Source organism: Elephas maximus, chromosome 3 (assembly GCF_024166365.1).
Source record: "Elephas maximus indicus isolate mEleMax1 chromosome 3, mEleMax1 primary haplotype, whole genome shotgun sequence".
NCBI lineage: Eukaryota > Metazoa > Chordata > Mammalia > Proboscidea > Elephantidae > Elephas > Elephas maximus.
The window spans coordinates 5,966,639-6,038,727 of NC_064821.1; the positions used below are offsets into that span (position 1 = coordinate 5,966,639).

Sequence of the window (72,089 nt, forward strand, 5' to 3'; positions counted from 1 at the left end):
GGGTGGATAATGCAAATCAAGATGAGCCCACGGCTGACTCCTGTGAGGTGGAGGTCAGACATATGTCCACTCTCCAACCTTTTTACCACTTCTGACACCAGCTGTCCCTCCCATTGCACGCTCTACTTCTCTGCTGGGTTGTGCAATCTGTTGCAATGGCCACACACAACTCACAGACCATACTTACAGTTATTTATTAAGAAACAGGATACAACTCGGGATCAGGGTCAACAGGCTACAACTCAGGATCCGAGTCTGGAAGCGTGCATGCAAAGTTTCCTCTCTTCGGTGCAGGGCAGCTCTCTCAGCTCCTCTGGAACATGCAGGCCTCCTCTTGGCCCCGTCGTCTGTCATCATTGACTCCGGCTGCTGAGCCCCTTCTGGACCTCACACTGCCTTCAGCGTGACAGCCCTTGACCTGTGTTACAGTTCTCTTAGGAGGTTCCCAGAGTCCTCTCTCTGCTTCTTCTCTTTTCTCTCTTCTTTCTCCCTCCTGTTTCTTTCAGTCTGTGAAACCTCTGTGAGGTTGGCTGCTTATATACACAACTCCTTGTCAATTTCAAGACATAGTCCCTCCCACCAGGGCCACAACTGACCAATCCCTTCTCGGTAGGCCACAGACACGTTATCTGCATAGTCTACTGACCAATCACTGCAAGATGCATACCAATCATAGGACAGCCTACAGGGGAGGATCAGACAAAAAGTATCAAACCACAAGTTTTTTACAGCTTACCCAGGAAATGTCAATCAACCAGGACAAAAGGAAGGAATCCTCTGGGGTGGAAAACTAGAGCAATGCTAATTCCACAGGGCTTAGGGGAAAAATTCTCAAGCTGCTTTTCCCACAAAACCAAGGCAAAAGTAGCCACATAAAGGAACTCATTTCACCATACTCATGTATAAAGATTTTCTCCTGGTGTGAATTTTCTAGAGCATGATACATGATTTACTTTTTAGGCTTTCTCACCTTACATTAACAGTGTTCCTCTCTGGTGTGCATTCTCACATGCTATGTTAAAGAGGAAAAAGGGAAGGCTTTCCCACATTACTTACGTTCACAGTTTCTCCGCAGTATGCATTGTCAAATATCCTTTAAGGTGTGACAGTTGACTAAAGGCTCTCCCAGATTGCTTACATTCATAGGGTGTCTCTCCAGTGCACACTCTATGTTTTGTTAAAGATGAGGGACCTTGAAAGCTCTTCCACATTCTTTACATTGACTGGGTTTCTCACCAGTGAGCATTTTCACATGTACTAGAAGCAATGACAACTAAATGTTTTCCCACTTGACATAAATTCACAGGGTTTTGTCCAGTGTATATTCTCACATGTCCATACCATGGACTGCCGTAAGAACAAACAAATCTGCCTTGGAAAAAGTACAACCAGAATGCTCCTTAAAAGCAAGGATGGTGAGACTTCATCTCACACGCTCTTGACATGTTATCAGGAGGGACCAGCCCCTGGAGAAGGACATCATGTTTGGTAAAGTAGAGGGTCAGCAAAAAAGAGAAAGACCCTCGGGAGATGGACTGACACAGTGGCTGCAACAATGGGCTCAAGCATAATGATTGTAAGGATGGTGCAGGACCAGGCAGTGTTTTGTTCTGTTGTACATAGGGTCACTATGAGTCGGAACCGACTCAACAGCACCTAACAACAACATATTGTCCTATGTCTTCAAAAGCATGAATGTTAACTGAAAGCTTTCCCACACTGCTTACATTCGCAAAGTTCCTCTCCAGTGTGGGTTCTCAAAAGTTTTAAAAAGTAAGGCTTTCGCTTACTGCTTACAATCATAGGATTTCTCTCAGAGATTCGAACTGTTCCCTTCCATTTCGAACATCTGCTGAGAATTTTTAAAAAGTTCCTAGGTTTTATGGATTGAATTGTGTCCCCCCAAAATATGTGTTGTAAACCATATCCTCTGTATCTGATCACATAAAAGAGCTGAACAGATTTCAAAGGGCAGCTTGGGAAGACAAAATAAAGTGTAATAACGAAATGTGCAAAGACCCAGAGTTAGAAAACCAAAAAGGAGGAACATGTTTGGCATTTCTCAAGCTGAAAGAACTGCAGAAAAAATTCAATCCTTGAGTTACAGTAGTGAAGGATTCTATGGGCAAAATGTTGAATGATGCAGGAAGCCACCAAAAGAAGATGGGAAGAATACATAAGAGGTACTATGCCAAAACAACTGGCTGGTCCTCAACCATTTCAGGAGGTAGTATAAGATCAAAAACCGACGGTACTGAAGGAAGAAGTCCAAGCTGCACTGAAGGTATTGGCAAAAAACAAGACTCCAGGAATTGATGGAATAGCAATGGAGGTGTTTCAACAAATGAGTGCAACGCTGGAAGCACTCATTCATCTACGCCAAGAAAGCTGGAAGATGGCTACCTAGCCAACCAACTGGACAATATCCATATTCGTGCCGTTTTCAAAGACAGGTGATTCAAAAGAATGCAGAAATTATCAAACAATACCATTAATATCACACTTGAGTAAAACTTTGCTGAAGATAATCCAAAAGCAGTTGCAGCAGTACATCGACAGGGAACTGCCAGAAATTCAAGCCAGATTCAGAAAAGGACGTTGGAGAAGGGGTATCATTGCTGATGTCAGGTGGGTCTTGGCTGAAAACTCAGAATACCACAAAGATGTCTACCTGTATTTTATTGACTATGCAAAGGCATTCGACTGTGTGGATAACAAATTATGGATAACACTGTAAAGAATGAGAACTCCAGAAGACTTAACTGTACTCATCAGGACCCTGTACATAGATCAAGAGGCAGTCGTTCGAACAGAAGAAGGGAATACTACATGGTTTAAAATCAAGAAAGGTGTGTGTCAGGGTTGTATCCTTTCATCATACTTACTCAATCTGTATGCTGGGCAAATAATCCGAGAAGCTGAACTTATGCAGAAAAACACAGCATCAGGACTGGAGGAAGACTCATGAACAACCTGCATTATGCAGATGATACAACCTTGCTTGGTGAAAGTGAAGAGGACTTGAAGCACTTATTGATGAAGATCAAACACCACAGCCTTCAGTATGGATTATACCTCAACATAAAGAAAACAAAAATTCTTGAAACTAGAACTATAAAAAAAAATCATCGTAAACAGAGAAAATATTGAAGTTATCAAGAATTTCATATTACTGGGATCCATAATCCACACCCACGGAAACAGCAATAAAGAAATCAAATGACGTATCGCACTGTGCAAATATGCTCCAAAAAGACCTCTTTAAACCTAAAAAGCAAGGTGTCACTTTGAGGACTAAGGTGTGCCTGACCCAAGCCATAGTATTTTCAATCGCCTCATATGCATGTGAAAGCTTGACAGTGAACAAGAAAGACTGAAGAAGAACTGATGCCTTTGAATTACGGTGTTGGTGAAGGACACTCAATGTACCATAAACTGCAAAAGAACAAACAAATCTTTCTTGGAAGAAGTACAGCCAGAATGCTCCTTGTGAGGATGGCAAGACTTCATCTCACGTACTTTGGACATGTTGTCAGAAGGGATCAGTCCCTGGAGAATGACATCATGCTTGGTAAAGCAGGGGGTCAGCAAAAAAGGGAAACACTCTCAATGAGGTAGACTGACAGTGGCTACAACAATGGGCTCCAACATAGCAACAATTGTGGGCATGGCGCAGGACCAGGCAGTGTTTCAGTTCTATTGTACACAGGGTTGCTATGAGTCTGAACCAGCTTGATGGCACCTAACAACAAGTATCTGTGGTTATAATCTCATTTAGGAATGGGTTCTCTTTGTTATGTTAATGAGGCAGATATTAGTGTAGGGTGTGTCTTTAGTCAATCTCTTTTGAGATATAAAAGAAACAAGCAAGAGGGAGGAGCAGAGATGGGGGAAGAGTGATGCCAAGCCACATGAAGATTACTTAGGAGCAGACGCTCAGAAGAAACAAGAGCCTTCCTCCAGATCCAGGAGAGGAAAAGCCTTCCCCTAGAGCCAACACCCTGAATTTGGACATCTAGCCTCCTAACAGAAAATAAATTTCTCTTTGTTAAAGTCATCCACTTGTGGTATTTCTGTTTTAGCAGCAGTAGGTAACTAAGACACTAGGCAATGCTAATACTGCTGGTTGGGACCAATTCTGAGAACTGCTAGCAGAGCAGGTGTTCTCAAAATTCATTATACATAAGAATCACCTGGGGATCTTGTTAAAACGTAGATTCTGATTCAGTATATCTGGGGTGGAAATGCAAATTCTCAGCAGGGGTTCAAACTGGAATGAACTGGTTGGAAACCGTGGTTTCTCTCCACTGTGTAATCTCATATGTTGTTGTAATGATGAGGAAAGTAGAAAGACTTTGCCACATTGTTTACATTCATGAGTTTTCTCTTCCCTGTGCAATCGTTTATGTGTTCGTAAAGATGAGGACCACTTGAAGGTTTTCCCACATTCCTTACATTCAAAGGGTTTCTCTTTACTATGAGTTCTTTCATGTCTTTGAAAGTAATCGCTATCACTGAAGGCTTTCCCACAATGCTTACATTCGTACGGTTTTTCTCCAGTATGCGTTCTCATATGTCTTTGAAGGTGTGTCGGATGAATGAAAGCTTTCCCACACTGCTTACAATCATAGCTTTTCTCTCCACTGTGCAATCTCATATGATTTTGTAAAGATGGGGCACACAGGAAGACTTTGCCACACTGCTTACACTCATAGGGTTTCCCTCCATAGTGCATTCTCATATGTACTGGTAAAGATGAGTGACACTTGAAGGTTTTCCCACATTCCTTACATTCATAGGGTTTCTCTGTAGTATGGGTCCTTTCATGTCTTAAAAAGGAATGGAGATAAATGAAGGTTCTACCGCATAATTTACATGCGTAAGGTCTTTCTCCACTGTGGCTTTTCACATGCGTTCTTAGGTCTGATGGAAAACGAAAGGATTTCCCACACTCCCGACACTGAAACGGTTTGTATCCAGTGTGATTTGCGACGTGCCTCTTAAGGGAGGTATGATGTATGAAGATTTTCCCACACTCACTGCATCTGTATGGATTGGCTCCAGTAGGAGTTTTCTTGTACATACTAATATTTGGAATCTGGCTGAAAGTTTCTCCACATCGATTACGTTTATTACCTTCACAGAGTTTCTCAACCACATGATTTCTGTTAAAATAGGGAAGTACATTATTTATAGTATATTAGTGATTTATATATTATATGTTAACAATGGACTCAAGCATAGCAACAATTGTGAGGATGGTGCAGGACGGGGCAGTGTTTCATACTGTCGTATACAGAGGCACTAAGAGTTGGAACTGACTCAATGGTACCTAACAATGATTTATTAATATTTACTAATAAATATCAGGATTCCATTTTAGTCAGTTAATAATGTCAGCAAAAAAATGTAGGTTTTGGGGCCTATTTGACAGTTAGTGGCATAAACTAAATGCTCTGAAAGAGGACATAAGCACAGCTATTAATAAAATAATGTTTCTTATACATGGGGTTTCCTTACAACTATTTCCAACTGATTATATGGTTCAAACACTCAATGTATAAGTCAAATTAATGAAAACTTTTTTGTGAAAAATTTCTTGTGAATGAATACAAATGCAGCTAGGCCTATGTGGGGTTTTTGCTTGTTCATTCACTGCTCTAATTTCAAGAAATACTAAGATTCTCTCCTGGGACAATGCTTTCTCTTATAAGCACAACTCACCTCAGATAGTTCCCAAGGTTTCTGTGCTGACCTTCAGTGCTGTGGCCTTCCCAAATTTTTCCTAAAATGGAGGCCAAAGAATCCATTCTTGTAAACCTTAGTATCTTATGTTCCTTAGATATTCTGTCCCCATAAATATCCTGTAGAGAAACTGACCCAACGTCCTTAAATTGAGTCTCATCATCTGAAACAAAAAAAGTGAACAAAATCTTACAAGGAAGAAGGGATCTGTTAATAAAAAAAGAGGCTGAGGAGCTTAGCTGTTTCAGGGCTTTATCATCAACAGCCCTCAAGGGCCAAAAGACAAAGCAATTTCATAGACTTGGTAAAATCCTCACGATGGTTCAAACATCTCCAAGCCTGAAAAAATGAGCCATGAAACCTATATCCACACTGATGGCACTAAGTCTTTACTACAATAAGGGAACTTCAGGTCTTTTCGCAAAGGAAGAAAAACTCCATTTAATAGATTCTCAAGGTCATGGGGAAACTACTCAACTCTAGCACCATGACAACAGTGATCATGTCTGTCTCATTGACCAGCATATTCCTCTCTCTACACTTCAAGTCTTAGAACAGGCCTTATGAGCTAGAAGTACTTGTTCTCTAAGTAACTAAGTGTAGGAGTAATATCATCCTTACCTAGTGAGGCCAGGTTCCTGAAGGTTTCCAGCATCACATCTCTGTAGAGCTTCCTCTGAGCAGGATCCAGCAAAGCCCACTCCTCCAGAGTGAAGTCCACGGCCACATCCTCAAAGACCACAGACTCCTGAAACATATGACGTGTGTGTGCAGGAGGATGGGTAAAGCTGACAGCACTGGAGGACTGGGCTCAATTCGCATGCAGTTCAAGCAAGATTCTGCGGTTTCCCACCAACTACCGTACAAATCAGTCCCCAGAGCTCTTACTCTCTGTCCACACTCAGGCGTAGATTAAGCAGCACTACTAACACTGTGACCACTTGAAATCATACTCCTCTCTATCAGAAGGGGTCCAGGTACACCGAAAAAGACAAGCTTAATACTACAGACATGAAACAACTTTTTCCACTTTAAGATCACCGACTCTGTGCTAAAAAAATATTTCATCTCCTTCCCCACTGCTCAGCACATCACTCAGCACTACACCAAGCAAAAGGTCTGAGGTCTGGTAGCATCAGATCTCGCCTAACTTCAGGAGGGCGGGTGATAATCAGCATCAGCCCAAAGGTGATTCCTACAGAGCGGAGGTCAGACATACCTTCACTCTCCAATCTTTTCACCAATTCTGACACCAGCCACCCTCCCCACAGCATTCTCTACTTATCACCTGGGTCCAGTAATTTGTTGCAATGGGTACACACATACTCACAGTTACGGGGTTTATTAAGGAAGTAACAGGTTACAACTTGGGATCAGCTCAGGAAGCACAGAGGCAGGGTCTGGAAGGCTGCCCCAAGTGAAAAGCACATCTCTCCTCCCTTCTTTAGTGCAGGGCAGCTCCCTCTTGGCGTGCACACCTGCTCAGGACAGGCCTCCTCTCAGCCACGCACTCCCCCTTTCAGCCATGCACGCCACTGGTGTGTATGTCTCTCTGTCTCTCTCTTTCTCGGGTCTCTGGTTGTGTTCAGTGTTACAGCCCTCGACCTGCATTTCAACACTTTTAGCTCCACTGGCAGGCCTTCTGCCTGAAGACACTCAGCTGTTTCTCTCCCTCTGCTTCTTCTCTCTTCTCTGCTCACCTCTATGCGATTCGCTCCTTATATAGGCAAGTGGCTCAATCCAATTGGGTGGATTTTCAAGCCATTATTTACATAATAACTGATTAATCCCCTTGCTCTACTGAACTGACCAATCCCCTCACTGGACCACAAGTGCCTCCATCTATCTGCATAATAACTAACATTTTCTGCTGGCAGGGACTGGCTTCTTCCCCAAAGAACTAGGGCAACTATAAGAACCCCGATAGTCTGGGAAAAAAAATCTCCCAAGCTGTTTCCTCTTTTTTTCTCTTTCACAGAACCAAGGCAAAAGGCCATATAAAGGAACCCATTTCACCAAAAGGTCAAACCTAGATGAAATTTTAAAGAATAAAAACACTTTGAGGAACCAGGAGCTATTCCTCTCACCAAACATGAGAGGCCACGTGGCCTGAGGAAACCCATCTTGCAACAAGGGCTGGCTAGTATAGCATCTTCAAAACCTGGCCATTGGAAGCAGACAGGTCCAATTGGCCGAGTGAAAATATTCTTTTCCGGCAGTATTAATCTTATTTGTATAATCATTATTGCAGGCTCAGTGAGTTCTGTGTGGCCTTTGCAATGAATTATCAAACAGCAGAAGTAGACAGTGCCATGGGGAGAATGGCTGGTGCCAGAAACGGTTAAAAAAAAAAAAAAAAAAGGTTGGAGAGCGAAGGTATGTGTGACCTCCACCTCACAGGAATCAGCTTTGTGCTAATGGTGGTCCTCCGCCCCCGCCCCCGAATGTAGATGAGGTATGATGCAACCGCATCTCAGTATCAACCAACTCACTTCCATAAGGAGACAGAGGAAATACTGCCGTGCAAGAAGTAGGATGCTAGAATTCACCTACTCAGCGGAGCAGCAGCAGGAAAGGAAAACCTGTGGCCTTGGCGCACAGCGACGTGCGCTCCCTGGGTCAGCCTGAACTGCCCAGGCTACAGCCACCTGCGGCCTTGGCACACGGCGACGTGCACTCCCTGGGTCAGCCTGAACTGCCCAGGCTACAGCCATCTGTGGGGTTCTTCCACAAACGACGCTGGAACCACTGGGCTTCCACATGTGAAAAAACAGGAGTCTAGACACAGAGCTTACATCCTTCATAAAATTAACTAAAAATGGATGGCAGACCTAAATGTAAGGAGCAATATTATACAATTCACGGAAGATAACATACAAGAAAATCTAGGTGACCTTGGGTTTGGTGATGACTTTGTAGATACACCATAAGCTTCATCCACATGAGGAAACCATGCCAAGTTATACTTCGTTAAAATTAAAAACTGTTCTGTAAAGGACACTGCTGAGAGGATGAAATGGCAAGTCAGGCTGGGAGAAAATAATCTGCAAAACACACTCCGATAAAGGATCTGTTTCCAAAATACACTTAAAACTCAATAAAAAAGCCAATAACTCAATTCCAAAATGGGCAAAAGAGCACAGATACTCCACCAAAGATACACGGGTACCAGATACGTGAATAAGGGCTGTCCCCAGGTTACGAACTTCCAGCTTACAGACAACTTGTACTTGCCCTGTAACGTTATGTGAATTTGTCCTCCCTCTGAAACAATTCAACCAACCAACTCATACTTGAAACAAATTCTTCATCACAATCGCCTTCACGTGCTACACATGCAGCTTTTAAATCATTGAAAAGGCTTTGTCCCCCAAAAACATGCGTCAACTTGGCTAGGCCATGATTCCCAGTATTGTGTGGCTGTCCACCATTTTGTCATCTGATGTGATTTTCCTAAGTGTTGTAAATCCTACCTCTATGATGTTAATGAGTTGGATTAGCAGCAGTTACACTGACAAGTCTGCAAGATCAGATTGTGTCTTAATTCAACAATCTCTTTTGAGATATAAAAGAGAGAAGCCAGCAAAGGGACAGGGGGACCTCATACCATCAAGAAAGCAGTGCTGGGAGCAGAGCGTGTCCTTTGGACCTGAGGTTCCTGCGCGGAGAAGCTCCTAGACCTAGGGAAGACTGATAAAAAGGACCTTCCTCCAGAACTGACAGAGAGAGAAAGCCGTCCCCTGGAGCTGGCACCCTGAATTTGGACTTCTAGCCTACTAGACTGTGAAAGAATAAATTTCTCTTTGTTAAAGCCATTCACTAGTGGTATCGCAGCACTAAATGACTAAGACAGGCTTCGAGCCTTTTCTTGCACTAAAGTAAGGCTAAATCAGAGCTGTCTGCACCTGTTCTGACTCACCTACAAACTCTTCAAGGCACGCTTAGCAACAGATCTCATTTGTAACCTCGCGACTGCCTGTACAAGTATCATGCACAGATAAGAAGATATGAAAAAATGTTCAACATCTATTTCATTAGAGACCTGCTACTTAAAACAACAATGGGATACCACGACACACTTACTACCACGGCTGAAGTCCAAGCCACTGACAACACGAAATGGTCTTGAGGATGTGGAGTCACCGGAACTCTAAGATGTTGCTGGTAGGAATGCAAAATGGTACGGCCACTTTGGAAGACAATCTGGCAGTTTCTTACAAAGCTACACACAGACTGACCACACAATCCAGGTATTTACCCAAATGAACTGAAAAGGTGGGTGCAAACAAACACCTGGACTCGAAGGTTTATAACCACCTTTCTTCCTAATTACCAAAAATTGGAAGCAACTAAGATGTCCAATAGGTAAATGGATAAACAAACTGTGGTATATCCATAACATGGAGTATTACTTAGTGATAAAATGAAATGACAAAAGACATGGAGGAAACTTAAATGCATACTTAAGTAAAGGAAGCCAGTCTGAAAAAACTACACGCTGTATGATTCTAGGAAAATCTGGTGGCGTGGTGGTTAAGAGCTACGGCTGCTAACCAAAAGGCTGGCAGTTTGAATCCACCAGGCACTCCTTGAAAACTCTATGGGGGTAGTTCTACTCTGTCCTACAGGGTTGCTAGGAGTCGGAATCAACTCGACAGCAACGGGTTTGAATTTTTTTAATATGATTCTAACTGGATGACGTTCTGGGAAAGGCAGAGTTATGGAGATGGTAAAAAGGTCAGTGGTTGCCAGGGATTAAGAGGAGAGGGATGACTAGGTGGAGCACAGAGGAATTGTAGGGCAATGAAGCTATTCTGTACAATGCTGAATTGGTGGACACATGGCATTAAGCATTTGTCAAAATTCACAGACGTGGAAAACTCAGAGCAAGAACTCTAATGTAAGCTATGAATTTTAGTTAAACAGCTGATCCCTAACGGTTCATCCACTGTAACAAACGTACCTCAGTGGAGTAAAACATGTAAATAATAAGAGGAACAGCGTGCAGGGAAGAAGGACAGATACATGGGAACTCTCTGTACTTTCTGCACAATTTCTCTGTAAACTACAAACTTGTCTAAAAAATAAAATCTAGTAAAAAAAAGTTACTGGATAATATCAAAGAAGAATGAAATAAATGGAAAAATGGCACAAGTTCTTAGAAAAGAGAACTCATTGCAACCAAGATGTCGGCGCCCTCTAAAGAGAACTATGGTCTTAATAAAGCTCCATTAAAAAACAGTTAAATGGGGAAAAGACGGTCTTTTTAACAAATGGTGCTGGCATAACTGGATATCCATCTGCAAAAAAAATGAAACAAGACCCATATCTCACTCCACGCACAAAAACGAACTCGAAATGGATCAAAGACCTAAATATAAAATCTAAAATGATAAAGATCATGGAAGAAAAAATAGGGACAACGTTAGGACCCCTAATACACGGCATAAACAGTATAGAAAACATTATAAAGAACGCAGAAGAAAAACTAGATAACTGGGAGCTCCTAAAAATCAAACACTTATGCTCATCCAAAGACTTCACCAAAGGAGTAAAAAGACTACCTACAGACTGCGAAAAAGTTTTTAGCTATGACATTTCCAATCAGCACCTGATTTCTAAAATCTACATGATACTGCAAAAACTCAACCGCAAAAAGACAAATAACCCAATTAAAAAATGGGCAAAAGATATGAATAGACACTTCACTAAAGAAGATATTCAGGTGGCTAACAGATATATGAGGAAATGTTCACGATCATTAACCATTAGAGAGATGCAGATCAAAACTACAATGAGATTTCATCTCACTCCAACCAGGCTGGCATTAATCCAAAAAACACAAAATAATAAATGTTGGAGAGGCTGTAGAGAGACTGGAACACTTCTACACTGCTGGTGGGAATGTCAAATGGTACAATCACTTTGGAAATCGATTTGGCGCTTCCTTAAAAAGTTAGAAATAGCACTACCATACGATCCAGCAATCCCACTACTTGGAATATATTCTAGAGAAATAAGAGCATTTACATGAACAGATATATGCACATCCATGGTTACTGCAGCACTGTTTACAACAGTAAAAAGATGGAAGCAAGCAAGGTGCCCATCAATGGACGAATGGATAAATAAATTATGGTATATTCACATAATGGGATACTATGCATCGATAAAGAACAGTGAGGAATCTGGGAAACATTTTCATAACATGGAGGAGCCTGGAAGGCATTATGCTGAGTGAAATTAGTCAGTTACAAAATGACAAACATTGTATAAGACCACTATTATAAGAACTTGAGAAATAGTTCAAATTGAGAAGAAAACATTCTTTTGTGTTTGGGAGAGGGGTACTCACTAATTAGATAGTAGATAAGAACTACTTTAGGTGAAGGGAAAGACAGCACACAGTACAGGGGAGGTCAGCACAACTGGACTAAACCAAAAGCAAAGAAGTTTCCGGAATAAACTGAATGCTTCGAAGGCCAGCGTAGCAGCGGCAGGGGTCTGGGGACCATGGGGGACACCTAAGTCAATTGGCATAATAAAATCTATTAACAAAACATTCTGCATCCCACTTTGAAGAGTGGCGTCTGGGGTCTTAAACGCTAGCAAGCAGCCACCTAAGATGCATCAATTGGTCTCAACCCACCTGGATCAAACGAGAATGAAGAACACCAAAGACACAAGGTGATTACAAGCCCAAGAGACAGAAAGGCCCACATGAACCAGCAACTACATCATCCCGAGACCAGAACAACTAGATGGTGCCTGGCTACAACCAATGACTGCCCTGACACGGAACACAACAGAGAACCCCTGGGGGAGCAGGAGAGCAGTGGGATGCAGACCCCAAATTCTCATAAGACCAGAATTAATGGTCTGACTGAGACTGGAAGGACCCCGGTGGTCATGGCCCCCAGACCTTCTGTTGCCCCAGGACAGTAACCATTCCCGAAGCCAACTCTTCTGACATGGATTGGACTGGACAATGGGTTGGAGAGGGATGCTGGTGAGGAGTGAGCTTCTTGGATCAGGTGGACACTTGAGACTATGTTGGCATCTCCTGACTGGAGGGGAGATGAGAGGGTGGAGGAGGGGGTTAGAAGCTGGTGAAAAGGTCACGAAAAGAGAGTGGAGGGAAAGAGCGGGCTGTCTCATTAGGGGGACAGTAATTGGGAATGTGTAGCAAGCTCTACATGGGTTTTCGTGAGAGAGACTGACTTGATTTGTAAACTTTCGCTTAAAGCACAATAAAAATTATTTAAAAAAAAAAACAACTCCATTAAGTTCTTAAAAGCAGGCTTTTTTTTGGATCTTAGGAAACACTGAAAACTTAATAGGAAAAATAAATGTCCAAGAATAACCACAGTGGTCTGAAGAACAGGTGGAGGTTATCTAACACACCACAAGGATTTTAAAACTGCAGTAATGAACACACTGCAGTATCAGCGCAGGAATCCACAACCAGATCATGGAAACAACGGTCCAGCTGCCCCTGTATATGGAAACCTCATGCAAATCTTTTTTTAAAATCTTTGAGTGCTTTCTTAATTTTAAACAAATAAATACACATTTTACTTTTTAAAAGTTTTAAATTTTAATTGGAAATGAGTTCACTAATTAGGGAACCCAAATCTAATTATCTACACACTAACCTTTATAAAGGTACAAACCCACTTTAGACCACCACGGAGATTTTAAAAGAGACAAACTCAGCGACTGAAGAACTCAGCAAGACCACTCAAACGCAATGTTTACGTACAAAAGGGGCAGTAAAAGTGTAAGGCACCTTTTAGCACTCAATAAGAAAACACACAAGTATCTACCCATTCCCTTCAAAAACTAAAGATGGTAGTTTATTATTATTGCCACAATAACAAGATGTTCCGTGAACAAGCCTAGGTGCTGCAAATCTCATGTCACGGTATTCAGCATTACTGGCAAAAATCGGGACAAGAGGAAAAAGGCCGTCTGCTATTACTGAAAAGAAAAAAAAAACACACACAACCTAAGAAACTTAGGACACTTGTTCCGGGGATATAAAAGGTGAGCAGGAATTTCTAATAAATGGAATGCAAGACGGGAACACTGTAGTATCTTTCCTGAAATTCGCGTGTTTCTCGCCCTTTGCAGGCATTTTAACCCATCTTTCAAGCTCTGTTAATTTAGGGTACGGGCCATGCAGACCGAGTCGGACGCTCCCCCGGGGTCTGTCGGGCCGCGGGGCCCCCTGCCCGGGGCCAGGCCGCCGCTCGTGGGCACAGACAGGACCCGGAGCGGGCGGGGAGCCCGGGGCCGCGCGCGCGGCCGCCGCCAGCGGCGCTGAACCGGCCCCTCCCCTCGCCCGAGTCTCGGACACCCGGCCCCGCGCTCACCATCTCTCAGCCCCGTTTCCGGGGAAGCCCGGAGTCCTGCCTGCAGCCCGGCGGCCAGTGCACGGGAGAGAGCTACGGGTCGCAACCTCGGACGCCCGGGGCCGCGCGGGGCCGGGGAGGCGCGTTCGCGCTGCGGTCGCGCGCGGCATGACGTCACGTGCGTTTACGGAGCCACGCCCCGGCCTCAGAGCCTCTGATTGGACAGCGCTCCGACCCCGCCCCGAGGGCTCTGATTGGACAGTCCTTCAGTTGGCCCAGCCCCTGGATGGTTGAGTGACAGGAGAGCGGACGACTCGTGACTGAGTAGGACAGGCTTCCTCCCGGCCCCGCCCCCGGGACGTCCGCCTTGGACGCCTGCGTTCTGGCCCCGCGCGGACACGGCGTCTCCCCGCAGCCACCGCCATGTCCTCCCGACGCGGGGACACAGGTGCGCGCAGGCACTCCGCCTCGGCTTCAGGAGACCACTCCTCGTCCAGAGCAGGAGGGGCGCCCAGGCGGGGCGGGGATCGGGGGGCCTGGTGTCTCTGGGGTCACTAAAAATTGACATCAACATGGATGAACTTTCAGGGAAAACGCTTTTTCTACTTTGTGCTTGGAATCTTTTTTTTTTTAATTCATTAAAACAGGTGAATTTCTAGTTTGCTTGTGTAAAACACTGAGTTTCTCCCATTTTATGTATGATCAGGATGTTTCCTGTCAATATCCCTTCTCCATGTGGATTCTTCCGCCTCCCAGCAGTTCTCCTGTCCACAGTCACGGTGCCCGGGACCCCACTTCCCAGGCTCCTGCGCTCAGAGATGTGGAGAATCCACGCCAGCCCCCGCTCTCATCCTCAGACCCAATCAGTTGTTACAGGATACATCCCTGCAGGGAGCCCTCTCACACTCCCTTTCCGTTTCTGCCCTCCCTCTCTCCACAAGGCTGACTGGTCCCAGATGGGCTCAGATTAAACGTCTCTCTCACATCGTCTCCTGAACAGTATTCCCCTCAGGAGCCTTATCTTCCCTTTTGTTAGTCTCTCTGTAGGATTTTCTCCTTGACATTCACACCCCTATTTTCTTTTCCATATTTAGGTGCTTGTTGCCCATCTCCCCGACCTAATTTAAACTCCACTGGAAAAAAGCCCATGGCCACTGTTTTCCCCTCCACTGTTGTGTCTGCACAGCACCGGGGTGGCCCTTGGTCATGCTCCCCACCCTTCCTACCCAGAGTGCATCCTCAGACTCGGCCCACACCAAAGCTAGAATCTGCATTTTATTGGGAAAGACCCCAAGGAGATCCTTGAGCATGTGACAGTTTGAGAGGCCCATAAACAACCGGAGCACTCTCAATTCCGACTCATAGCGACCCTCTAGGACAAAGCAGAGCTGCCCTTTAGGGTCGCCGAGGAGCAGCCGCTGGATTTGCACTGCTGAGTTTTCGGTTAGCAGCCACTGAGCCACCAGGGCTCCCACAGCTCCATGGTAGGTGGTAACTGAAGGAATGAATACACCAATAGATTGTTGCCTTTTCTACCTGTTGAGGCATATTAAGCTCAAGCAAGACTGAAAGAACTTTGTCCTGCTCAAGAGAATGGATGCAGGTGCAACTGGCTGACATGGGGAAGCCAGGGCGAGAAGCAGATGGACTGGGGTGGGATTCAAGATCCTGTCTCCTTATGTTCAGCTTCAGAGACATCTGACTCGTCCAAGTGCAGATCTCACATCAACAGCTGGACACAGTCCTCAGTTCAGCAGTGGCAGCTCAGAAATAGACATGGAGATGTAATATGGGTGGGAAGCCATAGTAAGATTTATTTCAATGAAGCAGATTGTAAAGGAAGAATGAGAGCAGGCCCAGGGTTAAGTTACAGGATTCCAAAAATAAGGTCACCAAAAGAGCTCTCACCAAAAGAACTAAGACCGGTCAGTGAGCTGGGAGGAAAACCACAGGTGTGTGGTTCCAAAGAGGAAGAGGATCAAAAGGACTCCAAGGGGAGATGTGACCAGTGAGACACAGGCCCTGAGAGGAAAGGCAGCTGCCGTGTTGTTGCTAGGTGCCATCGAGTCACTTCCGACTCATAGTGACCCTATGTACAACAGAACAAAACACTGCCCGGTCCTGCGCCATGCCCACAATCATCGTTATGCTTGAGCCCATCGTTGCAGCCGCTGTGTCAAATCCATCTCATTGAGGGTCTTCCTCTTTTTTGTTGACCCTCTAGCAAGCATGATGTCTTTCTCCAGGCCAGGGACTGGTCCCTCCTGATAACACATCAAAGTATGTGAGATGAACTCTCACCACCCTTGCTTCTAAGGAGCATTCTGGCTGTAAGTCTTCCAAGACAGATTTGTTCGTTCTTCTGGTCAACACCATAATTCAAAGGCATCAGTTCTTCTTCGGTCTCCCTTATTTACTGCCCAGCCTTTACATGCATATGAAGAGATTGAAAACCCATGGCTTGGGTCAGGGGCACCTTAGTCCTTAAAGTGACATCTTTGCTTTTTAACACTAAAGAGGTCTTTTGGAGCAGATTTCCCCAATGCAATATGTCATTTGATTTCTTGACTGCTACTTCCATGGGCATTGATTATGGATCCAAGTAAAATGAAATCCTTGAAACTTCAATCTTTTCTCCATTTATCATGATGTTGCTGCAGTGAGAACTGGAGTGAGAAGAGGAGAAACCCTGAGATTCGACAAGGTTAAAAGTCACTGGTGACTATGATAAAAGCCAGCAGAGAGAAGTGGTGGACACAGAACATGTGTGGACGGTGAGACAAAGGATACCATTCAGTTCAGTTATTTTTAAATTAAATTCGTTCTAGCTTGTGCCAAGGTGTTAGAGGATTTTGAGAATGGGCGTATGAACCCACAGTCCTATGTACTGTAGTACATATTTGGGAATGGATGATGCAGCAAAGAGAATGACCAAAGGAGTCTAGTAAAAAGCATCCCTTGGGAGCTTCCATAAAGCCCACATACCCCATGCTAACTAACGTACGAATATAAAATACCTCAGTGAACATTCGACCCTTTGGAAGACATATTCTTACCGTTTATCAGGTTCTAAAATGCAGGGTTTCTCATACTTTAATGCTCCTTGGAAATCGGGATGGTGAGGCTTTGTCTCACATACTTTGGACATGTTATCGGGAAGAATCAGTCCCTGGAGAAGGCCATCACACTTGGTAAAGTGGAGAGTCCGCGAAAAAGAGAAGACCCTTAACGAGATGGATCGACACAGTGGCCGCAACAACGGGCTCAAGCATAACAATGATTGTGATGATGGCGCAGGACCGGGCAGGGTTTTGTTCTGTTGAACATAGGGTCGCTGTAAGTCAGGACCAACTGGACAGCACCTAACAACAATAATGTCTCTGGAATTAGGATGTGGCGTGCTGTTGATGACATCATAACACTGCCAACAGCTTCGTATTCACATTTAAGAATTTCCCATATTAGATTTCTTTCTAAAATATGAAACAAATTAAATCAATGAATGAGGAATTATCCTGATTTTATTGTGGTGGTTTTGTGCTGTGGAGTTGATTCCTACGCATAGCAATCATATAGGACAGACAACCGCCCCACTGGGCTTCCTAGGCTATAGTCTACAGGAGCAGATCGCCAGGTCTTTTCTCCAGCAGAGCTGATGGTGGGTTCGAACCGCTAACCTTCCCTTTAGCAGCTGAGTGCTTAACCGTTTTGCAACCAGGGCTCCTTATCCCCGTTATACTGATGGTGAAATTAAACTGAGGAACCGAGCTGATAATAGTTTTGGCTAAAAACACTGATATCATTGTGGCCCTACAAAGATTCAAAGCAGGTGTGCCTGACCTCAAAGCCAGGGCAATGCAGCCACCACCAGCAAAAAGACGCCCTCCTAGATCAAGATGGTGCCTCTCAGCAAACTGACAACAACTCGAAAGGTTAGACAGGAAGCTAAGGAGGGTGAGTTTACGTCAATGCCAGAGGAGTAATTCAGAAAAGGAGGGCGAGAATGGTTGCCCAACTTGAAGAATGTCATCAATGTTACTGAATTGTACAGGCAGAAATTGTTGAATTGGTGCATATTTTCCAAAGGGCAAGAATCCTTGCCTTCACACCAGAGATCTCTCCACGCTATCTTTTAAGAGCTCCTTCCGTAGTTTTCTGTTTCCAAAACCTAACAGGGTCCTTAGTGTAGAGATGTTGACTATATTATTCACTTAGGTCTAGAACTGGTCTGGGCCCATTAAATATTTCTTAAATGTTTGTGGGAGGGGACGTTCTTAGTGACACAGGCGGGTCTTCAGACCGGGTTGGTCTTGAAGCTCATCAGAATGCAGGGTCCAGGTCTCGGCCTCTTGGTTGCTTTCTCTCAGCCACAGGAAATCAGTGACTCTCATCCTACCCATGGCTCATCAACAGGAGTACAGGAAGAGCACAGCCCAGGCATGAATCAGGAAATCTACACCTGATATTTGATACTCTGGAGTTGTCTCAGGTGCAACTCCTACATTCTGGGCCAAACTCCAGTGAAGTAGAATGAAGACCTGAGTTTTACATAAAGTGACTAAAATTCCAAAGGGAGTCCTCATCCCAAATGCCATCTCCAAAAAAATGAAAAAGAAACTCATTTTTCTCCAGATGGTAAGATTACATGAAAGTGTTTACTAATCCTTGTCTTAGGCATCTGTGAATTTGTCTACCGTGAATATGCAGTACTTTCACAATAAAGAAAACCTACCAAGGGGCATCACTTGTTCCGTATACACATAATAAAGGAGCCCTGGTGGTGCAATGGTTAAGTGCTCAGCTGCTAAAAAAAAGGTTGGTGGTTTTAACCCAGCAAGAGGCTCCAGGCAAGAAAGACCTGGGTATCTGCTCCTGAAAAAATTACACCCAAGAAACCCTACGGGGCAGTTCTACTGTATGACGTGCAGTCACTACTAGATAGACTACACCCAGTGGCACCTACCAATGACATACACGCAATAATATTGATAATAAATATTAATAATATTATTTCTTGTCCAAGTAAAACAACAAGACACCAAGATTCTCACTCTCTGAGAGGTTGTGAAAGAAAAGACATATGTTGGAAGCTCATGATAAATGGAAAAGCAGGATCAACGCCTATCTCTGATGTTGTTGTTAGGTGCTGTCGAGTTGGTTCCGACTCATAGCGACCCTATGTATAACAGAACAAGATGGTGCCTGGTTCTGCGCCATCCTCAGAGTTATTGCTATGTTTGAGCCAACTGTTGCAGCCACTATGTCAATCCATCTCATTGAGAGTTGTCTTAGTCATCTAGTGCTGCTATAACAAAAATACCACAAGTGGACGGCCTTCACAAAGAGAAATTTATTCCCTCACAGTTTAGTAGGCTAGAAGTCCAAATTCAGGGTGTCAGCTCCAGGGGAAGGCATTCTTTCTCTGTCAGCTCTGGGGGAAGGTCCTTGTCATCAGTCTTCCCTTGGTCTGGGAGTATCTCAGAGCAGGAACCTCAGGTCCAAAGGATGCTCTCTCTCCCGGCACTGCTCCCGTGTCTCTCTGCTTGCTTCTCTCTTTTATATCTCAAAAGAGATTGGCCTAGGACACTACCTAATCTTGTAGACCTCATCAATATAACTGCCACTAATCCATCTTATTGGGAAAACCTGGTGGCGTAGTGGTTAAGTGCTACGGCTGCTAACCAAAGGGCCTGCAGTTCGAATCCACCAGGTGCTCCTTGGAAACTCTATGGGGCAGTTCTACTCTGTCCTATAGGGTCGCTATGAGTCGGAATCGACTCGACGGCACTGGGTTACTGGGTAATCCATCTTATTACATCATAGCGATAGGATTTACAACATTTAGGGAAATCACATCAGAAGATAAAATGGTAGACAATCATACAAGGGAATCATGACCTAGCCAAGTCGACATTTTGGGGGGACACAATTCAATCCATGACAAGAGTCTTCCTCTTTTTTGCTGACCCTCTACTTTACCAAGCATGATGTCGTTCTCTAGGAACTGGTCCCTCCTGATAACATGTCCATAGTAAGTGAGATGACATTGCCATACATGCTTCTAAGGAGCATTCTTGTTGTACTTCTTCCAAAACAAATTTGTTCGTTCTTCTCGCAGTCCACGATGTATTCAACATCTTCGCTAACATCAGAATTCAAATGCATCAATTCTTCTTTGATCTTCGTTATTCATTGTCCAGCTTTTGCATGCATATGAGGCAACTGAAAATACCATGGCTTGGGTCAGGCTTACCTTAGTCCTCAAGGTGACATCGTTGCTTTTTAACACTTTAGAGAGGTCTTTTGCCAACATATGCCCAATGTAATATGTTAACTTCTTGACTGTTGCTTCCATGGGCATTGCTTGTGAATCCAAGTAAAATAAAATCCTTGACAACTTGAATATATTCTCCATTTATCATGATACTCCCCATTGGCCCAGTTGTAAGGATTTTTGTTTTCTTTATGTTGAAGTGTAATCCATACTGAAGGCTGTAGTCTCTGATCTTCATTAGTGTTAAGTGCTTCAAGACCTCTTCACTTTCAGAAGCAGCACATGTTAAATGGCACAAGTTCCACCAGGAAGCCAACAACTTTCTATTTAAATCTACTACCCAAGGGGGAATTTATGCTTTACCAAGCACTTCTTCCTGCACCTATAAAATAGTACAGGTAAAGCAGAACAGTACATACTAGACTAAAAGGAAAAAAAAAAACCACCTGGATCTCTAGAACATGCCCAAAGAACTTTGGGACATGTCTGCATTGCCTGTGCTTAGAAAGCGATACTCTTGTGTTCAATGAACGTAACAAGGACTAATAAACATTTTCTTGTATGGTAATGGCCTGGTTCCAGTTGGCAACATTAATATGTCTAGAGGATGAACTGCTACTGCGAAGCCATGATCACATGAGAGCATTCAACAACTCATCTGGAACCAAAGAGGATAAGGAGACTAATTTTAATCCAATTACAGATAGCACACTGTGGACAGCCTCCTGACCAACACAATGTGGTAATGAAGATGTCACAGGTTAACATCCTGCTGGATGATGTTATCTATACTCCTGTATGAGGGGAGACTGTGAAACAGGAAAATGGACATGACACACAGGGAGTGGCATGATCCTAACGGCTAGGCCTTGGCGTTGCTAGGAGCTGGCCAGCCATTCAGAGAGAGACAAGGCATCATTCTATTGAACACAAATGGCTTCATGAGACAGGACTACTCTGTGAGCATGATGGGTCAGGACAAAGGCAAGTCTACTCCATAAAGATCTCTGAGCAGATAGAGAAACAAAGGCATCATCCAAAGCACAAAAAAGACGCACCAACTTCTATCCTGGCTCTTAGTCATTTAGTGCTGCCGTAACAGAAATACCACAAGTGGATGGCTTTAATAAAGAGAAATTTATTTTCTCACAGTCTTGTAGGTCACAAGTCCAAATTCAGGGCATCGGCTCCAGGGGAAGGTTTTCTCTCTCTGTTGGCTCTGGAGGAAGGTTATCATCCCCAATCTTCCCCTGGTCAAGGAGCTTCTCAGGCACAGGGATCCCATGTCCAAAGGATGTGCTCTGCTCCTGGTGCTGCTTTCTTGGTGGTATGAGGTCTCCAAGTCTCTGCTTGCTTCCCTTTCCTTTTATCTCTTGAGAGATAAAGGTGGTGCAGGCCACACCCCAGAGAAACTCTCTTTACCTTGGATCAGGGAGGTGACCTGAGTAAGGGCCGTGTTACAATCCCACTCTAATCCTCTCAACATAAAATTACAATCACAAAATGGAGGACAACCACACAATACTGGGAATCATGGCCTAACCCAGTTGATACTCGTTTTTGGGGGGACATAATTCAATCCATGACACTGGCCAACAGGGATAATGATGCTTCTTCCTGGTAGCAGCTTTAGCTTCAGTCTGTCTTTCCAACATTGTAGATCCAAATCAAAACTCTCAATCATGGAATTAACCTCCCTTCCTCATTGCTTCTGAGTGCAAAGCCTGGCTTCATTGTACCTTCCTCAAAGTAGCCAAACACACTCTGAAATCCTGTAACACCTTCCTAATGAGACATCTAGACTCATTCACAGTGTATGGTCCCTGCCATTTGAAGTAAGTCAGGCGTATCAGCTTTGTTTGGCCATAGCAGGTGTGTTCCTGGTATTCTTTGGCTGGAGGGCACTGACATGAGCAATATTTAGGTTTTTACTATTAAACCAAAAAACCCCAAACTAAAGCCCATTGGCATCGAGTTGATTGCAGCTCATTACGACCCTACAGGACAGCATAGAACTGCCCGTATGGTTTCCAAGGAGTGGCTGGTGGATTCGAAGTGCTGACCTTTTGGTTAGCAGCTGAGCTCTTAACCATTGTGCCACCAAGGCTCCTTTCAGTATTAACAATGAATAAACGGTCATTTTAAAAGACAGTAGCTGCAAAGGAACTAAAGGAAAAAACACCAGAGGGAAAAATGTCAAAAGGTGTAGGTACATATGTAGTTCTATTTCCTCAGGATATATAAGGAAAAATAAACACAATTACAAGGATGAATTAACAATCCACCATCAGAACGGGATATGCTACCATACCATCTCAGTTAATAAGACATAACACATGACACTTGTAAGTATACGACAGATTTTAAAACCTAAGTAAGAGTTTCCTAAGAAACATACACAGAATTATGTCTGACAAAAATGTTATTTGTTTTGAATCACACTTAACAATGAAAGTAATTAAACACCAGGAGCCCTGGTGGTACACTGGTTAAGAGCTTGGCTGCTAACCAAAAGGTCGGCAGTTTGAATATACCAGCAGCCCCTTGGAAACGCTATGGGGCAGTTCTACTTTGTCCTGTAGGGTCGCTATGAGTCAGAATTGACCCAGTGGCAATGGGTTTGGTTTTGGTTTTTTAATCACACATAAAAATGAAAGTAATTAAACATGTCTAGAAGTAAACATACACACACACACACACACACACGCATAGAGAGAGTACATTATACAGAGAGAGAGAGAGAAAGATTTATCTCAAGGAAATGGCTCACGTGTTTGTAGAGACCAGCAAGTCCCAAGTCTGTGGGTCAGGAATCAGGCTGGAGGCTTCTCCTGACTCACATAGCTGCAGGGGATGAAGAACTCAATATGGGCAGGTCAGACAACAGGCTGCTGGCTCACAGGCTGTGAAAGCCAATGAATCCCCAAAATCAGCAGGCAATATAGCAGGCCACTAGCTCAAGTCCCAAGAACTGGAAGTCATATGATGACAAGCCAGTTGCAGGATCCAGAGGGAGCAAAAGCCAGCAAGCTTTGGCAGAACGTCCATATATATTGGACACAGGCTACACCCAAGGAAGCTCCCTTTACAACTGATTGGCTGATCACATTAGATCACATCACGGACGTGATTACACTATATCACAAAATGGAGGATAACTATATCATCACATGACTGCCAAATTATATCATTACATAACTGCCAAATTACATCATTACATAACTGCCAAACCACTGAGAATGACGGTCCAGCCAAGTTGACACACAACCTTAACCATCACATCCCCCAACCTGCTACGTATATTCCCATATGTTTATTTTAATCGTGGAAATGTCAGAAACACAAAGTGCACAATCAGTGTAGCCTCTTAATAAAGCCATCAGGGAACTACATTTCCTGCATTTTTGGCCACAGCATTAAATCTCTTCGAGTGGAATCAGGAAACAGAACCACATGACATGAAAGCGTTGGAGATGAAGAGTCGGAGGACAAGAGAAGATCTCTCACTGCAGCAGCCTGAAGCAGTGTGTGCCTGAGCAACAGAGAAGTTCCACGTCATGGAATTGTGTCCCTGAAAAATGCGTATCGTAAATCTTACTATACCTGTGGTTTTAATACCATTGAGGAATAGGGTTTCCTTTGTTATGTTAATGAAGCAGTATTAGCGTAGGGTGTTCTTTAAATCAATCTCTTTTGAGGTAGACAAGAGCAGATTAAGCAAGCAACAAGAGTACACAGATGCAGGAAGCGAGATGCCATGCCACATGAGATCTCCAAGGAACCAAGAAGCTGAAAAGAGACAAGGACCTTCCCCCAGAGCAGAAAGAGAGAAACCTTCTGCTAGAGCTGGCGCCCTGAGTTTGGACTTGTAGCCTCCTAAACTGTGAGAAGAACAGGGCATCAGGATTGGAGGAAGACTCATTAACAACCTGCGTTATGCAGATGATGCAACCTTGCTTGCTGAAAGTGAAGAGGACTTGAAGCACTTACTGATGAAGGTCAAAGACCATAGCCTTCAGTATGGATTACACCTCAATATAAAGAAAACAAAAACCCTCACAACCGGACCAATGAGCAACATCATGATAAACAGAGAAAAAACTGAAGTTGTCAAGGATTTCATTTTACTTGGATCTACAATCAACAGCCATGGAGGCAGCAGTCAGGAAATCAAAAGATACATTGCATTGGGTAAATCTGCTGCAAAGGACCTCTTCAAAGTCTTGAAGAGCAAAGATGTTACCCTGAAGACTAAGGTGCACCTGACCCAAGCCATGGTATTTTCTATCTCATCATATACATGTGAAAGCTGGACAATGAATAAGGAAGACCAAGGAAGAATTGACACCTTTGAATTGTGGTGTTGGCGAAGAATAGTGACTATACCGTGGACTGCCAAAGAAGGAACAAATCTGTCTTAGAAGTACAACCAGAATGCTCCTTAGAGGCAAGGATGGCGAGACTGCGTCTTACATACTTTGGACGTGTTGTCAGGAGGGATCAGTCCCTGGAGAAGGACATCATGCTTGGCAGAGTACAGGGTCAGCAGAAAAGAGGAAGACCCTCAACGAGATGGACTGACACAGTGGCTGCAACAATGAGCTCAAGCATAACGACGATTTTAAGGATGGTGCAGGACCGGGCAGTGTTTTGTTCTGTTGTGCATAGGGTCTCTGAGTCAGAACCAACTCGATGGCACCTCACAACAACAAACTGTGAGAAAATAAATTTGTTTCTTAAAGCCGCCCACTTGTGATATTTGTTATAGGAGCACTAGATAACTAAGATTTGGTATCAGGAGTGGGGCATTGCTCTAACAAATACTTAAAATGTGGAGCAGCTTTGGAATTGGATAATGGGTAAAGGCGGGAAGAATTTTGATATGGTTTATATAGTAAGGCCTTAGATTGCCCTGAAGAGACAAGATTTGGTAGAATTATGGCTATTAAAGGCAATTTGGGGAGGGCTCAGAAAGAAGTGAGGAAAGCTATGGAGAAAGGCTCTGTCATCTTACAGAATACATAAGGCACAGTCAACAGAACGTTGCCAGAAACGTGGACATTAAATGTGCTTCCGGGGAGGCCCTAAAGGAAATGATGAACGTGTGACTGGACAGTGCAGGCTGGGCAATGCTTTTATGCCATGGCAAAACTTGTCTAAATTATGTTCGAATGTTTGGTGGAAGGTAGAACTTGTATGTGATGAACTTGGATATCTGGCTGACATTTCTAAGCAAGATCTTAAAGGGGCCATGTGGTTTCTCATTGCCGCTTATAGTACAACATGAGAAGGAAGAGAAGGACTGTAAAATGAACTGTGCAAAATGAAACTGGAACTTAAAGATTTAGAAAATTTTGTAGTACAAACTAAGGACATATGCCCTAAAACTCTCAACAAGGACTTGGTGACTCGATCTTTTGTTAGAGATTAAGCGCGTGACTGATAGATCTAACCAACTACCACAGCAGAAAACCCATCAGCTTAGACTAAAGGGGACAGCGACAGGATGCAAGGAAGGAAAGCTGTCTGTCTGCCTCTTGAAATTCTATAGGCAGGGAACAGGCCAAAGGAGCTGTATCTGTTGTCCTCCAAGAAAAGGACCATCCCTGTAGCAGCTCGGAAATCAGCAGAACTACTGGAACACTGGAATGAGCGCTGATTTGGTTTCAAGGGGTGATGACACAGTCTCCTGGGTCTCAAAGGCTGCAGCCACAGCCTCTTGTGTCTCAAAGTGTGGAGCCATAGCTTCCTAGGTTTCAAAGTCAGATCTCCACCAACTTGGGTTCCAGAGTATGGGGCTGCCATCCAAGTGAGCCAAGAGGATGGAGCCTCTGGCCAAAAGTGAAGGGGGCAGGGCTGCCATGCCCAAAGGTCAGCAGAATGGGATCGCTGTACAAAGATGACATGGTATGGCTGCCATATCCAAGGAGCAGGGGAACAGAGGATACTGGGGCTGAAGCGGTGGTGTCACTACTCAGATTGACTAGAAGAGGGACACCCAAAGCCAAGGGAGCAAGGTTCCCATACCAGTGGACCTGGAAGGTGAGGCCTCTGCTGAGGGCCAAGGAGTCTACAGCCAGAGTCTGGAGATTGGGGCCGTTGCCCAGGTGGTCTCGGAGAACAGAGGAGTATTTCCAAGCCTTGAGAGCAAAAATAATTTGGTTTGCTAGGTTTTGAACTGGCTTGGTGCCCATTATCCCTACTTTGCCTACCATTTCTCCCACTTGTAGTAGAAATGTCTACCTTGTGCATGCTCCACCATTGTAGCTTGGGAGCACATAACCTATATTCTATTTTTCACAGGTTTTTTTTTTTTTTTTTCACAGATGAAGAATTTTGCCCCAGAACAGAACACACCAAAAGTCTCACCCATATTTGATTTAGATCATTCAGAAAATGAGACTGTGGACTTGGAGTTGATTTAAGACTTTTGGGATGATGTGATGGGGTGAACGTGTTTTGCATGTGAGAAGGACATGGATTTTTGGGAGCCAAAGTGTGGAATATTATGTGGAATATTATGGATTGAACTGTGTAAATCATATTATACCGGTGGTTATAATCCCATTTTGGAATTGAGTTTTCTTTGTTATACTAACGAATCAATTTAGTGTAGGGTGCGCCTCAAGTCAATCTCTTTTGAGATATAAAAGAGCAATTAAGCAAGCAGCAAGAAGCACAAATGGGGGAAGATAGATGCCACATGAGATCTGCAAGGAACCAACAAACTGAAGCTGAAAAGAGACAAGGACCTTGCCCTAGAGTAAACAGGGAAAGCCTTCCCCTAGAGCTGGTGCCGAGTTTGGACTTCTAGCCTCTTAAACTGAGAAAATTAACTCCTGCTTCTTAAAGCTACCCACGTACGGTATTTCTGTTGTAGCAGAGCAGCACTAGAGAGCTAAGACAGTCCCTGATGGGGAGCTTCCAAAAAAGCCGGTAGAAGCTGCTGTCTAGGAGGGAACTAAAGTCAAACACACGGTGTGTGGGTGTGTGGTTTGAGCTGTTCTTGAGTGACAAAGCCAGATGCCAAAGATGAGCTGTAACCTAGGCTACTGGGTTCCTACACATCTCTCTCTCCTGATGGCCCAGCAGAACAGAGAGGAATGGCTTCTTCACTTCTGCCTTCCAACGCTCACTCAGACACCTTCCTCTTCTTGTGATCTTTAACCCAGAACCACAAACAGAAGAGACTCTGGGAGATGTAGCTCCCAACCTTACCCAGGTTGACAGTAAAATTCAGTAGAACCACCTGTACCCTAGCTTTCATCTTTATGCTACAAGTCTCTTCTTAACTTGATGCATTGTGTCAGATTTCAACCAAGGTCAAGGACAATGACCAAAGCTCAAAATAGAAACATAAATCAGACCAGGATGTCTTGTTTCAGTATCTTGGCAGAATTACTACTTTCTGTTAGGCAAAAAGGATGTGGTATCAACTAGCAACAAACAAATGTGGAAGATATATATCTTAATAATAAAGAATGAAGGGCAAGGTAGATGAGTCAGCAAATTCCAGTATTTGCAACAGTACACTAAAAATTAATTTGAACAACACCAAAGTCTCACATATGTCATTACTACATATTAGGAACAGAGTGAAAAATATGAATCAAAACTTTTTATATAAAATTACAAAATGTTGCATATAAAAAGACAAAACAAACAAAAACCTCTGGGCCCAAGACATCATAATGGAAATGAGACAAGTTTTAGGTTAGTGCACAGTTATCTAAAGCTTTATACAACAAAATACATGATTACAGCTGAAAGGCGACGTGAAAACCAAACACCAGTCGAGTTGCCCCCGAGCTGGCTCTGATTCATAGAGCCTGTCTTAGTTACGTAGTGCTGCTGTAACAGATACACCACGAGCAGATGGCTTTCACAAACAGAAGTTTATTCTCTCCCAGTTTAGGAGGGTAGAAGTCTGAATTCAGGGCACCAGCTCTAGGGGAAGGCTTTCTCTCTCCATCGGTTCTGAGGGAAGGTCCTTATCATCAATCTTCCCCTGATCTAGGAGCTTCTCAGCACACGGACCCCAGGTCCAAGGGACACAACGCTCTCCCAATGATTCTTTCTTGATTGCTTGAGTCCTCTCTGCTCGATTCTCTCTTTTATATCTCAAAAGAGATTGATTAAAGATACAACCTAATCCTATAGATTGAGTCCTGCCTCATTAACATCACAGAGGTTAGGATTTGCAACACGTATGATAATTGCTTCAGATAATAAAATGGGGGACAAGCACACAATACTGGGAATCACGGCCTAGCCAAATTGACACATAATTTGGGGGGACACTATTCAATCTATGGCAGAGGCCCGTGTGTGTCAGGGTAGAAATGCACTCCATAGAGATTTGAATGGCTGATTTTCATAAGTAGGTTGTCAGGCCTTTTTTCAGAGGTATCTCTGGGTGGCTTTGAACCACAAAACTTTCAGTTACTAGCCAAGCACTTAACTGTATGAACCACCCAAGGACGTAGACAGCCATTATCTTAGATACTTACATTAGAAATATGAACTAGAAATTAAATATACAAGAGATCCATACAAAGGTTGAATAATTAAAAGGTTTTCCTAGTCTGTTCGTGTACACAATACCTGAAGGTTTTCCCATATTCATTACATTCATAAGGGTTTTTTTCCAGTGTTTTCTTATGTGTAAAACAAGGTTTTTGGGGTGAATGGAGGCTTTCTAATATTCTTTGTATTCTTAAGGATTCTCTCCAGTGTGTTTTCTTACATGTCCTTGAAGGGATATAAGACACTTGTAGGCTTTCCCACACTGCTTACATTCATAGGGTTTCTCGCTAGAGTGAGTTCTCATATGTAATCGTAAAGAGGTAGTCCATCTGAAGGTTTTCCCACATTGTTTACATTCATAGGGTCTCTCGCCACTGTGCATTATCATATGTTGTCGAAGGTTTGCAGGCATACTGTAGACTTTCCCACATTCCTTACATTCGTAGGGTTTCTCTTGACTGTGCATGTTCACATGTTGTTGAAAGTATTTGGGACAACGGAAACCTTTTCCACATTGCTTGCATTCATAAGGTCTCGGTTCACTGTGTGTTTTCCAATGTCCATGAAGGGAGGAGTAAAAAGTGAAAGCTTTTCCACACTGTTTACATTTATAGGGTTTCTCTCCAGTGTGAGTTCTCTCATGTTCCTGAAGGGATGAGTAAAAATTGAAGGCTCTCCAACAATACTTGCATTCATAGGGTTTCTCTCCAGTGTGCATTCTCACGTGTTCTCGAAAGTATGTGGGACAATTGAAGGCTTTCCCACATTCCTTACATTCATAGGGTTTCTCTCCACTGTGCCGTCTTAAATGTACTTTAAGGGATGAGGAATACGTAAAGGTTTTCCCACATACTTCACATGCAGGGATTTTCTGTCCTCTGTGACTGCTCACTTGTCCCCTAAAGAGGAGGAGCAAGGCAATGATGAGTACAACTACATGTTTCCCATTTTCAGTGAGCAGGGATGTTTTCTACACTCTCTGCATTGTTTCAAGGTGAAACAACCTGAATACTTGGCTAAGGGCTTGGGTAAAACTATTGCTTTCACACTGTTTTTCACTAGGGGGTTTCCTGACCGTTGTTTTCAACTGAAATATGTTTCAGACCCTCAATATCTATATTACATTTACGCAAACATTATCATGTGAAAATCCTCAATATACAACTGTTCAGCTACATTTATACTATTTCTTTAATTTCAAGATAGTCTAACACTCTGCTGGGATACTCCTTCCTCTTGTGTAAATGCCACTCACCTCAAATGCTTCCTCTGGATTTGGGGCTGATCTTCAGTGTTATGAAGTTTCCCTTTTTCTTCCAAATCAGACAAGGAATCATTTCTTCTGAAACTTTTAATTTTCTCATCACTGGAGATTTCATTTCCAAATATATCCCGCGGATGACTTGATCCAGTGGTTTTAACTTGAATACACCAATCTGCAAAAATTGATAACGCAATATAATTTCTTGGGGAAACAGGAAAGAAAAACAACCATTTATTGATTTCTTTTCATATACTGACGCAGAATAGTAAACACATTTTATAAGGGATTATGGACAGATGAGCAAAGAAGGATTCTGCGGATTTTGACAAAATTAGGGAAAATGGGTCAAAATGGCAGGCTATCCAATAAAGAGACCGGTCGCTGCAGAGTCAACCCCATCGTGTCACAGCAGAACTGTGATCCACAGGGTTTTCAGCGGCTGATTTTTTGGAAGTAGATCACCAGGACGTTCTTCTGAGGCACCTCTGGGTAGACACAAGCCTCCGATCTTAGCAGCCAAACACGCTAATAGTTTCTGCTACCCAAGGACTCCATCTACGATGAAACAGTTCCAAAAAGATGGAGACTGGTGTTGATATTAAGAGTGTATTATCACAAAAGCAAAGCAGGTAGGAATTGAGCAAAGTACACATGCCCAAATCCTACCTTTAAAGAGGAAATAGGAAAGTCTTTCCCCCAGAAGAAGGAAAGCGTGAGGATGGATGAGACATGGAAGAAGGAAGACAGATAAACTACAAAGTACTTTCTACTAGACATGTTTGGAAACACTTATCCCCAAAATTAACTTCATTCTTCTCAAAGACTAATTTATTTTCCTAATTGGTATTTCCAAATATAATCCTGTTAGTAAAAATCCTCTTCATCCCTAAGATTCTTGCCTTCCTGGTGCTCACAAGCACAGATGAGGCCTCCCTGCACTGTCTCCAGCTCCCACTGGGGGATCACATGGGAATGTGTGGCTGACACCCTGTTAACGGAGCAAAGCTTGTGATCAGGGAGGACTATGAAGGGCAATAAATATTCCCACGAGATGAACAAATACTTTGGGCTTCACAGTGGCTGAAGATGGATAAGAGTAGGTTCAGCTGCAGCAAAAGTACTGTGTTAAATGTGTACTAGTCAGAGTATAACTCTCATAGGAGTGAAAACCACAAAGCTTCTGTGTGCCATAGAAGTCTATGCCAAATTTATAAACTTAGGGAGCTTTGAGAATTTAACGAAGAGAAATAAAAAGTCAGTTTAATGCATAAAAACTCCATTTTCATGGAAAAGCTCTCTGATCTCAACTTCCAAGAGGTCTGGGACTGTGTCTGTCTTTTCTCTAACACATTCCCATTCCTCAGCCCAAGTAATAAAGGACCATGTGGGAGATATATTTGCTCCACAAAAGACGAAGTGAAGGAATGTTGCCATCCTTACCTACTGAGGCCAAGTTCCAGAAGGTTTCCAGCATCACATCCTTGTAGAGATTCCTCTGAACAGCACTCAACAAAGCCCACTCTTCCTGGGTGAAGTTTACAGCCACGTCCTCTAAGACCACCGAGTCCTAAAAGAGCCCACATATTATTTCAGCAAGGCACCATCTCCCAGCGTGTGCAGGAGCACGGGAGGCTGCTAACCTGGGGTACTGGACTCAGTCACAGATTCCTGAGCCACGGGGACCTGGCACTCTTGTGGAAGATGCTAATCATTAACGCAATAAAACACAATATGCTCAGCAATGGTGAGTGCTTTTCAAAATACGATGTGAGACAACAACAACTGATACACAGTTATGCTCACATCATTAAAATTCATTATTTTTAGTGATATTGGGCAGATTCTGGGGCAGGGTAAAGACTGACAAAATCATCATTCAGAAAACACTGGAAACAGACACTCAGTTTGCTAAGCCATTCCTTTCTTATGAGATTCAAAGAACTGGAACCAGGATGTCTGGGTGCTGCAAACGCTTATGGCACATTTCCAGTGCCCCAACATGGAGGCAGCAGAGTCACAGGGCCTGGCCTGATCCCCTCAGACCCAGCAAAGGTAGAGAGACAGTCTCCTCCCAGGACGAGGCGGGTACTGCGGGCAGAGTGGAACGCCAGAGCCCTGGGACACAGAAACACTTGTCAGGTATGAGGAACACCTGACTCCTGTAGAATTCACCAGGCCAGCAAAAACCAAACCCATTGCCATCAAGTCAATTCCAACTCATGGCGACCCTACAGGACAGAGTAGAACTGCCCCATAGAGTTTCCAAGGAGTGCCTGGTGGATTCGAACTGCCGATCTTTTGGTTAGCAGCCATAGCACTTAATACTACACCACCAGGGTTTCCACCAGGCCAGCAGGGCCTCTCAAATCAATAACCGAGCACCAGAATCAGAGGAAAGGGGCACCAAAAATAGTCACAGAAGAGTTTGACCCCAGTGGAGCCCACGGTGATTTTAATAGGGGCAAAAAAACCCTACCTAGTTAATACCTTTAGAGCAATAGGAAAGGACACTGCACCATGAAATGAAGAGCAACCAGTTATGAAAAATATTATGGAGTGTGAAAACAAAAAAATATGATTCAAGAAATTTAAGGAAAAAAATCCCACCTATATCAGCCACGAAAAAGGAGCTGCTGCTGCTTCAACTGGAGTTGGGTAACAGGGAAATAGAGTCAACTCCATATGGTAAAAAGATAACAATATGACCCTAAAGAAATTAAAAGGAAGGGATTAAAAAATATAAAAGCAGGAGATAGGAAAACCCATGATAGTTGAATAGGGAACCTACTGTATTGCATCAACTGGAAGATTTATATGTTCTCGTGTTTAATCCCTCTGGAAACTGGACCTCACCTTACATTCCATGAGATCACAGCACTGGGTCACAGATTCCTACGAGCTTCTTTTTCTAATTTTTACTTGTGAATGGTGACACATGGTATCAAGGGAACCCACTCAGTGATACGGCTGTTACCACATAACTAATATTTTATAGCTTTACTGAAGCTGATAAATACAAAGGATATTGAAGAAAACCAATGTGACAACTGTGAACCTTATGAATAAATCAATTTTCCTTCAATTTATCTATCTTTTCAATTCAATCACACTAGAAATCAAAAAAAGTATATTATAATTGCCTACCTGGCTCTAAGGTCCCTGGTTGGTGGAAACAGTCTGTGTTCACCTAACCTGAAGGTTGGTGGTTCAAACGCACCCCGCAACACTGCGGAAGTAAGTCCTAGCAATCTGCTTCTGTAAAGATTACAGCCAAGAAAACCCCATGGAGCAGCTGCAGTCTGTAATATATGGGGTCACCATGAGTCGGAAATGGCTCAACAGCAATGGGTTTGGACCTGGTCCTAAACGATGTATCACTGAACCTTTTGAAAAATGGCATTGTTCAAGTATGGATGCATATTAACCCTTCTAGGATAATCAGTTAAATAAGTGGCAATGAAGATCATATTTAGAGTTAAATAGGAAAAAAAAGAAAATGAGACACAGGGATATAGTGCCTGAATCATTTTAAAGACAGCAAGAGACTATGGAATCAAAAAGATAACGTAACACAAATACAAGACTCAAAGGCAAAATGCTGGAAAATTCAAAATACATCAATAATAGCTGCAACACAAAAGGCCTGAACATCCCAGGCTAAAAGAAAAGTTGAGCATCCTGGATGAAAAATGACACATAGCAATGTGTGTTACCGAAAACATAACACAGAAAGACTGAGGGCCAAGAAGGAGTGCCATACAAAAGGCAAATGCAAGTTTTAGAACATAAATTCACCTAAATCATACTAGGCACTCAAGTTTTAAAACCAAAAGTGCTACTAGAGATAAAGACCGAAACCAAACCCACTGCCATCGAGTCGATTTCAACTCATAGCGACCCTATAAGACAGAGTAAAATTGCTCCACTGAGTTTTCAAGGAGCGCCTGGCGGATTTGAACTGCTGATCCTTTGGTTAGCAGTCATAGAGCTTAACCACTACGCCACCAGGGTTTCCGAGATGAAGACAGTCATGATGGTACAACAGCGGTTTTATATACACAGGAAGATATGATGATTCCAAAATCGCACTCATCTAAGTAACAAAGCCTTCATGTATGGGGTGCGTAACCTAACAGAACCACAGACAGAAATAACAAATCTGCTGCCACGTTAGGAGATTTCAGAACAATCCTCAAGAATTAATAGATCATGAGACTAAATAAAAACTCTGACATGTAATATATTTGAATAGGACAATTAACAAGCTTCAACTAACAAGTATACAGGGACACTTGTCAAGACTAGAATGGTCATTTTTTCAATCACACCTTGAAAATTATTAGCACAGACTCTGTACTGTGCCAAAAAGTTAGGCCCAAATATCTAGAATACTGGTCTTTCATATTTCACTCGCTCTCACCACAATGCAATAAAAAAAGATGTTAACAACAATCTAAGAGAAAAAAGTACAAAAATTTTATACATTTATTTCAGTAAAGTTTAAAGCAAAGAAAAAGAATCAAGGTGCGTATAGAGAAATAAACAGCGATTTCATTGTTCCAATATAAGTATCACAACTTGTGTGTAGAGGATAAAATGGTCAATATTCCCAGCTTCTATATTTTAAGTTCACTTACAAAAAAATATTCCAGAAAGCTGCAATTATGTCAAAATTAAACACTCTTAAATAACCAATGGATCCAAGAAGAAGCCACAAGGGAAATTAGAAAATACGTTGAAAGAAATTAAAACAAAAACATAAAACTTCTGGGATCCATCTAAAGTATTAAGCAGTTCTGAAAGACATACTTATGACTAAGTCACCTATATTAAAAATGGAAAAGATCTCAAATCGATAATCAATTTTGGTCTCGGATAAAAATCAATCAATGACTTAGTAGATAAGAACTGCTTTAGGTGAAGGGAAGGACAACACTCAATACATGGAAGGTCAGCTCAACTGGACTGGACCAAAAGCAAAGAAGTTTCCGGGATAAACTGAATCCTTCAAAGGTCAGCGCAGCAAAGGCGGGGGTTTGGGAACCATGGTTTAAGGGGACTTCTAAGTCAACTGGCAAAATAATTCTATTATGAAAACATTCTGCATCCCACTTTGAAATGTAGCATCTGGGGTCTTAAATGCTAACAAGCGGCCATCTAAGATGCATCAATTGGTCTCAACCCACCTGGAGCAAAGGAGAATGAAGAACACCACGGTCACACGATAACTAAGAGCCCAAGAGACAGAAAGGGCCACATGAACCAGAGACCTACATCATCCTGAGACCAGGAGAACTAGTTGGTGCCCGGCCACAACCGCTGACTGCCCAGACAAGGAGCACAACAGAGAACTCCTGAGGGAGCAGGAGATCAGTGGGATGCAGACCCCAAATTCTCATAAAAAGACCATACTTCATGGTCTGACTGAGACTAGAGGAATCCCGGCAGTCATGGTCCCCAAACCTTCTGTTGGCACAGGACAGGAACCATTCCCGAAGACAACTCATCAGATATGAAAGGGACTGGACAGTGGGTAGGAGAGAGATGCTGATGAAGAGTGAGCTAATTACATCAGGTGGACACTTGAGACTGTGTTGGCATCTCCTGTCTGGAGGGGGGATGGGAGGACAGAGAGAGTTGGAAGCTGACAAAATTGTCACGAAAGGAGAGACTGGAAGGGCTGACTTATTAGGGGGAGAGCAAGTGGGAGTACAGAGTAAGGTGTATATAAACCTATATGTGACAGTCTGACTTGATTTGTAAACGTTCACTTGAAGCTCAATAAAAGTTAATTAAAAAAAAAATCAATCAATGGAAAACATCTCAAATCAAAACTTGTCACTTTGAAAAACTAGAAAACTATTAAACAAAAACCAAACCAAGCAGAAGGAAGGAAATAAAGATTAGATATAAATTAAATAGAACATAAAAAAAGTAAGAAAAATCAAGAAAACTGTACATTGGTTCTTTAAAGGGATAAAAAAAGATTTGACAAATCTCTAGCTAGACTGACCAAGGAAAAAAAGAAAGAGAGAAGAAGCAATTTTTTAAAATCGAGAATAAAGGAAAGACGTAACTACCAATCTTATAGAAATAAACGGCTCATAAGAGAATACTACGAAAAAATGTACGTCAATAAATTACTCAGACGAAATGAAAAAATTCTTTGTTATTGTTGTTAGGTGCTGTGAAGTCAGTTCTGATACATGGCAACCCTATGTATAACAGAACAAAACACTGCCCAGTCCTGCTCCATCCTCACAATCGTTGTTATGCTTGAGCCCATTGTGGTAGTCACTGTGTCAATCCACCTCGTTGAGGGTCTTCCTCTTTTTTCCTGACCCTCTACTCTGCCAAGCATTATGTCCTTCTCCAGGAACTGGCTGGCTGTTCCTGATAACATGTCCAAAGTATGTGAGATGAAGTCTTTCCATCCTCACTTCTACGGAGAATTCTGGCTATTCTTCCAAGACAGCTTTGTTCCTTCTTTTGACAGTCCATGGTATATTCAATACTCTTCACCCACATTGTCATGGATTGAATTGTGTCTCCAAAAATATGTCTCAACTTGGCTAGTCCATGATTCCCAGTAATGTGTCATTGTCCAACACTTTGTCATCTATGTGATTTTCCCATGTGTTGTAAATCCTATCTCTATAATGTTGATTATTTATATATATATGTATATATATATAAAAAATTTTTTTTTACATATATATATACATATATATACACACACACACACACATACATATAGTCTTGCCATCTTTGCTTCTAAGGAGCATTCTGGATGTACTTCTTACAAGACAGATTTGTTCATTCTTCTGACAGTCCATGGTACATTCAATATTATTCAGCGACACCACAATTCAAAGGCATCAGTTCTTCTCCGGTCTTCCTTATGCATCTTCCAGCTTTCGCATGCATATGAGGCAACTGAAAACACCATGGCTTGGGTCTGGCACACTTTAGTCTTCAAGGTGACATCCTTGCTCTTCAACACTTTAAAGAGGTCTTTTAGGTTGTGTCTTAAGTCAATCTCTCTCAAGACATAAAAGAGAGAAGTGAACAGAGAGACAGAGGGATCTCATACCACCAAGAAACCAGTGTGGGGAGCAGTGCGGGTCCTTTGGACCCAAGGTTCCTGCACTGAGAAGCTCCTAGTCCAGGTGAAGACTGATGACAAGGACCTTACTCCAGACCCAACAGAGAGAGAACACCTTCCCCTGCAGGCGGCACCCTGATTCAGACTTCTAGCCTCCTAAACTGTGAGAGAATAAATTTCTCTCTGTTAAAGCCATACAGAGAGATGGTATTTCTGCTATAGCAGCACTAGCTAACTAAGACAAACATCATAATTCAAAGGCGTTAATTCTTCTTTGGTCTTACTTACTCACTACCCAGCTTTAACACCCATATGAGGTGACTGAAAATATTATGGCTTGGGTCTGGCACACCTTAGTCTACAAAGTAACATCCTTGCTTTTTGGCACTTTAAAGAGGCCTTTTGCAGCTGATTTGCCCAATGCAACACATCATTTGATTTCCTGACTGCTGCTTCCACAGGCATCCATTGTGAATCAAAGTAAAATGAAATCCTTGACAACTTCAATCTTTTCTCCATTTATCATTATGTTGCTTACTGGTCCAGTTGTGAGGATTTTTGTTTTACGTTGAGATGTAATTCATACTGAAGGTTGTAGTCTTCGATCTTCATCATTAACTGCTTCAAGTTCTCTTCACTTTCAGCAAGCAAGTTTGCGTCGTCTGCATAACACAGGTTGTTAATGCGTCTTCTCCAAACTCGATGCCCCGTTCTTCTTCATACAGTCCAGCTTCTCAGATTATTTGTTCAGCATACAGACTGAGGAAGTATGGTGAAAAGATACAGCCCTGACGCACATCTTTTCTGACTTTAAACAATGCAGTATTCCCTTGTTTGGTTTGAACAACTACCTTTTGGTCTATGTACAGGTTCCTCATGAGCATAATTACCTGTTTCGGAATTGCCATTCTTCACTATGTTATCCATAATTTGTTATGATCTACACAGTCAAATACATTTGCATAGCCACTAAAACACGGGCAAATGTCTTTCTGAAATTCTCTGCTTTTGGCCAAGATTCATCTGACACCAGTAACGAAATCCCTCATTTCATGTCCTCTTCTGAATCCGGCTTGAACTTCTGGCAGTTCAATGTCGACGTACTACTGCAATCGCTTTTGAATGATCTTCAGCAAAATTTCACTCGTGTGTGATATTAATGATATTGTTTGATAATTTCTGCATTCTGTAGATCACCTTTCTTTGGAATTGGCACAAATACGGGTCTCCTCCAATTGGCTGGCCAGGAAGCTGTCTTGGAAATATTCTGACATAGATGATTGAGCACCTCCAGCACTATATCCATTTGTTGCAACATCTCAATTCTTAGGAAGACACAGTTACTGAACTGACTGAAGAAGAAATGGAATATCTATAGATGCAAAACAAATACAGCAACTGAATTAGCAATTATGAAGATTCCCACAAGGAAACCCAGGCTCAGATGGTTTTAATGGTGAATTCTATCAACCTCTTAAAGAAGCATTAACACCAATCCTTCACAAAATCTTTCAGAAAATAAAAGAGTAAAGAGTACTTCCAAATTCATTCTATGAGGCCAGTATTATCCCGACACCAAAACCAAACAGAGTACAAGAGAGGCAAACCAGAGACTACTGTCCCTTATAAATATAGATGCAAAAATCCTCATTAAGCACTAGCAAACTGCATTTAGCAGTACGTAAAACGGATTACACAACATGAGCACGTAGGATTTACTCCAGCAATATAAGGTTGGTTTCACATCAGAAAATCAATTGATGTAATACACTATATTAATAGAATGAAGGATAAAAACAACACGATCACTTAAGCAGATGCAAAAAAAAAAATTTTTTTTAACTTACACAATGGAACACTATTCAGCCTTAAAGAGAAATGAAGTCCTGATGAATGCCACAACACAGAACCTAGAAAACATGCCGAACAAAATCAGTCAGTCAAAATAGAATAAATACTGTATGGTCTCACTTATAGGAAATAAGCAAATATATAGAAACAAAAAGATTATTAGTGGTTACCAGGGACAAAGAACGAACAAATCTGTATTAGCGGAAGTACAGCCAGAATGCTTCTTAGAAGTGAGGATGGTGAGACTTCATCTCACATACTCTGGACATGTTATCTGGAGGGCCCGGTCCCTGGAGCAGGACGTCATGCTTGGTAAAGTAGAGGGTCAGTGAAAAAGAGGAAGACCCTCGACAAGATGGACTGACCCAGAGGCTGCAACAATGGGCTCAAGCATAACAACAATTGTGAGGATGGCACAGGATTGGGCAGTGTTTCGTTCTGTTGTACACGGGGTGGCTATGAGTAGGAACTGACTAGATGTCCCCTAACGATAGCACCACCAGGGAAGGTATGGACGGAGAAAGCGGAGCTTTTGCTCAGGATGCACTGAGTTTATGGGAATTGTGGTAGACTGATTTAGAAAACAATACTGACCGTGGCTCCACAACTTGAAGAGTGTAATTAATGTCATTGAAGTAAACACGTAGGAATAGTTGAGAAGGAGTATTTTTTGTTACGTACCTTTTCATCACAATAAAAAAACAAAATTAGCCATTTAACAAAATCCAATGACCTCTCACAGCACTCAACAGCACAGGAATAGAATGGAATTTCCTCAAACCTGATAAAGGACACCTAGAAAAAATCTACAGCTAAGGTCATACTTCATAGTGAAAGAGTGACTGCTTTCCTCTAAGATAAAGAACAAGACTTGGACGTCCAATCTCAGCCTCACCACTTCTAAACAACGTTGTACTGATGGTTCTAGCCAGGGCGACTAGGCAAGAAAAAACATAAGTAAAAAGCATCCTGATTAGAAAAGTAGAAGTAAAACTATTTCTAATCCTAGATGATACTAAACCAAAACCAAACCTAGCGCTGTCTATATATAGAAAATCCCAGGGATCCATTAAAAAACTATTATAATAATAAATGAGGTCATGAAGGTTGCAGGATACAAGGTCAATATATGAAAATGAAATGTGACAAGTGGATATTCTGTGTAAAAGAATGAGACTGGACCTTAATCTCATACCAAATACAAAAATTAACCCAAAATAGGTCATAGACATAAGAGCCAAAATTATGAAACTATTAGAAGAAAACGTAGAAGCATATCTTGTTCCCTTGAGTTAAGCAATGGTTTCTTCCATATGACACTAAAATCACAAACGATAAAAGAAAAAAAAAAACAGATAAATTGAGATTCATCAAAATTTAAAACTACTGTGCTTTAAAGGATACCATTACAAAAGTGAAAAGACCATATTTAGAATGAAAAAAATTGCAAATCACAAACCTGATAAGGCATTTGTATCCCAAATATATTTTTATATCATTTGACAATCAAAAATAAAAGACGACAATCTAGACAAATGATGCAATGAAACAAGGGACAAATGATTTGAAGACGTTTCTCAAAGGAAGACAGACAAATGGTCAAAACGCACGTGAAAAGATGCTCAACAGCTTTACTCGCTAGGCATCAATATACAAAATTCATCTGTGGAGAGAACATTTTCCAACTCATTTAATGAAGCCAACATTACCCTGACTCCAAAATCAGAGAAAAAAATTACATATGAAGAAAATGAAACAGCTGAAACTAACTGCTACTACAACTAGTGTTCTTTAAGTCCTACAATGTCCGTAATTCAGCATATGAAACGACAGTAACAGAGGAAGCATAAACCGTTACTGGCATCAACGAAGAATGAAACGAATGGGAAGAGAGTGCACGCTGTTAGAAAGGTGAATGCCTGTCGCGGTGATGTCACTTCTCCGAGGTAGATTTTGAGTCTTAATATAATTTCATTAAACCTACAATCAGATTTGCTTTTTGGGTTTGTTTGTATTTTCAGTTTTGACTGAACTTAAGAAAACTGACTTTTAAAAAACTGAAATGGAAGAGAGATATCTAAGAGAAGCTGAGATTTTCTACAGACCAAGGTGGAGGGCCTTTCATGAACACACTTTTAAATCCACAGTAACGAGGACAGTATGGTGTTAGGAGAGAGATGGACAAATAAGAACAAACCAAACCCGTTGCCGTTGAGTTGATTCCAACTCATAGTGACCCTATAGGACAGAGTAGAACTGCCCCATAGAGTTCCCGAGAAGCGCCTGGTGGATTTGAACTGCCGACCCTTTGTTTTGCACCCGTATCATTTAACTACTATGCCACAAGGGTATCCAGATGGACAAAGAGACCCATGGAAAAGAACAGAGACTTCTGAAACAGGCCCACCTATTTATGGTATGTGAATCTAACACAGCAGATATTGCCAGGCAGAGGGAGAAATAATGGATACTTTACACCTGGGACAGTGACAAATGGTTATCACAGGGAAAAATGAATCTTTTTCCTCCCAACTCAGTGGATTTACTGTGAAAGACAAAACTATACCTCAGAGTAGAACTGTGCTCCAAAGGGTTTTCGACACCTGATTTTTTGGAAGTAGATTGCCAGGCCTTTCTTCCAAGGTGCCTCTGGGTGGACATGAACCTCAACCTTTTTTTTTAGCTGCTGAGTAAGTTAACAGTTTGCACCATCCAGGGACTCTATAATGATGGTAATGTTCATTTAGTCTCAGTTCAGAAATTAAATAAAACACTGCCTGGTGCTAAAGAACAGAGGATAAAGGTGTAAAGGATAAGAAAAAGAATCAGGACAGTGGTCGGGAGGGAGATGACATCCGGGGGACACACCAGGAGAAAGGAACATCCGCTTCCACTTAAGGCCTGTTTCTTAACCTGGGTGGTGAGTCCACAGGTGTGCAAATGATTATAACTTAAACTTAGCATAAATTGAACCTTATTTCCAGAATTCTCTTGGCTTCCACAGACCTTATCACTCCATCCATTCAGATTTTCAACCAACAATATAAAAATCACACACAACTAAATAATGGATAAAATTCTTAAATGCCTAGGCAAACTGGAGTTACAAGGCAGCAAACTGTATAAAGGAAACAACAGGGACACGAGCAGCCTGCATCACCACAGTTCCCAAGGAAACTCCCTGTTCAGAAGGCTCCACACCAGCCTCTCCCGACTGGGACATGGCCCCGGGGTTCCACAGGACCCTAAGCAGCAGACGATGGCACACTGGGGGCTGCACAGCCCTCCTCTCCCTGTGCACCGTGTAGAGATCCTCCCTCTTGCATGACCTACTTCTCACCTGCATGGAACTCTCACCTTAAGGTTCTGACCCAAACAAATGCTCACATGCGTAAGCCCTTTCTCCAGAAGTCGGATCCAAAGGGGTCTCCCTCTAAATCTGACCTTCGCAGATGTTCTCAATCTGCACAAGTTACACTCTGCCTCCACCAGCTCCGTGCAGGCCAAATCCCAGCCAACTGCCAGGAAGCAGCCACAAGGGAGCCACAGTTACAAACCCAGATGAGTTGCCCCAAGCACACCCGCACCTGAATCTCCCCCTCCAGTGCTCCATAGCTTTTTCCAGTACAAATGGCACATTCTGGATGGTTATTTTGGCTGGTTGGGGGGGGCCTTCAGGGTGGTGGAGGGGATTGTCTCCAGAACACCTGACCGGCCCTTCCTTTACCTCCTTTGCAGGCTCCAAGCGGGACTCAGCTTGGAGTCACCACCTTCAGGCCTCTGTACCCCACCCCAGGTGACAAACCTGCTTTTCCCTCAATGCCAGTGTTTGAATAAGGACACGGCAGAGTCACTTTCACCCTGTGTATAGGATGAATCAGAATGGACTCGACGGCAACAGCTTTGGTTTTTTGTTTTTGGTTTTCAGGGATAAAGTTCCCCATTGCCATGGAGTCAATAGACTCCCAGTGACCCTGTAGGACAGCCTAGAGATGCCCCACAGGGTTTCGAAGGCTGTAATGGAAACTGACTTCCACATTTTTCTCTGTGAATCAGGTGGTGGGTTCAAAACACTAACCTTTTGGTTAGCAGCCTAACGCTTCAACCACTGTGCCACCAGGGCTCCTTAAGGTTAACGTTGGGAGCCATAAATACTGGCGCACTTCTATGCCTTTAAAATACTGGAAATACTAATCTCAAACAGGGATCAGTTAACTATTATTCTCATAATAGCAAATTGTAAATCAAGTAATCAGCACTGAGCCCTTCTGGGCCTTGCACATCAGTTTCACAAGAAGGTGCGCTAATCTCTGACCGCAGGATGCTAACAGGAAAGAGACCAAAATCACACATTATCATAAACTACGGCCCTGAACTGGAGAGTAACTACTATTTTTATAAATATTTTCAATCCATCTCTTTTTCCACCTCACTTTACGGTGTGAAACTCTCTGTTTTCTCTGCAATTCTAACAGAAGATAGGACATTCCTGAGACACTTCGCCAACGGTGCTCTCGGGCTGAGCCCCTTAATAACCTGACTCAGCCCTGAAAGGGAACCAACAGATCGGAGACTCACTATTCTGGAGAAGAGAGGAAAAGCGGAGAAAAGGAATCACTGTTACTACATTTACAGGATTCTGCTTTGGCAGCCACAATACAAGGAAGAACCTGAGCTCTAGGCAGGACTGGCCAAGGTGGGGGAAGTGAGGTGGTTGAGCTGGTGGTCCTGCCCACACGCTACTGACCCGAAGTGTCCCCACCACGCTGCGGGAGACTCTTGCCCTGAGGGAACACCCCCAGGCAGAACACCGCCTCTCATTCACTCATCCAAGAATGGGGTGACCTCGACGGCACCCCGACCCTATCGCCTTCTCCCCAACCACGTCCCTCTCCTCTCACAATAATCGGTAACCCTCTCTCCTAAGCCCCCGCGTCCATCTCCCCTCACAATCCCCAGTGACCCTCTCCCCGCCGTGTCCACCTCCCCTCAGTCCCCGGTGACCCTCTCCCCGCCGTGCCCACCGGCCCTCAGAATCCCCACTGACCCTCTCCCCGCCGTGTCCACTTTCCCTCAGTCCCCGGTGACCCTCTCCCCTCCGAATCTACCTCCTCTCAAAGTCCCCGGTGACTCTCTCCCCGCCGTGTCCACCTCCCCTCACAATCCCCGGTGACCCTCTCCCCGCGGTGCTCACCTCCCTTCAGTCCCCAGTGACACTCTCCCCACCGTGTCCACCTCCCCTCAGTCCCCGGTGATCCTCTCCCGCCCTGTCCACCTCCCCTCAGTCCTCGGTGACCCTCTCCCGCCATGTCCACCTCCCCTCAGTCCCCATTAGCCTCTCCCCGCCGTGTCCACCTCTCCTCAAAGTCCCCGGTGACCCTCTCCCAGCCGTGTCCACCTCCCTTCACAGTCCCCGGTGACCCTCTCCCCTCCGTGTCCACCTCCCCTCAGTCCAGCTGACCCTCCCCCGGCCATGTCGCCTCCTCTCAGTCCCCGCTGACCCTCTCCCCGCCGTGTCCACCTCCCCTCACAGCCCCCGGTGACCCTCTCCCCGCCGTGTCCACCTCCCCTCACAGCCCCCGCTGACCCTCTCCCCGCCGTGTCCACCTCCCCTCACAGTCCCCGGTGACCTTCCCCCCGCCGTGTCCACCTCCCCTCAGTCCCCACTGACCCTCTCCCCGCCGTGTCCACCTCCCCTCAGTCCCCGGTGACCCTCTCCCCGCCGTGTCCACCTCCCCTCAGTCCCCGGTGACCCTCTCCCCGCCGTGTCCACCTCCCCTCAGTCCCCGGTGACCTTCCCCCCGCCGTGTCCACCTCCCCTCAGTCCCCACTGACCCTCTCCCCGCCGTGTCCACCTCCCCTCAGTCCCCGGTGACACTCTCCCCTCCGTGTCCACCTCCCCTCAGTCCCCGGTGACCCTCCCCCCGCCGTGTCCACCTCCCCTCAGTCCCCGGTGACCCTCTCCCCGCCGTGTCCACCTCCTCTCAGTCCCCGGTGACCCTCTTCCCGCCGTGTCCACCTCCTCTCACGGTCCTCGGTGACCCTCTCCCCGCCGTGTCCACCTCCCCTCAGCCCCCGGTGACCCTCTCCCCGCCGTGTCCACCTCCCCTCAGCCCCCAGTGACCCTCTCCCCACCGTGTCCACCTCCCCTCACCGCCCCCGGTGACCCTCTCCCCGCCGTGTCCACCTCCCCTCACGGTCCCCGGTGACCCTCTCCCCGCCGTGTCCACCTCCCCTCACGGTCCCCGGTGACCCTCTCCCCGCCGTGTCCACCTCCCCTCAGTCCCCGGTGACCCTCTCCCCGCCGTGTCCACCTCCCCTCAGCCCCCGGTGACCCTCTCCCCGCCGTGTCCACCTCCCCTCACGGTCCCCGGTGACCCTCTCCCCGCCGTGTCCACCTCCCCTCAGCCCCCGGTGACCCTCTCCCCGCCGTGTCCACCTCCCCTCACGGTCCCCGGTGACCCTCTCCCCGCCGTGTCCACCTCCCCTCAGCCCCCGGTGACCCTCTCCCCGCCGTGTCCACCTCCCCTCACGGTCCCCGGTGACCCTCTCCCCGCCGTGTCCACCTCCCCTCACGGTCCCCGGTGACCCTCTCCCCGCCGTGTCCACCTCCCCTCAGCCCCCGGTGACTCTCTCCCCGCCGTGTCCACCTCCTCTCACTGTCCTCGGTGACCCCCTCCCCGCCGTGTCCACCTCCTCTCACGGTCCTCGGTGACCCTCTCCCCGCCGTGTCCACCTGCCCTCACTCCCCGCTGACCCTCTCCCCGCCGTGTCCACCTCTCCGAGCCCAGGGCCGGTTCCACTCCCAGGCTCCGGGAGTCCCCTCCGCACCGTCCCGCGCCCTGACGGCACGGCCCGGGACGAGACCCCGGGAGCCGGTCCCCTCGTCCTGCCGTCCGTTCCCTGAAGATGAGGGCTTCCGGCCGGCCATCCCCTCGCCGGGTCTCGGACACCCAGCCCCGCGCTCACCATCTCCGGCTTCTGCAGACCTTCCGGCGTCCTCTCGGTGGGAACAGGTGCACCCCACGCCGCGCGGGGCTGGTAACACAGGACGCAGCAGCGGCGCAGAGAAATGACGTAAGGGCGGGGCTGTCAAACGTCGCACCCTCTACGAAGCCAGCGAAACTTCCGGTTGTATGGGGTTCGCGGTTCCACGCCCCCAGCCTCGGTTTGCAGACTTTTCCAGACAGCCCCGCCCCCTGAATGGTGAGTGACAGGCGGGGCGGGAGGCCGAGGGCTGAGCGGGCGTGGCTCCCCCAGGCCCCGCCCACTGAGATTTGCATAGGACACATGCTCTCCGGCCCCGGGCGGAAACTCGCGTCTCCACGCTGATCCGCGGCCTCCTGCGCCTCCTCCTGGCCGCGGGGACACTGGGGCGTGCAGAGAGCTCCAGACTGGGCTTCCAGGAAACCCACCCACATCCAGAGCAGGAGGGGCGCCCAGGCGGAGAGACAGACTGGCGTCCCCCGGGGCAGTGGTGGGATGGGGCTGCGGGGCCACCCAGGGACCTCTGCCATATTACATCACCAGCTGCACTGAAAAAAACGGCGAAGAATATTGAATATACCGTGGGCTGCCGAAAGAACCCACAAATCTATCTTCGAAGAACAGCCAGAATGCTCCTTAGAGCAAAGACGGTGAGACTTTGAGAATGTTATCAGAAGGGATCAGTCCCTGGAGAAGGACATCTTGCGCGGTAAAGTGGAGGGTCAGCGAAGACGAGGAAGACCCTCAACCAGATGGATTGGTAACAGTGGCTCCAACAATGGGCTCGAGCTTAATGGCGCAGACCCGGCAGTGTTTCGTTCCTTTGTACACAGGGTCGCTATGAGACTCCACAGCACCTAACAACAACAGCACTAAAAAATGATACTATCCTGGGTGAATCTTCGGGGAAAACGTTCTTCCTAGTTTTCTCTCGGAATCTATCATTGTTGTTGATTTTCTGTTGTGTTCATTAGAACAGATGGGATACCGTTTCCTTCTGTAAAACTCCACTGAACTGGTATCATTTTATGTATGATCAGGGTTTTTCCTGTCAACATCCCAATTTATATTCTTCTGCCTTCCCGCAGTTATTGTTTATAATCCCTGAACGCGGGGCCCCCGCTTCCCAAACTTCTGCCCTTAGAGATTTGGACAAGTCCACATGACCACCCTCGCATACTTATACCCACTGAATTGATTACAGAATGCGTCCCTGCAGGGAGCCCTCTCACACTGCATTACCCTTCTGCCCTCCCTCTCCCCGCAAGGCTGACTCTGCTCCCAGATGGGCTCAGTTTAAACGTCTCTCTCACATCCTCTCCTGAGTCGTATTCCCCTTGTGAGCCTTGTTTTCCCTTTTGTTAATGAATCTGTAGAAGTCTCTCCTTGACATCCACACCCCTACTTTCTTTTCCCATATTTAGTTGCTTGTTATTCATCTCCCTGACCTAATTTAAACCCCACCGGAAAAAAAGGTGGGGGGCCACTGTTTTCCTCTCCAATGTTGAGTCTGCACAGCACCTGGGTGGGGCCCTTGGTCACGGTCCTGACGCTTCCTACCCAGAGTGCACCCTCAGACCCAGCCCACAGCGCAGTTAGAACCTGTGTGTTGCAGAGAGATCCCAGGGAGATTACTGAGCACCTGACGGTTTAAAGAGCACTCACGGCCGTATGGAAGGTAGGAACTGAATGAATGAATGAATACAGTACACCAACAGATTATTGCCTTTTCTACCTCTTGAGGCATATTTACCCATGTAGATGACTTACTCTATTCAATATTGTATCACTCTTATTCAATATTGTACTGGAAGTCCTAGCCAGAGCACTAAGGCAAGAAAGGGAAATAAAGGGTATCCAAAGTGGGAAGAAAGAAGTAAAACTATTCTGTCTGCACATGACATGATCCTATACATAGAAAATCCCAGAGATTCTACAGGAAACCTAACTGATCTAATAGAAGAATTCAGCAATTCTGTGGCTGGGTACATGATCAACACACAAAAATTTGTTGGGTCATTTACACTAAGGAGAACCCTGAAAAGGAAATTTAAAAAAGAAATTGCAAAAGCTCCCAAAATAACTAGGAGTAAACCTAACTCAAAATGAGAAGAAATGGCTGCAAACATCCATTAATAATTGGAATATGGAGTGTATGAAACATGAATCTAGGAAAATTGGAAATCATCAGAAATGAAATGGAATGCATAAACATGGATATCCTGGGCATTAGTGACCCAAAATGGACTGGTATTGGCCATTCTGAATCAGACAATCATATGGTCTACTATGCCGGGAAGGACAAATTGAAGAGGGATGGCATTGCATTTGTCATCAAAAAGAACATTTCAAAATCTATCCTGTCAGTGAAAGGATAATATCCACACGCCTGTAAGGAAGACCAGTTAATACAACTATTATTCAAATTTACGCACCAACCACTAAGGCCGAAGATGAAGAAATTGAATATTTTTACCAACTTCTGCAGTCTGAACTTGATTGAACATACAATCAGGATGCATTGATAATTACTGGTGATTGGAATGTGAAAGTTGGAAACTAAGGAGGAGGAGTGGTAGTTGGAAAATATGGCCTTGGTGAAAGAGACAATGCCAGAGATCGCATGATAGAATTTTGCAAGACCAACAACTTCTTCATTGCAAATACATTTTTTCAACAACATAAACAAACTATACAAGTGGACCTCGCCATATGGAATACATAGGAATCAAACTGACTACATCTATGAAAAGAGACGGTGGGAATACTCCGTATCATCAGTCAGAACAAGGCCAGGGGCTGACTGCAGAACAGACCATCAATTGCTCACTGGCAAGTTCAAGTTGAAGCTGCAGAAAATTAGAACAAGTCCACGAGAGCCAAAGTATGACATTGAGTATATCCTACCTGAATTTAGACACCATTTCAAGAATAGATTTGATGCACTGAACACTAATGACCAAAGATCAGATGAGTTGTAGAATGATATCAAGGACATCACACATAAAGAAAGCAAAAGGTCATTGAAAAGGCAGGAATGAAAAAAAAAAAAAAAAAAGGCCAAAATGGATGTCAGAAGAGACTCTGAAAGTTGCTCCTGAACACAGAGTAGCTAAACCAAATGGAAGAAATGAATAAGTAAAAGAGCTGAACAGAAGATTTCAAAGAGTGGCTTGAGAAGGCAAGGTATTATAATGACATGTGCAAAGACCCAGAAGTAGAAAACCAAAAGGGAAGAACTCGCTTGACATTTCTCAAGCTGAAAGAACTAAAGAAAAAATTCAAGCCTTGAGCTGCAATAGTGAAGGATTCTACAGGGAAAATATTAAACAACACAGGAAGCATCAAAAGAAGATGGAAAGAATACACAGAGTCTCTGTACCAAAAAGAATTGGTTGATGTTCAACCATTTCAGAAGGTAACATATGATCAGGAACCGATGGTACTGAAGGAAGAGGTCAAAGCTGCACTGAAAGCACTGACGAAAAACGAGGGTCCAGGAATTGACAAATAGCAACTAAGATGAAGCACTTACTGATGAAGATCACAGACCACAGCCTTCAGTATGGATTACACCTCAGCATAAAGAAAACAAAAATCCTCACAACTGGACCAATAAGCAATATCACAATAGAGAAAAGATTGAAGTTGTCAAGGATTTCATTTCACTTGGATCCACAATTAACGCTCATGGCAGCAGCAGTCAAGAAATCAAACGATGCATTGCATTGGGCAAATCTGCTGCAAAAGACCTCTTTAAACTGTTAAAAAGCAAAAATGTCAGCTTAAAGACTAAGGTGAGCCTAACCCAAGCCATGGTGTTTCCAATTGCCTCATGTGCATGCGAAAGCTGGACAATGAATAAGAAAGACCAAAGAACTGACACCTTTGAATTATGGTGTTTGCAAAGAACACTGAATATAGCATGAACTACCAAAAGAACGAACAAATCTGTCTTGGAAAAAGTACACCCAGAATGCTCCTTAGAAGCAAGGATGGTGAGACTTCATCTCACATACTTTGGATATGTTATCACGAGGGATCAGTCCCTGGAGAAGGACATCATGCTTGGTAACGTAGGGGGTCAGTGAAAAAAGAGGAAGACCCTCAATGAGATGAATTGACACAGTGGCTGCAACAATGGGTTCAACCGTAACAATCATGTTGATGGCGCAGGACAGGGCAGTGTTTCGTTCTGTTGTACACAGGGTCACTATGAGTCAGAACCCACTCGATGCCACCCAACAACAACAAACCTATCCAGAGATGTAAAAGACTTATACAATGAAAACTACCAATCATTTTGATCAGGGCCACAATAGATGGATCTTGATAGAATGGGAGAAAAGGGTGGAACAGAACCTCAAATTCTTGAAAAATCCAGACCTATTGGACCAGTTAAGACTAGAGGATCCCTGAGACTATTGCCCTAAGATACTCTTTAAACCTTAAACCAAAACTATTCCAAGGTCACCTTTTAGCTAAATAAGAGATTGGCTCACAAAATAAAGAGTATCATTCAAGAGTACTGCACGCTTTTAAAAAATCATCTATATGAGAATAAGTGGTCAACAATTACTCTCAAACAAAGAGGAGAAGGTAAGGGTGCAGGGAAACTAGATTACTAGAAATGAACCTACCAGAATGAGAATGTTCACACATTGTGAAAAATGTAACCAAGGTCACTAAACAATTTGTATAGAAATTGTTGAACAGGAACCTAATTTGCTGTGTAAACTTTCAGTAAAAACACAATAAAATATTATTTAAAAGAAAACAACAAGATAGATGGGACCTAGCATGATCCTAATGTATTGGCGTTGCTAGGCACTGGCCAGACATTCACAGACAAGGTGTCATCTGTTGAACACAAACAGCTTCATGAAACGCCAGTATGAGACATGGCTACTCTGTGACCATGATGGGTCAGGACAAAAGCATGGCCACTCCATAATGATCTCTGAGCAGATAGAGAAACCAGGACATCATCCAAAGCACAAAAAAGACCAACCAAGTTCTATCCTGGCCAACGGGGTGACTGCTGCCCCTTTCCAGTAACAGCTACCTATAACGTTGGAAAAATAGATGGAAGCTCCATGAGTTACAATCAACCAGTTGCTCTCGAGTGGATTGTGACTCATGGAACTTCAGTCTGTTTTCCTAACATTGTAGATACAAATTATTAAGATTCCCATTCACGGAATTACACGCCTTTCCTGATTGCTTCCAACCCAGTGAAAAGCTCTAATTTGTTGTACCTTCCCCAAAACGGCCAAACACCCTCCAAAGTCTTAGAAGACCCTCCTACTGAGACACCCAAGGTCACCTGAAGGCATGTGCTTCCTGCCTTTGCAGTAACTCAGGAGTCTCAACTTTGTTTGCCCATCGCGGATGTGTTCCTGGTGTTCTTTGGCTGGAGGACATTGGCATGAGCAATATTTTCACTATTAGCAATGAATATAAAGTCATTTTAATGGAAAAAGATGGGAACGATATAGGAATTAGAGAAAAACACACCAGAAAGAAAAATGTGAAAAGGTGTATTATTTAGTACTATTAACCTAGAACATAATTAAAAAAAAAAAACAGAAATAATCACAAGGGTGAATTACCAATCCATAATCAGGATAGAATATTTTGATATACCATCTCAGCTAATGAAACATAAAACATAACAATGACATTTGTAGCTATAAAACAGATTTTAAAACCTAGGTAAGATTTTCTAGGAAACACGTACAGAACTATGATGAAAAAATGCTAATAGTTTTCTATCACACATAAAAAATCAAAGGAATTAAACACTGGGTTACCACATAAAAAAGTGAAAGTAATCAAATATGTTAGATTTATCATTTAGAGATGGCATTCAGTTGCAACAGAAAACTCTCATGATCTGCCAAACATATTTCAAATGATAATTTCAATCATGCAAATGTCAGAAACAATCAGTCCATGGTCAGTGCAGCCTCCTAACAAAGCCATCGGATCACTACGTTTCCTGCATTTTTGGCAGCAGCATTAAATCTGTCATGGTGGAATCTGGGACTAGAACTATGTATTGCAGGAACAAGGTGCTTACAAGAGAGATCACATGACATGAAAGAGCTGGTGATGAAAGGGTTCAGAGGATAAGAGATCACTCACTACAATAGCCTGAAGCAATGTGTACCTGAGCAACAAAGAAGGTACCTTCTGGAAAAGCCAGCAGAAGCTGCTGCCTAGGAGGGAACCAAAGTCAAACACCCAATGTGTGGTTTGAGCTGTTCTTGAGTGATGAAGCCAGACGTCAAAGATGAGCTGTAACCTAGGCTACCAGGTTCCTATGCATCTCTCTCTCCTGATGGCTCAACAGAACGGAGAGGAATGGCTTCTTCACTTCTGCCTTCCAACGCTCACTTGTACACCTTCCCCTTCTCGTGAACTTTAACCCAGAACCACAAACAGGGACTCTGGGAGATGTAGCTCCCAAATTTACCCATGATGACAGTTGTGGTGAAAGGAGTTCCTTTATGTGGTCTTTTGCCTTGGTTCTTTGGAAAAACAGCTTGAGAGAGTTTTCCCCTAAGCCCTGAGGAGTTACAGTTGCCCTAGTTTCCTACCCCAGAGGGTGTGTTACTTTTATCCAGGTTGATTGACATTTCTTGTGATTGGTATGCACCCTGCAGGGATTGGTCTATAGATTATGCACATAAGGTGAGTTGTGGCCCAGCCTTGCCTACTATTCAAATGAAGTGTCTGTGTCCTACAGAGAGGGGATTTGTCCGTTTGTGGCCCCCACAGGGAAAGGCCATGCCTTGAAATTGACAAGAAGTTGCGTGTGTATATATCTGTATGTGTTTATATATATATATACACATATATATATGTACAGCAAGCCCCAGAGAGGTCTTTACAGAGACAGAAAGAAGCAGGAAGACAGGCAGAAGGAAGAAAGAAAAGATGCAGAGAGAGAGGGGAGGCAAGGACCCTCCTAAAAGAGCTGTAATATTGGTCAAGAGCTGTAACACTGAAGACAGCAAGAGGGCTAGGAGGGGCCCAGGAGCAGAGGTGGTGGTGACAGATGGCAGGGCCAAGAGGAGCCTGTCCTCAAGAGGCTAAAAGTAAGTCTGCATGGTCAAGAGAAGTTCAGAGAGCTATCCTGCATTAAGAAGTGAGAGTTTGTCTGAATGCTTCTTGATCCTCATCCTGAGTTGTAGCCTGCTGATCCTGACCCCAAATTGTACCCTGTTCCTTAATAAACCACTTAATTGTAAGCATGGTCTGTGAGTCACGTGTGGCCATTGCCACGGATTATCAAACCCAGCAAAATAGTAGCCTGTGGCATGGGGTGGGCAGCTAGTGTCAGAACTGGTAAAGGTTGGGGAGTGGAGGTATGTCTCACCTTCACTTCATGGGAATCAGCTTTATACTGATGGTGATTCTCATCATTTCCCTTTGTGAAGTTAGACAGGTACTGATGCTATTACTACTACTAATATTATTACCCCCACCCTTTTAGAACAATGAAATTCAGTAGAACCACCTGTACCCTAGCTTTCATCTTTATGCTACAAGGTTTCTCAACTCAATGCATCATGTCAGATTTCCAACCAAGGTCAAGGACAGTGAACAAAGCTCAAAATATGAACATAACTTACACAAAGCTGTCCTCTTTCAATATCTTCTTCCAGTTTCTAATTTGTTATAAAAATGGTATGTGGTATTGACTAGAAACAAACAAGTGTTCGAGATATGCCTTCTAATACTAAAGAATGAAGGGGAAGGTACATATCAAGTCAGCCAATTCCAGTATCTTCAACAGTAAACCAGAAAAGAAATTTGAACAATACCAAAGTCTCATATCATCACTACATATTAGAAACATAATGGAAAGTAGGAATCAAAAACTTTTCATGTAAAATTATACCACGATGCACATTGAAAAAAAAAAAAACCTCTGGGTCCAAAAGACATTGTAATGCGAATGAGACATGTTTTATATTACTGTACAATTAAAGTTTTATATAACAACAAAAAATATATATATCTATATAGCTGAAAAATTACATAAAAACCAAAAACCAAACCAGCTGCCATTAAGGCAATTCCAACTCATGGGGCCCCATGGGTTTCATAATAGAACTGCACTCTATAGGGTTTTGAACAGCTGATTTTCTGGAAATACATTGTGAGAGCTCTCTTCCAAGGTGCCTCTGCATGGATTGGGACCACCAACCTTACAGTTAATAACTGAGCGCCTGTTTAACCATTTGCCGTACCCAGGGACATAGAAGGATATTTATTATCCTATTTATATTAGAAACATAAACTAGAAATCAATACACAAGAGATCCATATTAAGGATGAGGCACTTAAAAAAGCAATATCATGTCTATAAAAACTTAAAGGATTTCACTCCTACTCTTCAGTTTTCATATACAAATAAGGGAATTGATATACCTGTAGGTTTTCCCATGTTCTTTACATTGATAAGGATTTTTTTTTTTCCAGTGTGTGTTCTTGTGTGTAAAACAAGGCTTTCAAGGTGAATAAAGTCTTTCTAACATGCCTTGAATCCTTAAGATTTCTCTCCAGTGTGTTTTCTCAGATGTTCTTTAAGAGATTCGGGATACTTGTAGGCTTTCCCACACTGCTTACATTCATAGGGTTTCTCACCAGAGTGCATTCTCATATGTAATCGTAGGGAGTTACGCCAAGGGAAGGCTTTCCCACATTCTTTACATTCAAAGGGTTTCTCGCCAGAGTGCATTCTCAGATGTTGTCGTAGGGAGGCAAACCAAGGGAAGGTTTTCCCACATTCTTTACATTCATAGGGTTTTTCTCCAGTGTGTGTGCTCATGTGTTGTCTAAGGTTTGCAGACATACTGTAGACTTTTCCACATTCCTTACATTCATAGGGTTTCTCTCCACTGTGCATTTTCACATGTATTCGAAAGTATTTGGGACAACGGAAACCTTTTCCACATTGCTTACATTCATAAGGTTTCTGTTCACTGTGTGTTTTCTCATGTCCGTGAAGGGCAGAGTAACAAGTGAAGGCTTTTCCACACTGCTTACATTTATAGGGTTTCTCTCCAGTATGTGTTCTCTCATGTTCTTGAAGGGATGAGTAAAAAGTGAAGGCTCTCCAACAATACTTACATTCATAGGGTTTCTCTCCAGTGTGCATTCTCACATGTTCTCGAAAGTATGTGGGACAACTGAAGGCTTTCCCACATTCCTTACATTCATAGGGTTTCTCTCCACTGTGCCGTCTTAAATGTAATTTAAGGGAGGAGGAATGCATAAAGGTTTTCTCACATTGGTTACACTCATAGGGTTTCTCGTCAGAGTGTGTTTTCATATGTGCTTGTAAGGAGTTGGGCCAATTGAAGGCTTTCCCACATTGTTTACATTCAAAGGGTTTCTCTCCAGTGTGTGTTCTTACATGGCTTTCAAGGTATGAGAGAACCATGAAGCCTTTCCCACATTGCTTACATTCGTAGGGTTTCTCTCCACTGTGCATTTTCACATGTTTTTGAAAGTATTTCGGACAAATGAAGACTTTGCCACACTGCTTACATTCATTAGGTTTCTCTCCACTGTGTATTTTCATGTGTTGTTGAAAGTATCTGGGACAACTGAAACCTTTGCCACACTGCTTACATTCATAAGTTTTCTGTTCACTGTGTTTTTTCTCATGTCCATGAAGGGAGGAGTAACAACTGAAGGTTTTCCCACACTCTTTACATTCGTAAGGTTTCTCTTCACTGTGACGTCTTAAATGCAGTTTAAGGGAGGAGAAATGCATAAAGGTTTTCCCACATACTTCACATGCAGGGATTTTCTGTCCTCTGTGACCGCTTACACGTTCCCTAAAGATAAGGAACAAGTGAAATGATTAGTACAACTACATATTTCCCATTCTCGGTGAATGAGGATGTTTTCTACATTTTCTGCATTTTTCAAAGTGGAACAACCTGAATACTTGGCTGAGAGCTTGAATAAAGCCATCGCTTCCACACTGTTTCTTACTGTGTGGGTTCCTGACCATTGTTTCCAACTGAAATATGTTTCAGACCCTCAATATCTACATCACATTTATGCAAATGTTATCATGTGAAAACTCTGGGTACACAATTGTTTAGCTACATTTACACTTCTTTAATTTCAAGAAAGTCTAACATTCTCCTGAGACACTCCTTCCTCTTGTATAAATGCCACTCACCTTGAATGCTTCTTCTGGATTTGGGGCTGATCTTCAATGTTATGAAGTTTCCTTTTTTCTTCCAAATCAGACAAGGAATCCTTTGTCATGAAATTTTTTCTTTCCTCATCATTGGAGATTTCATTTCCAAATATATCCTGCTGAGGACTTGAACCAGTGGTTTTAACTTGAATACACCAATCTGCAAAAATTGGTAACACAATATAATTTCTTGGGGAAATAGGAAAGAAAAACAACCATTTATGGATTTCTTTTCATATACTGATGAAGAACTGTGAGCAAATTTTATAAGGAATTATGGACACATAAGCAAAGGAAAACTCTGAGGACTTTGACAAAAACAAGCAAAATGGGTCAAAATGGCAGCCTATTCACTAAGAAGCCAGTTGCTGCAGTCATCCTCATCATGTCACAGTAGAACTGTGATCCATAAGGTTTTCAATGGCTGATGTTTTGGAAGTAGGTCACCAGGACGTTCTTCCAAGGCACCTCTGGGTAGACTCAAGCCTCCAATCTTAGCAGCCAAGTGCATTAACAGTTTGTGTTACCCAAGGACTCCATCTAATAAGAAATATTACACTTCCAAAAAGACGTAGACTGGTATTGATATAAAGAGGATATCATCGGACAGCAAACTAGGGAGGAAATGAGCAAAGTGCACATGCTCAAATCCTATCTTTAAAGAGGAAATAGGAAAGTCTTTCCCTGGGAAGAAGCAAAGTGTGAGGATGGATGAAAACTGAAAGAAGACAGATAAATACAAAGTACTTTCTACTAGACATCTTTGGGAACACTTATCCCCAAAATTAACTTCATCCTTCTCAAAGACTAATTTATTTTTGTAATTGATATTTCCAAATATAATCCTGTTAATAAAAATCATCTTCATTCCTAAGGTTCTTGCCTTCCTGGTGCTCACAAGCATAGATGCCCTAGACAAGTCCTCCCTCCACTATCCCCAAGTCCCACTGGGGGAATCACATGGGAATGTGTGGCTGACGCCCTGTTAATGGAACAAAGCTCATGATCAGGGAGGACTAAGAAGGGCAATAACTATTTCCATGAGATGGACCAATACTTTGGGCTTCATGGTGGCTAAAGATGGATAAGAGTAGGTTCAACTGCAGCAAAATTACCGTGTTAAATGTGGATTAGTCAGAGTATAACTCTCACAGGGGTGAAAACCACAAAGCTTCTCTCTGTGTGCCATAGGAGACTATGCCCAAACTTAGAAACTTAGGGAGCCTTGAGATTGTAACCATGAGAAATAAAAAGTCGGTTTAATGCATAAAACTCTGCTTTCATGGAAAAGCTCTCTGACCTCATGTCCCAAGAGGTCTGAGACTGTGTCTGTCTTTTCTCTAATACATTCCCATTCCTCAGCCCAAATAAAAAACGACAATGTGGGAGATATATTTGTTCCACAAAAGACAAGTGAAAGAATGATGTCATCCTTACCTACTGAGGCCAAGTTCCAGAAGGTTTCCAGCATCACATCTTTGTAGAGATTCCTCTGAGAAGCACTCAGCAAAGCCCACTCTTCCTGGGTGAAGTTTACAGCCACATCCTCTAAGACCACCGAGTCCTAAAAGAGCCCACATATTGTTTCAGCAACGCACCATCTTCCCAGTGTGCGCAAGAGGATGGGGGAGGCTGCCAGCCTGGGGTACTGGACTTATTCACAGGATGCTGAACCATAGAAAATCAGCATTCTTGTGGGAGACGCTAATCATTAATGCAATAAAATACAATATACTCTGTAATGGTAAGTGCTTTCAAAATATGATGTGTGACAACAATGAATGATATATACTTACGCTCACATCATTAAAACTCATTATTTTTAGTGATATTGGGCAGATTCTGGGGCAAGGTAAAGACTAACTAAATCAACATTCAGAAAACACTGGAAATAGACATTCACTTTGTTGAGATACTGTTTTCTTATCAGATACAAAGAACTGGAACCAGAATTTCTGGGTGATGCAAATACTTAGGGTACTTTTTTTTTTTTTTTAATTTTTTATTGTACCTTAAGTGAAAATTTACAAACCAAGTTGGTCTCTCACACAAAAATTTATATACACCTTGCTATATACTCCTAGTTGCTCTCCCTCTAATGAGACAGCACACTCCTTCCCTCCACTCTATTTTCATGCCCATTCGGCCAGCTTCTCACCCCCTCTGCCCTCTAATCTCTTCTCCAGACAAGAGCTACCCACATAGTCTCATGTGCCCACTTGATCCAAAGAGCTCACTCTTCACCAGTATCATTTTCTATCCCTGCCTGAAGAGTTGGCTTTGGGAATGGTTCCTGTCTTGTGCCAACAGAAGGTCTGGGAACCTTGACCTCCAGGGTCCTTTTAGTCTCAGTCGGACCATTAAGTCTGGTCTTTTTACGAGAACTTGGGCTCTGCATCCCACTACTCTCCTGCTCCCTCAGGGGTTCTCTCTTGTGTTCCCTGTCAGGGCTGTTATCGGTTGTAGCCAGGCATCATCTAGTTCTTCTGGTCTCAAGCTGATGTAGTCTCTGGTTTATGTGGCCTTTTCTGTCTCTTGGGCTCATAACTACCTTGGTCTTTGGTGTTCTTCATTCTCCTTTGCTCCAGGTGGGTTGAGACCCACTGATGCATCTTAGATGGCCGCTTGCTAGCATTTAAGACCCCAGAAGCCACTCTCCAAAGTGGGATGCAAAATGTTTTCTTAACAGATTTTATTATGCCAATTGACTTAGATGTCCCCTGAAACCATGGTCCCCAGACCCCTACCCCTGCTATGCTGGCCTTCAAAGCGTTCAGTTCATTCAGGAAACTTCTTTGTTTTTGGTTTAGTCCATTTTGTGCCGACCTCTCCTATATTGTGTGTTATCTTTCCCTTCACCTAAAATAGTTCTTATCTACTGTTTAATTAGTGAAAACCTGTCTCTCTCCCTCCCTCCCCACCCTCGTAACCATCAGAGAATATTTTCTTCTCTGTTTAAACTATTTTTCGAGTTCTTGTAATAGTGGTCTCATACAATATTTGTCCTTTTCCAACTGACTAATTTCACTCAGCATGATGCCTTCCAGATTCCTCTATATTATGTTTCACAGATTCATCATTGTTCTTTATCGATGCGTAGTATTCTATTGTTGTGAATATACCATAATTTATTTATCCATTCATCCGCTGATGGGCACCTTGGTTGCTTCCATCTTTTTGCTATTGTAAACAGTGCTGCAGTGAACATGGGTGTGCATATATCTGTTCACGTAAAGCCTCTTATTTCTCTAGGATATAGCCCAAGGAGTGGGGTTGCTGGATCATATGGTAGTTCTATTTCTAGCTTTTTAAGGAAGCCCCAAATCAATTTCCAAAGTGGTTGTACCATTTTACATTCCCACCAGCAGTGCGTAAGTGTTCCAGTCTCTCCACAATCTCTTCAACATTTATTATTTTGTTTTTTGGATTAATGGCAGCCTTGTTCGGGTGAGACTGAATTTCATTATAGTTTTGATTTGCAGCTCTCTAATGGCTAATGATCATGAGCACTTCCTCATGTATCAGTTAGCTACCTGAATGTCTCCTTTAGTGACATGCCTGTTCATATCCTTTGCCCGTTTTTTAATTGGGTTGTCTTTTTGTAGTTGAGTTTTTGCAGTATCATGTAGATTTTAGAGATCAGACGCTGATCAGAAATGTCATAGCTAGAAATTTTTTCCCAGTCTGTATGTAATCTTTTTACTCTTTCGGTGAAGTCTTTGGATAAGCATAGGTGTTTGAGTTTTAGGAGCTCCCAGTTGTCTAGTTTCTCTTCTGCATCGTTAGTAGTGTTTTGTATACTGTTTATGCCATGCATTAGGGCTCCTAGCATTGTTAGGGTACGTTTTTGATACTGCTCAATTTCAACAAGTCCGATGTACAGGCAACAGAGTCACAGGGCTGGCCTGGTCCCCTCAAATCCTGCAGAGGCAGAGAAAAGTCACCTCCCAGGATGATGAGGACACTGTGGACAAAGCGGGAGGCCAGGGCCCTACGGCCTGGCAACACCTGTCAGGTATGAGGAACACCTGGTTCCTGTAGAATTCACCAGACCAGCAAGTCCTCTCAAATCAATAGCCGAGCGCCAGAATTAGAAGAAGGTGGTACCAAAAGGAGAGTCTCGGAAGGGTCTGATCCTAATGCAGCCCAAGGTGATTTTAATGGGCAAAAAATCATACCTAGTTAATACCTTTAGAGCGATAAGGGAGAACACCACACCATGAAATAAAAAGCAACCAAATGGGAAAAAAATTACAGATTGTGAAAACAAAAAATATGATTCAAGAACTTTAATGAAAAAAATCCCACCTTTATCAGCCACCAAGAAGGGACTGCTACTTCAACTGAAGTTGGGTAACAGGCAGATACAGCTAACTCCATAAGGTAAAAAGATAGCAATAGGTCTCTAAAGAAATTAAAAGGAAGGGATTAAAATATATAAAAGCAGAAAAACCACACACGCACACACACACACACACAAAAACCATTGCTGTCAAGTCGATTCTGACTCATAGTGACCTAATAGGTCAGAGCAGAACTGCCCCATAGAGTTTCCAAGGAACTGCTGGTGGGTTCAAACTGCTGACCTTTTGGTTAGCAGCTGAAGGCTAAACTGCTCCGTCACCGTGGCTCCAAAAGAAAGCAGAAGAGAAGGAAAAAAACCTGTAAAACCCACGAGGGTTAAATAGGTAGCCTACGCATCAATTGGAAGATATGCGTGTTTTCACCCTTCAAAAAAAAAAGCAAAAGCCGTTGAGTTGATTCTGGCTCATAGTGACCCAATAGGACAAAGAAGAACTGCCCCACAGAGCTTCCATGGAGCAGCTGGTAGATTCGAGCTGCTGACCTTTTTTGGTTAGAAGCCAACTGCAACACTACAGAAGTAAGTCCCCCCTGATTCTCCCAAGCTCAATTCCCCTTTAAAATTAAACTTCCTCTGAGCTGGGCATCCCTGTTACTGCAAAACTTAAACCCTGGACTCACTTGATCCTAAGAAAGACCAAATTAAATTCACTGAGGAATTTAAAATTTTGTTGGAACCTATTATCCCAGCCTTACCTGATCCCTATCAACTAGTTCACATGCTCGCAAGGCTAACTGATGCTCGTGGACAAACCAGACGCCAGTTGGAACAGCCATCAGAAAGATCTTAAAGACCACAGCTCCCATGCAAGTAGGGAAGCACTTAAAAGGTCCGGGGAAACTCAGCAGTCTTTTAACAGCCATCACTGAGAACTTCTCTAAAACAATTGACTAGACTATTATCCAGTCCTGCAAACAAAAAAGATGAAAGTGTGGGGAACTGCAGGGACAGAGCTGAAGAAACTTTTAGAGAACATTTAAGCAAAAAAACTACCCCAGACACAACAGCAGCTTTGCCTGCCCATAAATAGATTAAAGCCTGAAATTAGAGACCTGATTAGCAAAAATCAGAGTGGGAAGTCACATGCTTAGCTGAATATTTGGAAAGGGCCCTAAAAAGCAAAAGAAATGGTTAGGCCGACTTTTAGCTCCTCAAATCTAATAAGTACAACAGCTTAAATGTCATCAGCCTTTAGAACACAACTCTAAACCCAATCTCATCAACACCGAAACTTATTGATATTACAAGAAAAAGGGACGTTAGAAAAAAAAAAAAACACTGTCTATACTTAAAAAAAAAAAAAAAAGTTTTTTTTTTTCTTTTTTATACTTAGAAAGCCCAGTGCTCCCCAGTGTTGACAAAGCTCCGAAGAAAATACCAGTGGACTGTTTCTTCTACTTCCTTTAAATCACCAAGGAGAAACTAAGATTCTCCTAATAGGGGATCTTATACTTCTCATAGACTCAGGAGCAACTGTGTCCACTTTCAACTCCACTGCTTTATGCCAACTTCTTCGTCAGAAGGCTAAAACCGTATCAGTAGGAAGTATTTCTAGTCAAGTACAAAAGAACCCCCTAGTCGAGCCCCTAGTTACCCTAGTTAGGCCACTAACCCAAAGAACATATCTGCTTTTTATAGAATTCTTCTCCTGCAAGCCTCCTAGGGAGAGACCCCTTTCTCAAAGGAATTGTAAAAGAAACTCCTCCCTAGAGGGCACTACCTTAGAAATGCCCGACGAACTGCTTCCTTTAAGTTTGTTACAATCTCAACTATCCTAGCAATCCATTCACATCAGTGACCATGTTAACCCAAGTCCCTGAACAATTCCGGGCAAATTCCTCTACCAATATAGGTCGTATACATGGTGCAGATGCTATTAAAATCAGAATCAACCTACTAAGCATTAGTAAGAGTTGAGCTTATAATTAAAGATTTTTTAAAGAGGGGCCTAAGCATTCCATGCATTAGCCCTTGTAACACTACCCCCATCTTGCCTGTCCTCAAACCTCAGTGGAAGCTGTCGGTTTGTTCAAGACCTTAAGGCTCTAAATATCGCCAGCCCCAGGTTTCCAGTCGTCCCTAACTCCGACATCCTCCCGTCTTAAACCCCTAGCAATACAGAACGGTTTGCAGTAGTTGATTCATGCCCAGCCTTCTTTAGCACAACAGTGCCTGAAACAGCCAATACCTCTGACCTCACATGGCAAAAATTACAATATTCTCAGACCATCATGCCCAAGATCAGAGAGGCTCCATCCGGTTGTTTACAAGCCCGTCAACAAGGCTTAAAAGGGTTTACAATTTCCTCCGAATCCAAAGCAGCAGCAGTAACAGAGTCCTTGTATTTACACAGGCAGCTAGCCAATAAGGGACACTAAACATCCAAAAATAAATTACAGTTATCTCAAAAAACTGTCCACTGCCTAAGGCATAATCTGTCAGCTAAAGGCATTTTGCTTTCACCAAATCGGCTCAGAACTATCCAGAATTTCCCAGGCCTGTCGCAAAGAGGCAGCTTGAAGTACTAGTCAGTACTTTCAAATTTCTCTAGTTGCCTCTCCTTTATGTAAACAAAACCATGTGTAGCAGTTCTACTCTGTCCTATAGGGTCTCTAGGAGTCGGAACAGACTCTACCGCAACAGGTTTGTGTTTTTTTTTTTTAATATAAACAAACACAGTCAAGAATTCCAGGACCCCTCCCCTAGACTAGGGGCGATGAAAAGCCTTTTACAGATCTTATGCAAGCCCTCAGCCACCTCCGACTTTAGGCCTGCCAAGTTACACAAACCCTTTTCCTTGTTTGTGCAGGAAAACGGTCAGGACTTCAGAGTACTTACAAGAACAAGGAGAAAAGCAGAAACCTGTTGCCATTATAACTATAATCCAGTTGTGAAAGCTCACCCCCCGTTACCAAAAGGCACCAGCAGCAACTAAGATCATTGACGTTTCAGGCAATATTGTACAAAGAATCACCTCGAATCTTAGGGTTCCACGTGCCATATAACAACAACTAAATGTGTAAAATACCCACCATTTTTCAGCCAGTTGCTTAATCTCTTATAAAATACTCCTGATATTCGCATCCCTGCTGCACGTTCTTACCCTGCCACCCTCGTCCTACCACCCAAAGTGGGGAATCCCCCACGGTTGCATCTCTCTTGTCTCTCAACTTTCCACTCCTGCTCTGATCCAGAAAGGAAACCCAACTGTCAAATTTTGTTCTCAACTCTCTGTAAATGAATCACACCTAAGGCCTACAGAAAAGGCAAAAAATCAGGCCCTGTAGACCATCACCTCACAATTTTAATTAATTAAACAGGGACTTCCCCAAGGCTTGAGCTGAACTAATGACCTTAACTCATGCTATCAACTAGATGAAGATAAACCTACCAGTGCATACATTGACACAAGTACGCTTTAAAAGTAGTTCATGATTTTAGTATGTTATAGAAACAAAGATTTCTTAACTCTGCTAGCACTCCAATTAAAACGGACCTCAAGTAGCCCAGCTTCTTTTTTTTTATTGGGCTTTAAGTGAAAGCTTACAGCTCAAGTTAGTTTCTCATACAAAAATTTATACACATATTGTTATGTGACCCTAGTTGCTATCCCTATAATGCGACAGCACACTCCTTTCCACCCCGGATTTCCCATGTCCATTCAACCAGCTCCTGTCCCCTTCTGCCTTCTCATCTCACCTTTGGACAGGAGCTGCCCCATTATTCTCATGTATCTACTTGAGCTACGAAGCACACTCTCCAAGAGTATCATTTTATATCTTATAGTTCAGTCTAATCTTTGTGTGAAGAGTTGGCTTCAGGAATGGTTTTAGTTTGGGGCTAACAAAGAGCCCAGGGGCCATGTCCTCAAGGTCCCTCCAGCCTCAGTCAGACCATTACATCTGGTCTTTTTACTAATTTGAGTTTTGCACCTTACTTTTCTCCTGCTCTGTCACGGACTCTCTGTTGTGTTCCCTGTTAGGGCGATCGTTGGTGGTAGCTGGGCACCATCTAGCTTTTCTGCTCTCAGGCTGATGGGAGTTTCTGGTTTATGTGGCCCTTTCTGTCTCTTGGAAACCGTGGTGGCATAGTGGTGAAATGCTATGGTTGCTAACCAAAAGGTCCACAGTTCAAATCCACCAGACGCTTGTTGGAAACTCTATGGGGCACTTCTACTCTGTCCTATAGTGCTGGTATGAGTCAGAATTGACTCGATGGCAACAGGTTTGGTTTTTTGGGTTTTTCTGTCTCTTGGTAGCCCAGCTTAGTGCCTTCTTGTTAGCTAAGAAAATAGCCATAATAAAGATGGAAATTCATCCCTGCAAAGCAAATCTCAAACACAAAGGTGATACTTTAGCTGGTCATCACGCTAAACTAACTGCTAAAAAAAAAAAAACTGTACTTCCCCTGACTTTATGTAAACTAGGTAAGAGTCCAACCAAAGACCTTACAATAATTAGTAACCCAGTGAGGTGCCTCCACATTACAAAAACGAAGTTATAGTAAAAACTGTACAAAGCTTTAACACAGCCTGGATGACGAACTATTTCCTCCAGAATCTCTAGAACTGCCTCTCTTTTGAGCTTTCCATGAAAGTACACACCATTTAATAAAATAATGTTAATTATGTCCAAATAGTAGTGGAAAAATTGTAATAAAACAGCCCAAAAATGTATTAAAAATGCTTTATTTGTCAAATTCATAATCCAAGAAAAATGCTGCCATAAAGATTAAAGCCTAGAAAACCCTGTGGGGCGGTTCTACTCTGTTGCATGGGGTAGCTTATGAGTGGGAATCAACCCCACAGCATCTAAAAACAACAGACATAAAAAGAGCAACTTAAGCACAGAAGGAAGCAGACACAAAGGTCAGATGGGCACTATTTGAAGGCGATACAGGATGATGAGTCTACAAGTCCAGGAACTCCGAGGATTGCCTGCAGCTACCAGAAGCTGAAATACAGAAGAAAGGACTTATTCCTACAACCAGCACCCTGATTTCAGACTTTTAGTCTCCCGAAATATGAGAAAACAAATTTTTGTTCTTAAAAACCACCTAGAATAAGAATAGATCACATCTTAGGCCATAAAGCAAGCCTTAGCAGAATCCAAAACACTGAAATATTACAAAGCATTTTCTCTGACCATAAGGCCATAAAAGTAGAAATCAGTAACAGAAAAAGCAGGGAAAAGAAATCGAACACTCGGAAACTGAACAATACCCTGCTCAAAAACGACTGGCTTATAGAAGACATTAAGGATGGAAAGAAATTCATAGAATCCAATGAGAATGAAAACACTTCCCATCAGAACCTTTGGGACACAGCGAAAGCAGTGCTCAGAGGTCAATTTATATCAATAAACGCACACATCCAAAAAGAAGAAAGGGCCAAAATCAAAGTATTATCCCTACAACTTGAACAAATAGAAAGAGAGCAACAAAAGAAACCCTCAGGCACCAGAAGAAAGCAAATAATAAAAATTAGAGCAGAATTAAATGAAACAGAAAAACAACTGAAAGAGTTAACAAGTCCAAAACCTGGTTCTTCGAAAAAATTAACAAAATTGATAAACCATTGCCCAAACTGATGAAAGAAAGAACACGAGAGGAAGCAAATAACTCAAATAACAAATGAGATGGGCGATATTACAACTGACCCAACTGAAATTTAAAGAATGGTATCAGATTACTATGAAAAATTGTACTCCAACAAATTTGAAAACCTAGAAGAAATGGATGAATTCCTAGAAACACACTGCCTACCTAAACTAACACAGAGGTAGAACAACTAAACAGACCCATAACAAAAGAAGAGATTGAAAAGGTAATTAAAAAACTCCCAACAACAACAAAAAAAAGCCCTGGCCCAGAGAGCTTCACTGCAGAGTTCTACCAAACTTCCAGAGAAGAGTTAACACCACCACTGCTAAAGGTATTTCAGAGCATAGAAAGGGCTGGAATGCTCCCAAACTCATTCTATGAAGCCAGGGTATCCCTGATACCAAAACCAAGTAAAGGCTCCACAAAAAAAAATTACAGACCTATATCCCTCATGTACTTAGATGCAAAAATCTTGAACAAAATTCTAGCCAATAGAATTCAACAACATATAAAAAAAAAATTCACCACGACCAAGTGGAATTCATACCAGTTATGCAGGGATGGTTCAACATTAGAAAAACAATGAATGTAATCCATCATACAAATAAACAAAAGACAAGAACCACATGATTTTATCAATTGATGCAGAAAAAGCATTTGACAAAGTCCAACACCCATTCATGATACAAACTCTCAGCAAAGTAGGAATTGAAAGAAAATTCCTCAGCATAATAAAGGGCATTTATACAAAGCCAACAGCCAACACCATCCTAAATGGAAGGAGTCTGAAAGCATTCCCCTTGAGACTGGGAACCAGACAAGGATGCCCTTTATCACCACTCTTATTCAGCATTGTGCTGGAGGTCCTAGCCAGAGCAATTAGGCTAGGTAAAGAAATAAAGGGCATCCACATTGGCAAGGAAGAAGTAAAAGTATCTCTATTTGCACATGACATGATCTTATACGCAGGAAACCCTAAAGAATCCTCAAGAAAACTACTGAAGCTAATAGAAGAGTTCAGCAGAGTATCGGGATACAAGATAAACATCCAAAAATCAGTTGCATTCCTCTATACCAACAAAAAGAACATCAATGAGGAAATCACCAAATCAATATCATTTACAGTAGCCTCCCAGAAGGTAAAATACTTAGGAATAAATCTTACTAGAGATGTAAAAGACCTATACAAAGAAAACTACAAGACACTACTGCAAGAAACCAAAAGAGACCTACATAAGTGGAAAAACATACCTTGCTCATGGATAGGAAGACTTAACATTGTAAAAATGTCTATTCTACCAAAAGCGATCTATAGATACAATGCAATTCTGATTCAAATTCCAATGACATTTTTTAATGAGATGGAGAAACAAAGCACCAACTTCACATGGAAGGCAAAGAGGACCCGGATATACAAAGCATTACTGAAAAAGAAGAACAAAGTGAGAGCCCTCACTCTACCTGATTTTAGAACCTATTACCACCACAGTAGTCCAAACAGCCTGGTGCTGGTACAACAACAGATACATAAACCAATGGAACAGAATTGAGAATCCAGACATAAATCCACCCACATATGAGCAGCTGGTATTTGACAAAGGCCCAAAGTCAGTTAAACAGGGAAAAGACAGTCTCTTTAACAAATGGTGCTGGCATAACTGGATATCCATCTGCAAAAAAATGAAACAAGACCCACACCTCACACCGTGCAGAAAGTGTAACTTAAAATGGTATGAGGTCCCCCTGTCTCTCCACTCACTTCTCTTTTTTATATCTCAAAAGAGATTGGCTCAAGAGTGGAGAGAAGGTATGTGCTGTCTCAGGGGAGAGCAATTAGGAGTATATAGCAAGGTGTTTATAAATTTTTGTATGAAAGTCCAACTTGATTGGTAAACTTTCACTTAAAGCACCATAAAAATTAAAAAAAAAAAAAAAAAGAGATTGCCTCAAGACACAACCCACTTGTAGACTGAGTCCTGCCTCATTAAACGTAACTACTGATAATCCTATGTCATCAACATCATAAAGACAGGATTTACAACACACAGGAAAATCACAGCAGGTGACAAAATGGTAGATAATCACACAATATTTTGGGGGGACACAATTCAATCAATGATAGTACCTGTTTTCATTAATCAAAAGAAATCAGAAGATTTTCGCTTTTATGAAAAAAGGTAAAAAGCAGAAATATCATTCAGCAGTTGTTTTGCAGGAGCCGTTAAAGAGACAGAGTGCAGCCAGGGTATCGAGAGGAGCATAGCAAAGACCGCTCCCCGGAACTACACTCCGCATCTCAGTATCAAGCAGTCATAGCTTTCAACCCTGTGTGTGAGTATCTGTACTTTATCTTGATGTATTTTGTGCATCCATTAGCAAGATGTATCTTAAGGTATCAGAAAAGCCTAAGACCCCTGGTAAGGGTGTGTCCTAAGGGTGTCTGTTATTTCGTAGGTTATTTTTGGGGTCTGGGAACACTCAAAAATTTTTCTCATATGCTTAATGTAATTGCTTCTCCACTTTACGGCGTTTCAGCTTACAAAAGCATTCATAGGAATGCTTTACTTTAGGATAACGTGGGAAACCCAAATACCTGTAAGAATGGCTCAAAACCAAACACCTGACACCACAAAATGCTGGCAAGGATATGGAGCAACAGGATCCCTCATTCATTGCTGTGGGAAACGCAAAATGGTACACCCACATTGGAAGCCAGTGTAAGAGTTTCTTACGCAGCTAAACATAGGCTTGCCGTATCAGTGAAGACTATGTGCACAAAAGAATTTATACACAGATGTCTGCTGTTGTTGATGTTGTTAGGTGCCGCCGAGTCAGTGCCAACTAATAGTGACGCAATGTACAACAGAACGAAACTGCCCGCTTCCACGCCACCCTCACGATCGTCATGCTTGAGCCCACTGTTGCTCCGACTGCGGCAGTCCATCTTGTTGAGGGTCTTCCTCTCTTTCACTGACCCTCTACTCTGCCAAGCATGGTATTCTTCTCCAGGGACTGGTCCCTCCTGATAACATCTCCAAAGTATATAAGACAAAGTCTCACCATCCTTGCTTCTAAGGAGCTTTCTGGCTGGACTTATTCCAAGACAGATTTGTTTGGTCTTTTGGAAGCCCACCTTATATTCAATATTCTTCACCAACACCACAATTCAAAGAGGTCAGTTCTTCTTCGGTCTTCCTTATTCACTGTCCAGCTTTTGTATGCATATGAGGTGATTGGGGCAGGGGCACCTTAGTCTTTAAAGCGACATCTTTGCTTTTCAACAAAACATGTTAACAAGGAGGTCTTCTGCAGCAGATTTTCCCAATGCAATACGTCATTTGATTTCTTGACTGCTGCTTCCATGGGTGATGACTGTGGATCCAAGTAAAATGAAATCCTTGACAACTTCAATCTTTTCTCCGTTTATCATGATGTCACTTATTGGTCCAGTTGTGAGGATTTTTGTTTTCTTTATGTTGAGATGCAATCTATACTGAAGGCTGTGGTCTTTGATCTTCATCAATAAATGCTTCAAGTCCTCTTCGCTTTCAGGAAGCAAGGTTGTGTCATCTGCGTATCACAGGTTGTTAATGAGTCTTCCTCCAATGCTGATGCCCATTTTTCTTCATGTAGTCCAGTTTCTTGGATTATTTGTTCAGCATACAGATTGAATAAGTATGTTTGAAAGGATAAAACCCTAATGCATACCTCTCCTGACCTTAAACCACGTGGTATCCCCTTGTTCTGTTCGAATAAGTGCCTCTTGTTCTACATACAGGTTCCTCATAAGCACGATTAAGTGTTCTGGAATTCCCATTCTCTTCAATGTTATCCATAATTTGTCATGCCTCTGCACAGTCAAAAAAACACAGGTAAACATCTTTCTGGTATTCTCTGCTTTTAGCCAAGATCCATCTGACATCAGTATGGATATCCCTCGTTACACATCCTCTTCCGAATCCGGCTTGAATTTCTGGCAGTTCCCTGTCAATATACTGCTTTTGAATGATCTTCAACAAAGCTTTACTTGTGTGTGATATCAATGCTGTTGTTCAATAATTTCTGCATTCTGTTGGATCACCTTTCTTGGGAATGGGCACAAATAGGGGTCTCTTCCAGTTGGAAACCCAGGCAGCTGTCTTCCAAATTTCTTGCTATAGACGAGTGAGCAACTCCATCCCTGCAACCCTTTGCTGAAACATCTCAATTGGTATTCCATCAATTCTGGGAGCCTTGTTTTTTGCCAATGTCCTCAGTGCACCTTGGACTTCTTTCTTCAGTACTATTAGTTCTTGATCATATGTTACCTCTTGAAATGTTTGAACGTCCACCAATTCTTTTTGGTACAGTGACTCTGTGTATTCCTTCCATCTTTTTTGATGCTTCATTCAATATTTTCCCCATAGAACCCTGCAATATTGCAATTTGAGGGTTAAATTTTTTCTTTCAGCTTGAGAAATGACAAGTGTGTTCTTCTCTTTTGGTTTTCTATCTCCAGATCTTTGCACATGCCATTATCATACATTACTTTGCCTTCTTGAGCCACACTTTGAAATCTTCTGTTCAGTTCTTTTACTTTATCATTTTTTCTGTTCACTTTAGGTACTCAACATTCAAGAGCAAGTTTCAGAGTCTTTTCTTGACATCCATTTTGGCCTTTTCTTTTTTTCCCATCCTTTTAATGACGCCTTGCTTTCTTCAGGTATGATGTCATCTCACAACTCATCTGGTCTTCAGTCATTAGTATTTGATGCATCAAATCTCTTCTTGAGATGGTCTCTAAATTCAGGTGAGATATACTCCAGGTCCTACTTTGGCTCTCATGGACTTGCTCTAATTTTCTTTAGCTTCAACTTAAACTTGCGTATGAGCAATTAATGTTCTCTTCTGCAGGTGGCCCCAGCCTTGTTCTGACTGATGTTATTGAGCTTTTCCATCCTCTCTTTCCACATATGTAGTCGATCTTATTCCTATGTATTCCACCTGGTGAGGTCCACGTGTATAGTCGTTATTTATGTTGTTGAAAAAAGGTATTTGAAATGGAGAAGTTGTTGCTCTTGCAAAATTCTATTACGAGATCTCTCGTGTCATTTCTATCACCAAGGCGACATTTTCCAACTACCAGTCCTTCGTCTTCGTTTCCTACTTGTGCATCCCAATCATCAACAATTATCAATGCATCCTGATTGTATGTTTGTTCAATTTCAGACTGTAGAAGTTGGTAAAAATCTTCAATTTCTTCATCTTTAGCCTTACTGGCTGGTGCATAAATTTGAATAATAGTCGTATTGACTGATCTTCCTTGTAGATGTATGGATATTACCCTATCACTGACAGTGCTGTACTTCAGGATAGATCTTCAAACATTCTTTTTGAAGATGAATGCAACACCACTCCTCTTCAAGTTGTCATTCCTGGCATAGTAGACCATATGACTATCTGATTCAAAATGGCCAGTACCAGTCCATTTCAGCTCATTAATGCCTAGGATATTGATGTTTATGTGTTTCATTTCATTTCTGACAAATTCCAATTTTCCTAGATGCATACTTTGTACATTCCACGTTCCAATTATTAATGGATGTTTGCAGCTGTTTCTTCTCATTTGGAGTAGGACCACATCAGCAAATGAAGTTTACTCCATCCATGTCAGTAAGGTCGACTCTACTTTTAGGAGGCACCTCCTCCCCTGTCCTTTTCTGAGTACCTTCCAACCTGAGGGGCTCGTCTTCTGGCACTACATCAGACAATATTCTGCTGCTACCCATAAGGTTTTCACCGGCCAATA

At 43.0% G+C, this 72,089-nt stretch overlaps 3 protein-coding genes across 4 annotated transcripts in view; all 3 read right to left on the minus strand.

Annotated features, from left to right (window-relative positions):
• Nucleotides 1-14,253, minus strand: part of LOC126071886 (zinc finger protein 709-like) — a 1,190,808-nt gene extending 1,176,555 nt beyond the window's left edge. The window contains exons 1-4 of one of the 2 annotated variants that reach the window (XM_049876296.1): nucleotides 14,121-14,253; nucleotides 6,367-6,493; nucleotides 5,725-5,908; nucleotides 171-5,165 (exon numbers count right to left, since the gene is read on the minus strand). In XM_049876296.1, coding sequence (XP_049732253.1) covers nucleotides 4,190-5,165; nucleotides 5,725-5,908; nucleotides 6,367-6,493; nucleotides 14,121-14,123 — 1,290 coding nt within the window. In that variant the 5' untranslated portion in view covers nucleotides 14,124-14,253 and the 3' untranslated portion in view covers nucleotides 171-4,189. Of the gene's footprint in view, nucleotides 1-170; nucleotides 5,166-5,724; nucleotides 5,909-6,366; nucleotides 6,494-14,120 lie in introns of those variants that run through there. The other variant, XM_049876295.1, reaches the window with a different exon arrangement.
• Nucleotides 14,254-21,041: 6,788 nt separating this feature from the next.
• Nucleotides 21,042-46,196, minus strand: LOC126071914 (zinc finger protein 699-like). Its single transcript, XM_049876369.1, has 4 exons — nucleotides 46,089-46,196; nucleotides 31,604-31,730; nucleotides 30,155-30,335; nucleotides 21,042-29,798 (listed from the first exon to the last, which is right to left on the minus strand). The coding sequence occupies exons 1-4, from the start codon at nucleotides 46,089-46,091 to the stop codon at nucleotides 29,090-29,092; spliced, it is 1,020 nt and encodes a 339-aa protein (XP_049732326.1). The 5' UTR covers nucleotides 46,092-46,196; the 3' UTR covers nucleotides 21,042-29,089.
• Nucleotides 46,197-50,687: 4,491 nt separating this feature from the next.
• The window catches only part of LOC126071909 (zinc finger protein 14-like), a 27,924-nt gene continuing 6,522 nt past the window's right edge, over nucleotides 50,688-72,089 (minus strand). The window contains exons 2-4 of the mRNA XM_049876361.1: nucleotides 57,775-57,901; nucleotides 56,317-56,497; nucleotides 50,688-55,963 (exon numbers count right to left, since the gene is read on the minus strand). Coding sequence (XP_049732318.1) covers nucleotides 54,667-55,963; nucleotides 56,317-56,497; nucleotides 57,775-57,901 — 1,605 coding nt within the window. The 3' untranslated portion in view covers nucleotides 50,688-54,666. The remainder of the gene's footprint in view (nucleotides 55,964-56,316; nucleotides 56,498-57,774; nucleotides 57,902-72,089) is intronic.

Excerpts from the sequence above, each read along its gene's own strand:
- LOC126071914 (XM_049876369.1), bottom strand. Across the intron at positions 30,336-31,603 it reads CTGGAACTTGGCCTCAGTAG|ATTGGTGTATTCAAGTTAAA; the intron begins GTAAGGATGGCA and ends CAATTTTTGCAG. Across the intron at positions 29,799-30,154 it reads ATCCAGAGGAAGCATTTGAG|GGGACAAGTGAGCAGTCACA; the intron begins GTGAGTGGCATT and ends CCTCCTCTTTAG.